Source organism: Silurus meridionalis, chromosome 10 (genome assembly GCF_014805685.1).
Source record: "Silurus meridionalis isolate SWU-2019-XX chromosome 10, ASM1480568v1, whole genome shotgun sequence".
Lineage (NCBI taxonomy): Eukaryota > Metazoa > Chordata > Actinopteri > Siluriformes > Siluridae > Silurus > Silurus meridionalis.
Window position 1 is genome coordinate 16,892,773 of NC_060893.1, and position 72,089 is coordinate 16,964,861.

Sequence of the window (72,089 nt, forward strand, 5' to 3'; positions counted from 1 at the left end):
TTAATGTATCCATTTATTCATCATTACAAGGGTAACCTCTTATCTCTGGTCACAGTAGATCTGGAGCTTTTATACTGGTACACTCAATTATACCTTATATTTATATAGGTGTGTTTCTAAAACCATTTTAAACCTTGAACTGGCATGTCTCATGTATTTTGCAAAAAAAAACAAAAAAAAACAAAGGAAAACACAAAGCCAACATAGATGCACAAATGGTAATCCAACTTCAAGCCTTCCTTAATTTACAATAATGTATTTAGTTAATCCAAATCGGTTGTTTATCTGTGCCCCTAAACTAGTTCTTTTCAACCCTTGTTGTAGTTTAAAGATTTATAATTCTGGTTTATGCTTTATATGTAACAAACATAACAACAGGAAACATATAAATCAAAACACGTCTCAAAATCCAAATGGGTTTGTGTGTAGCATTTTACCCTTATCAAAAACATAATGTTGCTGTAAAATGAGAGGACTATGATTTGGATAGATAGAGTCGGCTTTGGTTGCAATTAATATTTTAGATTTTCTAGTTTCTTCTGTTTCACTGCTTTTGCGTTTCACCATTTTCATGTCCTTTACATGTTCTGTCCAACATCTCTTATGTTGTTGTAGTTTCTCCAGTCTTTTTCACTATTCATTATAAAGGTCATTATTGATGACCTCAGTACCTATTTCAACCCTCGGGTCATAACTGCCGGGAGAGATGAACTTGCGCTTCTTTCCAAAGGTTGAGAAGGTGTTGTGGACATCTAGCTCACTGCGATTAGTGGGCCGCAGGGTACAGAGTGCAGATGTAGTCCCAGGAATGTAGACATTGTGTTGGTAGTCAGGTGGCGGTTGACCTTGTGATTGACCTGAAGGCTGCTGTTGTTGGGGAGTTTTTTTTGTAGGGGTGTAGCGGGGTGTCCATGCTCTCTCAGGGACGCCTGTCGCAGGAGAAGACTTCTTGCACTCTGGGTCAGTTAGAAAGGGAGAGAAAGAATATATAATATGATACACATTTTGCCAAACTATAAACTATATACACCAAGGCATAATATAATGACATTTTAACATTATTACAGGTGAAGTGAATAACACTAATTATCTCGTAATCATGGCACCTGTTAGTGTGTGGGATATATTAGGCAGCAAGTGAACATTTGGTCCTCAAAATTAAGGTATTAAAAGCAGGAAAAATGGGCAAGCATAAGGATATGAGCGAGATTGATAAGGGCCAAATTGCGTTAGACGACTGGGTCAGAGCATCTCCAAAACTGCAGCTCTTGTGGGGTGTTCCTGCAGTAGCCAGTATTTATCAAAAGTAGTCCAAGGAATGACCAGTGGTGAACTGGCGACAGGGGCATGGGTGTCCAAGGCTCACTGGTGTACGTGGGAAGCAAAGGATGGCTCGTGTGGTTCGAGCCAACAAACAAGCTACTGTAGCTCAAATTGCTAAAGAATGCTGGTTCTGATAGAAAGGTGTCAGAATACACAGTACATCACAGTTTGTTGCATATGGGGATGCAAAGCCACAGACCAGTCAATATTTTGCAGGTTGTCATAATTTTATGCCTGATCAATGTACTTTACATAACTTAGCAAATGTTAATATATTGTGTTTTATTATATTGAATAGTATACACAAGTCAAGAGAATTCATTTTGTAGTGTATTATATCGAAAAGTAAAAAAATATATGTGTATATTTAATTAAAAAAAATACTACAATATATGAAGAAAATATCCATCTGCTTTCAAGGATTACACAAATTCTAGAGATAGACATACAAAATGCCATTTAATAAATTTAATTGTAAAATAACAGACAGTGTCTACCAGTTAATTTTGAATTGCAAGTCCTTACCTAATAGACCAGTAGGTGTTTTGCTTACCTCTCATTCGTGATCCCCATGTCCAGTACTGTCCTGCAGCCACTGGACTTACATAGTTCTCAGAATCAGTATGCATGACCTTCCTCATGATGGTGCCATCCATATTGATTGAGTTATAACTAAAAAGTGTAATCACAGAGATTGTATCATTATAAGGACTATATGGGTTAGGTGTTATACAACAGTCGAAAATGTTGTGCTTCCAATCTTTCTTTCGTTCTTTAAGCAGGATTTCCTGCAGTGTAAGGCCAAAAGATTAATAAATACCACAAAACACCACATAAATATAAAAGACAAGTAAATCTTAATAACATGTTATGATTCATTGCAAATTGTTTTGAACAGTTTTATTCTGTTTGTGCATCTAATCATGTGTTACCTTTTCAAAGTTGAAGTTTGGTTCTTGTTAAGAGCCCAGTTAGTATTGTCTTGTTTTAACTGCAAAACAAGATAAAAAGTTTAACTCTAAAGAAAACTATCCTGAAGTCCTTGTTTATCACATCATTAAAAATAATCATGTCTGATTAGAAAACATAAATAAACTAAAAAGGTGTTGTATGGGTCAAGGCATTCCTACTGAGTGAAATTTTCCGGCTTTAAATCACAGCAACAACATTTTGCCACGTTTAGTGATTATAGGCCTTTAGCCTTTACATTTTAAACTTCCGTTGTACCTTGTAATGTCTTATTTTGCCAAATGAGAGTATTAAACTATTTTGAACAAAAGAACCCATTTCCTTGTTTTGACTATCGGCTGTGCGTCTGGCGACTGCCACCTTGTGGCCAGAAAAAAATATTTATTTAATGAATTGAGTGAAATAAATTTAAGTCCGCATGCTCGTGCCTTGTTCCATTTTCGTCGGTCGAGACGTCGGTAAAGGGAAGGAGGGCGGGCGGGAGGCTGGGGAATCAGATGCAAAGCCGTTCGTGTTTATTTCGGGTAAAAGAGGCAAGTTCAGACTGATTGAGCGCTCTGTTAACTCCCACAGACACCGTGAAACGGAGAGCGCGGATGTAAGCAATTTATTAGATTAGTCATTCATAATGCTTTCCCCGAAACTAATTAAACCACCGACAGGATGAAACGAGATACGACATTAATCTTCAGATAAATCCACACCAGGCAGAGCATTAATTAGAAAACAAAATATGTTTAATCGTTCAGTGGTTTAGACGTACCTACTTAAATTCGTTTTTTCTACCCCACTCGTGTGCCTGGTAATAAAAGCTCCTGGAATGATTTTCTCGTAACTTAAATAGCTGGTGAACATATATAACTAATCCAGCTGATTAAGCTGTGCTGCTTTCTTACTACATTTTACTTGGATGTATGATTTTATTTATTATCTGTGTTCAAGTTTTTCAAGTTATTGCCGTTTCTGCCACCTTTCTGTCTACCATGGTGAAAATATCCGCTTTTAAATAAAACCTCATGTGGCCTTGTCATTAATAATAAATTAGACCTATATTAAGTACCTTTACAGTCTGATAGTTCCATCTAGCGGATTTAAAATATAGCTCAAGTCTCTCTCTCTCTCTCTCTCTCTCTCTCTCTCTCTCTCTCTCTCTCTCTCTCCACACACAGATACACCCACGCACAAACTTAAGATTATGTAAGAATCATTCATACAAAGTGCTTCTATTTCCCTCCCTCTATAGGTCCCGGTATCGGTCGATCTTGTACAACAAATAGTCTAAAGGTCACGTCTTGTGCTCGTTAATGTGCACGTGCCCTTGAGACAGTCGGGTGTCCTTGATTCTCTCTCAGACCGAATATAGTTGCCCTTAATTTCAAAGAAGTCGTTTCCTCACAAGCTGTTAGTTTTCTTTCCGCCTGCATTATACAGACTTTTATCAGACCATGAGAATGAGAACGCAGTGATTTACTGTGTTTACTGTGAACGTTTTTCATTGAAGCAATTTGAAAAGCTGAGTGCTGCTGTAAACAGCTGTCTCTTGAAAGGAAAACAGTATATCCGTATAATGCAGAAGGTTTACGGATGTTGAAGATAGTCGGATGAAAACAGTCGGTCTGAAGAATCACATGTGCAGGGAGATGTCTGATGAAGGTGTTTGGAAAGGTTTAATGGAAGTTAGAACTGAACCAGTCCTATCTCTCTATAAGCATGGATTAAAGGGTGTATAGTAACGAGAAACTATCACTTGTCAATTAATCTGATAAAAGTTATTACTGGATTATTAGAATTGAATAAAGGTCAATATAAGGGGAGAGTTACACAAAAATAAACACATCTGAGTTCATTTCGCACGGATGATTTTCCTTAATGTTCATTTAAAACTAACTATAAGTTGTTTTGGCCCAAGTATTAGGAAAGTGTTGTTTGTTAAAGTCTTCTCAAACGCAGAAAGTAAGTAACTATAGCAGACTGTCAATATATTGTTTCACTGTCACAGCAAAAAAACTGCGTCTCACCTCGTTAGGGGTTGTTGCACCGTTATTCGCCGAAGGACCGCGTGAGCTCCACGCCAGATTTTCAGCCTCCTTAGCAGCGTTGTTTCTCGGCGTGTTCGGGCTGTAGGACTTCATGAACATGAAGTCACTCTTGGCTGATTCAGGTGTCAGACACACCTTGTAGCAGTAGTTCTGAGATGTGGTTCCGGTACTGCTCTCTACACAGTTCGTGGGCACCTTCGTCCCGGTGGATATCTGCAGATTCAGGTTGGACTTTTTGCACGATTCGGGTACCGGCTCGGATTCGAGACTGCAGCACGAAGCACCGATAAAGGACATGCTGAAACCTCCAGGACAATCCCGGTCTTTGTAGCACTTCAGAGCTGCCAGTACGATTATGGCTACCAGGAAGATGAGTGACACCACGCTTAAAGAGATGATCAGATAGAGGGCGAGGTTAGAAGGCGCTCGGCGGCTGAGAGCGTGGTCATCGAGTTCAGACAGCGACTCCGGCACGCCATCTACCAGCGTCAGAATGAGGGGTACGGTGGCCGAAAGAGATGGTTGCCCATTGTCCTTGACCAATATAACGAGTCTGTGTCTGGTGGCGTCTTTGTCTACGAAGCGTCGGATGGTCCGAATTTCACCAGTGTATAGCGCGATGCTGAATAGTCCCGGGTCCGTGGCGTGCAGCACTTGATACGAGAGGCGAGAGTTCTGCCCTGCGTCCGCGTCCAGCGCTGTGATTTTTGCGACGAGGTAGCCTGCGTCCGCCGACCTCGGAACAGTCTCAGTAGCAGCCGTGCCGTTCCTCGGCAGCGGGGAAACGACTAGCGGCGCGTTGTCGTTCTGGTCCAATACAAACACGCTGACAGTCACGTTTCCGCTCAGTGGCGGGAAACCGGCGTCCCGCGCCTGAACTCGAATCTGAAAGTTGCGGAGCTGCTCGTAGTCGAAGGAGCGAAGAGCGTAAATGTTGCCGTTGTCCGAGTTAATAGAAACGTACGTGGACACCGGCATGCCCCTTATCTGACCCTCAAGAATAGAGTAGGATAGATATGCGTTCTGGTTAGAGTCCGGATCGACCGCGCTTACGGAGCAAATGGAAGCCCCCGGTGCGTTATTCTCGGTCACATAAACGGTGTAGGACGGCTGGAGGAAGTGAGGAGGATTGTCATTAACGTCAGACACAATAACGTGAATGGTTTTCCCGGTGGAGAGCAAAGGCGTACCTAAATCCCGCGCCGTCAGAGTGATGTTGTATTCGGCTATCGACTCTCTATCCAGAAATTCACTAGTCGCGAGTGTGTAATAGTTTTTAAAAGACGAATGAAGCCTAAAGGGAACATGGCTGGGAATCTGACAGTCTACCGCTCCGTTTTCCCCAGAGTCACGATCCATGACACTGATCACGGCTATCACAGTCCCCGGAGGCGCGTCTTCCTGAACAGGTGTGGAGACAGAGGTCAGGATGACCTCTGGCGCATTGTCATTAACGTCCAATATATCGACAAGCACTTTACAGTGCACGGCCACGGCGGAGGGACCCTTGTCTTTTGCCTGCACGTAAAGCTCGTACACGCTGGCTTTTTCATAGTCCACAATCCCCTTTACTCGAATTTCACCTGAATAAGAATCAACGCTGAACAGCTCGCGCACTTTCAAGGGCGCGTGGCCACTGAATGAATAGACAATCTCGCCGTTCGAGCCTTCGTCCAAATCCGTGGCGTTGAGCTTGAGCACAAGTGTTCCTCTCGGTGCGTTCTCCACCAGGCTTACCCGGTAAACCGATCTGTCGAATACAGGGACGTTATCGTTCGCATCCAGTACAGTAACCATGATTTGTGCAGTGCCCGAGCGCAGCGGAGATCCGCCGTCCACCGCGGTTAGAACCATTTCGTGCATTTTCTGCTTCTCGCGGTCTAAAGGAGATTCCAGCACGAGCTCAGCGAACTTGCTCCCGTCGTTGCGCGTCTGGACGTCCAACACAAAGTGTTGGTTTGCGCTTAGCAGGTACGAGCGGAGCGAGTTGGTTCCAGCGTCTAGGTCTTGCGCGCTCTCGAGCGGGAACCGTGATCCCGGCGCGGCAGACTCGGTTATTTCTAGGTTGAACTCGCTCCACGGAAAACTCGGAGCGTTGTCGTTTACGTCTAAGATTTCCACTTCAACCCGGTACAGCTCCAGGGGGTTTTCGATGACCACCTGTAAATGCAAGAAACAAACCGGACTCTGTTCGCATAAGTCCTCTCGATCAATCTTTTCGTTCACAAACAAAATCCCGTTTTCCAAATTGACCTCTAAATACTGTTTTCTTGCTCCAGACACTATGCGGAATCGCCGTGCAGACAAGCGCGCGACATCCAAGCCCAAGTCCTCGCCAATGTTTCCGACGAATGCGCCATGCTCGCGCTCCTCGAGGACCGAGTAGCGGATCTGCCCGAGCACGCGGTCCAGCGCGCACACGCACATAAGCAGACGGAAAGCTGACCACGCTGATGTCCACTGCCTCCTCTCGAGCCCTTGATCCATCTCCGTAACGAAAAAAACTATGTTTCCAGATGCATAAGTTGTAAAAAGTGAAAAAGGATTACAAATAAATATGTTTCGTAGTGGACATTATGGCATCATGTCAATGTGAAACCCTCCAAAAAGTAAGATCCTTCTGAGAGGCGCTCCGTGTCTCGGTGCTGCGCTCCGTCTGTGTGTGTGTGTGTGTGTGTGTGTGAGGAGGGGAGGGTCGCACTTTGATTTGACTGCGTACTAGAGGTTTTTGAGGAACGGGTGCGAGAAGGGTCGGGAGGAATGTGTAAGGGAAGAGGGGGGGCGTCGTAAAGCGTCTTTATTGGCGGACGGCGACCTGAAAGTGTTGAGTATAATTACTGTATGTACACAATTAACCCGCTCTCTGCCACGCTTTAATAAAACACACACACTTTTAATCATCGTGACAAGTAAAAGGGTTCATTTTGGTCTTCCTGCACCTGAGACCTGGACTGAAACATGATTTAAAAAACACCAAAATACAGTGTTTAAGATTGAGAAAATATATAGCGGTGGTTTTGTGTTTATGTATTTAGTCACTAATCCTTCCCAAAAAATTACAAATAAAACGGTGATTTAAGAGATTTAGGAATTAAGACGTTTACACGGGGATCGTTTTGATCACGCGTCCCAAAATATCTGACATCTTTGATATGCTGCGATATTTTTGATTAATTAATAATCTTCTTGCGCCCCCTTATAGAAAATTATCTGAGGGCACATATGGAGCACGGTCTTGTTAACCCAAATCTTCTTCTTCTCTCTCTCTCTCTCTCTCTCTCTCTCTCTCTCTCTCTCTCTCTCTCTCTCTCTCTCTCGGTTTTTTTTGTCCCTTTCTCGCGCGCACACCATTTGGAGCACATTTCTTCAAATGCGTTTAATTATAAAAGTCAGTAGATGAAGATAAGTGAACTCACTGAACCCTTTTACCGCACCTGCAGAAGAGTAGATTATAACAAACCCCGAACACAATCTGTCGCCAAATTTAACCTCAAGCAGGTGGTTAAGCTCCAAACCGAAATGATTACATTCTTACAACATTACACCGGGTTCTCTCGACTCCTTCGTTTTCTTTTTAATTAACCGTGTGGAGGATTAGAGGAAGCTATCCGGGGATCAGCCGCGTTGCTCAAAATACAATCAAGAATACAAATGTCTTCGTGGGTTTGAGCAAAAATAATCCAAGCGCCCTCGAGCTGCACCGACTGGGTCACTTTGCACACACATTAACATGCATTACACGAGTCTTTAAACCCAGCTCATCTGAGGAGCCATGTAGGTCGTTACTGTCACCAAACCACAGCACTGTATCACACAGATAATGAGATGGACTACAAAGCAGTTTAGTTTTGGATCATAAATTAATAGCAAGCAGGCTATAGTGGCCTAGACATTTTTATTTTTTTTTTAATCTCTTAGTTGGCACATTTTCTTAGTTTCATTGCATAAAAAAATGTGCATGATATTTGACTTGGAGTGTTTTTACACAGTACAATAAATCGAGAAGTGACCTGTAAACTATACAGTGCTGTTAAATCTCCGCACAACTGTGCACATAACTATTTTAAAAATTATCTTTGAGCGCCATCTACCGGATTTTGTAAACAGTTACAGTATCAAAGTTTATTGGTTAAAAAATTGAGCTTAAATTCATCGTAACATGTTCCACAAAAATAATAGTAAATATGATACATAATTACATTAATTAAAATGTGGATTATAAACTATATATTCTACACAGAGTACATGGGTGCCAGTTGAAATAAAGGTCTGACAGGGCAATTCAAAAGGCATATTGGGGCTCTGTACCAAACCGCACTGGCATATTAAACATATTAAACAGCTTCATCTCCATATCACATAAAAAATATATATTTTTTGTGCCGAATAAATATTAAAACACCACAAAAGTCTTTTTTAAAAAAGCCCACAAAAATGATATGTGGCAAGGCTACCAGAGAACGCTTGATACACCCAAGGTAAAAACACAAAGACACTAGATTCAGAAGTAATCCCTGAACAATAGAGGGAAATAAAAAGGGAAAAAGGGTGATAAAATTGTATTTTTTTCTCATGGTTTCATATTTTCATTACTTTGTTGTTTTTAATATAGCATTTTATACCAAATAACTTTAATTTTAAAACCTAATTGATCCTTTGCCCTTTGTTTAAATAAAAAAACACATTCTTATGTTTTAATCCCAGGTGTAGTATAGATTATTATTATTAGATAATGAAATGTATATGAAAAGGTCTCCACTTGTCTTTACTGACTTCTTTATAATGCACCTGAAAAAGAAATAGAGGGTAAAAACACTGTTAAAATATTATCCATGCACTTTTCTTTTTAACACCAAGAACTTCAGTCTTGTCTGCTTGAAAAATAGTTCTACATAGCTTTTCACACCTGTAGGGTCAGCAAGTTATCTTCCCAAAAGAAAGTCTGGCCATTGTTCTTATTTGACACTGAAATAATAAATATGTTTGATCCCCTGTTTTTTTGTTTTGTTTTGTTTTTTGTCTCTTTATGTAACAGATATGAAAACAATGTATATACAGTGGGGGAAATCCCCCTATCCTTCTTTTTAAAAGGTTTTTATGGTAGGTTTAACAACAGAGAGACAGAAAAAAAAATAATAATATATATATATATATATATATATATATATATATATATATATATATATATATATATATATTTTTTTTTTTTTTTTAATTATTATTATTTTTAAAAGAAGGGTAGGGGGATTTCCCCCACTGTATATACATTGTTTTCATAAATCGTGTCAAAGCGCGTGTCAAAGCTATCATCATTGCTGGACGACTCTCACCCCCTGTATGAAACAGTTTCATCCATGAAACTTCAGTGACAGACTGTTACATCTGACATACAGTGTCTAAAGGAGCGATACTGAAGGTATTTTCTTCCCGCTGGTATTAGACATTAGTTTTACAATCAGAGCAGTGAACCAGTCACCATAACACACACTGTTAATACTGTTTTTTTTTTTATAAACTGTGCAATAACATTTATTTACATATTTGTGCAATACCAACAGTGCAATAACATTTTAAACTGTGCAATATTACCTAGTGCAATTTGTTTGTTTGATTGATAACTACTATTAATGTTTTTGTTTTTATTTTCTTTTGTATTTATATACTGTACTGTATATATTTGTACTTTTTTCTTAGCTACTGTAACATGGAAATATGTACTCAATACTTGGTAGGGGCTACTTTTGCTTTAATTACTGACTCAATTCAACTCGTGGCATGGAGGTGTTCAGTCTGTGGCACTGCTGAGGTGGCCTTCAGCTCATCTGCATTTTTTCGTCTCTTGTTTCTCATTTTCCTCTTGACAATACCCTGTGGATTCTCTATAGGGTTCAGGTCTGGTGAGTTTGCTGGCCAGCCAAGCACACCAACTGCATTTTTAAGCAACTTTTGGTGCTTTTGGTAGTGTGGGCAGGTGCCAAATCCTGCTGGAAATTTAAATAATCATCTCTATAAAACTAGTCAGCAGAGGGAAACATGATGTGCTCTAAAACTTCCGGCTAGACGGCTGTGCTGACCGAGGACCAACACCAGCAGCTGACACGACTCCCCAAACCACCACTGACTGTGCAAACTTCACACTGGGATTCTGTGCCTCTCCTCTCTTCAAGAGGACCCACTGAACAACAGTCCAATCCTGTTTGTCCAATGCCCAGGTAAGACACCTTTGACGTTGTCTCTGGTTCAGGAGTGGCTCGACACAAGGAATGAGTCAGTTGTAGCCCATGGATACGTCTGTGTGTGGTTGCTCTTAAAGCACTGACTCCAGCTGCAGTCTACTCTTTGTGAATTTCCCCAAATTCTATAATGGGCTTCATTTCACCTTTTTCTACCACGTTTTTTTCTTCCATTCAATTTTCCATTAATGTGCTTGTATACAGCACTCTGTGAACAGCAGCTTCTTTAGCAATGACCTTTTGTGTCTTACCCTCAACGTGCAGGGTGTCAATGATCATCTTCTGTACAACTGTCAAGTCAGCAGTCTTCCCCCATGATTGTGTAACCTGAACCGAACTGAGACACCATTTAAAGTCTCAGGAAACCTTTGCAGGTGTTTTGAGTTAATTAGCTGATTAGAGTGTGATGCCACGAATCTCCAATATTGAACTGTTTCCACAATATTTAAATTTTCTACCATACTGAATTTTAGGTTTTCATTAGCTGTAAGCCAAAATCATCACAATTAAAAGAAATAAACACTTAAAATATATCAGTCTGTGTGTGATGAATCTATATAATATACAAGTTTTACTTTTTGTATTGAATTACTAAAATAAATAAACTTCTTAATGCTATTCTAATTTACTGAGATGCACCTGTACATCTGTATAATTTGAATGTGTCTTTTAACTGGGACAGTGTATGTGGTGAACCTTTATTAGAGTTGGGAGCAAAAATTAAATGCATTAAATGTAATCCTTAAAATTATATTATTTATTTTAAAAGTTAATTGATGTTTACATTTCATGTTGAAAGAAACATCCCTTTAAATATGCAACTCTAATAGTACTATACAGTAACAAGCAAAGTTTGGTACTTTATTTCTGTATCATGGACCTAAAGCACCTAAAATAAAGGATATGTAAATCGTAAAAAATATTATTCATTATTATTATTATTATTATTATTATTATTATTATTATTAATAATAATAATAATAATAATAATAATAATAATAAATATTTAGCCTGTGGGCTTTTTAGTTTAGACTTCTTACTACAGTCTTAGAGCGCCATCTAGCGTCCGTACGGTGAGACTTTTTAATGTAAGACACAATAATACACAATAAGCCAATAAAAGCATAGCAAATGAACTGTACAACCAAATAAAACAAAGAAATGTAAAAAAAAAAAAAAAAAAACTTCATACAAACTGAGCAGGACCATCTTCCATATATGATTTTGCAAACAGAAATTTGGCTAGTCTGTTTACCTGGAGATTTTTGGACCTGGGAGCAAAATGTGAAATCAACAGAATAAACAAACAAACAAACAAACAAACAAACAAACACGTTTAAATTAGGGAGGAAAAAAAAGAGGCCTAACTCTAGCACTAAGGTGTTTAGTCACTTCAGTATTCACACATGCCTGTGTTTGAATTCTCTGATTCTAATTTAGTTTTCAATCTTTTCCCAAGACGTGAGATTCATTTATAACTCATCAAGCATCAGGTGTATGACAGATTTCATTATCTAATGTATGATGCTTTACAGGATATCTCCATGCCTAATTTATTCATTCATTATAGAATCATTAGTATTTAGATTGATGGTGTACACTTTTGTCTAAAACATAATGAATAAGCCCCTGCTGGCTAGTTAGAAAATGTTTAGGTATTATGTAAATGTACACCAGCTCTGTTGGAGCCATGCCAGCATACGCGTCACTTTACTAGGTGAATGATTTACTAAATTGTGTAGCAACCTATTTTCTGGTTGGGCTTAAACCAGATGATTTTTAAGAGCTTTTATTTTGAAGTCTTTGTCTCCCATATAAGACTACAAATTCATTTATTTTCTGCAGGTGACGCTGCTTTCAAAATAAAATAACCTGATCTGAGGTAAAGCTATATCAGAGGAGTATAAGAATCTCACTCTGAAATAAAGAAAAAAGTTTTAAAAAGTAGAAATGATACTAATATATATTATGATATACTAGTCATATAAGTCTTAAAAATTATTCTTTTTTAAATTCATGTTTATCTTTTATGTACAATTAAAACCAATTATTTTGTAACTATTGAAAAAAGCGGGGTTGATATTTATACATTTTATTTTGACTATAATTAGTAATAATAGTGCTTAAATAGGCAATACGGAACAGGGTTAGTGCGTCAGCTTAGCCAAGCGGTTACTTCGGAATTGATTTCATCAATTATAAATCGGGGAAACCCGGTTCGAACCGCAGGTGCTGTCTGACGTTTTAACTTTTTTTTATTTTAATAATATAAGATAAGATATACCTTTATTCGTCCTACAGTGGGAACATTTCTGAATAAGTGAGGGTTTATGAATAAGTTGGGAAAAACCTTTGGGTGAGCTAACATTACTTACACTTTCGTTTTTGTCGCGTGATTGATACTTTTTGTGACCATTGGTACCTCTGATAAACTATTCTTACTTATAATACGGTAAATCCCAGCCTTTCATGTGTGCTTTCTGTAACGAGACAATCAATCAGTGCTTTTCACGTCATCAGTTACCTCACTGGTTTCAATCTTAGAAATAGAAACATTATAAATGCAGTAAAGATGGATATTAAAAATACACATGGTCAGATTACCATGCAACAAAACTGAAAGTACGAGGAATATTAGCGATAGAGAAGTCACTTAAAAAATATTTCCAAATTATTTATAATAATAGATTATTTATGAAAACGCCAGACAGCGCCAGCGGTTCGAACCCGGTTTCCCAGGTGTTAACGATTTCTGAAGGAAGTAACCGCTTGGCTAAGCTGGCGCGAGAGTATCAGCTGTGTATCTATAATAAGTACAGTAAGCGTCTAGGGTTTCAATAAATATGTTGTCTAATTGAGTCATTATTTCTTTCCTTTTTTGTGCTTTTTTAAATAATTTTATTGTTAATAGATTTTGAAAACATGAACTATGTTTTATGAGTCACGTGTATTAACCACGAACTGAGGCAATAGTGAACTCGTTCTGACAGTATACATGAATTCAGTGGCACAAAAATACATGTAAAAGCTCAGAAAATTATTTTAATGGATTTTAATGGATGGATCTTTTTTTTCTTTCTGTAAATTTCACTGTGACATCATTATCTCTAGTTTGTTTGGCATCGAATAAAAAAATATTATGAAAGAACTTCAAAACAGAGACACAATACAAAATAAAAATAACAGAATAGCTTATAAACCTTTCCACAATTAAAAATCAAATGTGACGAAACCGGGCATGGTTACTGTCAAAATCTTACTCAAGTAAAAATAAATGTATAGACCCAAAAATAAAAGAAAGTAAAGGAAAAAAAATCAAGCACGTTTGTACATAATTATAATGTTGAATTTAAAAAAAAATCCAAATGTCCAACTTAGTTTATTTGTTTGTTCCTCTAAATCAGTGAACAGTATAAGAGATTGAGATGGTTTGGACATGTGCAGAGGAGGGACATGAATTATATTTGTAGAAGAATGCTGAGAATGGAGCCACCAGGTAGGAGGAAAAGAGGAAGGCCAAGGAGGAGGTTCATGGATGTGGTGAGGGAAGACATGCAGGTAGTTGCTGTGAAAGAGGCAGATGTAGAGGACAGGGGGGGAATGGAGACGGATGATCCGATGTGGCGACCCCTAATGGGAGCAGCCGAAAGTAGAAGAAGAAGAAGTGTGATGCAAGGTTTCACACTTATTTGTACACAAAATGTCAGGAACAGTTATGCATTAAAGTGTTGACTTAGAGGCTTAGGAACTATACAGCTGCATGTACAAATACAAAAATACACAACAGAGTGTCAGATTCAGTAGAGACACTTGATGAACAGCAATGATCAGGCTGCCACATCTCCTCGGCATGACTGAGATTTGACTGGGTCATTCTAGCACACATCGAGTATCTGTTTTGAAACACTCCAGTGCAGTCCATACAATCCCTTTTGCATGCTCGGGACGAGGCTCAGATTTAGACAGTGGCTGGATAAAAACTTATTAGACATTTGTTAGTTTGAACTGATCCAGTAATCAAAAGTTAAAGAGCTTTATTGGCCAGGCATGTCTGGGCATACAAGGAATTTGTTTCCGGTTTAGAGTAAACCGACAGTGCACATTTAACATACATGCAGTGCTGGACTGAAACTAAACATAGACTAATGCAAACATAATTACAACTAACACAACTTAATAATCAAGCAGAGAAGACAGATTAAATTGGCTTGAGATGGAAAGTGACATAATAGTCTAATGATTATCCAGATGGTTAGAAGCATATTGCACATGGGAAAGAGATTTCTAGTGAAAGATTACTACAACCACAATAACACATAACACATCTAGACACAACTAGATAAACCAGCATAGAAGACAGCACACACTGGCCTGTGACAGAAAGTGACATTATAGTGCATTGATTGTCCTAATAATTAAAAAGGGGGAGAGACAAAGAAAGGAACAAATGGTATTATTAATAATAATAATAATAAAAATATAAATAATAATAAAAATAATAATAACAGATGATAGATAGATAGATAGATAGATAGATAGATAGATAGATAGATAGATAGATAGATAGATAGATAGATAGATAGATAGATAGATAGATTTAAAGTAAAATTAAAGTAAATAATTTCAGATAAATAAAATGAATTCAGAGCTGACAGAGCAGAGCAGAGTTATTCTAGCACTTTTTGGACTGAAAATTAGGCAAGCAGTGCTGAAAAGCAGCAGATGTGGGTAGGGGGTGTTAAGACATCTTAAACAGAGGTGTAAAATGTAATTGGTAAGTCATTAATGACTGTAAATTTAAAATATAGTGGAGTAAAAAGCATATATTGAATCATAAATGTGGTTGAGTAGATAATAAATGTTGCTTATATCTTTGATACTCAGTAAACTCCAGATACTCCAGTGTCTGCAACACTGGAGCCCCACAGGCAATGGTTCTGGCCCCATTCCTCTTCACCGTCTACACTGCAGACATCATGTTCAGCTTAGCAACCTGTCACCTGCAGAAGTTCTCTGATGACTCTGACATTGTTGGCCTGATCACAGATGATGATGACAGGGAGTACAGAACTTTGTGGACTGGTGCCAATGAAGCTGCCTCCAGATAAATGTGGGGAGGACAAAACAACTGGTGGTGGATTTACGTAAGCAAAAACAAACTTCATTCTCACCAGTGAACATTCAGGGAAAGGACATTGTTAGAGTGGACTCTTACAAATACCTGGGTGTTCCTGCAAACTTGACTGGACAGATAATACTGATGCAATTTACAAGATATAACAGAGCAGACTCTTTCTGCTGAGGAGACTAAGGTCTTTTGTTGTGCAAGGAGTGCTACTGAAGACCTTTTTTGACTCTTTGGTGGCCAGCTCAATCCTGGGGATTCCCCTGGACAATGTATAGGAGGTGGGAGAAAGGAAGATGGTAGCTAAACTTTCATCATTACTGGAGAACGACTCTCAACCCCTGTATAATACAGTTTAATCTCTGAGCAGCTCCTTCAATGACAGACTGTTACATCCTAAGTGTCTGAAAAAGTGATACAGAAGGCCTTTTCTCCCGGCTGCTATTAGACTTTAGAATCAGTCACCAAAATATACACTATTTTGTTTTTGACTGTGCAATAATAACAATAACAAATATTTTATGCAATAAATGTACAATAGCACTAAAGGTAGTTGTCGACTTACGACCACAATTGGGACCGACAAATCGGTCGTAACGCGGTCGTAAGTAGAGTAGGCTATATGTACAGTACTGTGAAATTATGCGGAAGCTGGTAAAAAAAAAAACGTGCGCCGCGGCTAGCGATTGTGGTCGTAAAGTCGAATGATCGTAAGTTGCATAGGTTGCAAGTCGACGACTACCTGTAATGTAAAACCGTGCAATATTTCCTATGTGCAATACGTGGGAAAGTGTAACTACTTATAAGTGGTCTCTTTTTCTTTTACAGTGGGAACATTTCTGAATAAGTGAACGTTTATGAATAAGTTGGGAAAAACCTTTGGGTGAGCTAACATTACTTACACTTTCGTTTTTGTCGCGTGATTGATACTTTTTGTAACCATTGGTATCTCTGATAAACTATTCTTACTTATAATACGGTAAATCCCAGCCTTTCATGTGTGCTTTCTGTAACGAGACAATCAATCAGTGCTTTTCACGTCATCAGTTACCTCACTGGTTTCAATCTTAGAAATAGAAACATTATAAATGCAGTAAAGATGGATATTAAAAATACACATGGTCAGATTACCATGCAACAAAACTGAAAGTACGAGGAATATTAGCGCTAGAGAAGTCACTTAAAAAATACTTCCAAATTATTTATAATAATAGATTATTTATGAAAGCGGTTCGAACCCGGTTTCCCAGGTGTTAACGATTTTCAAATGAAGTAACCGCTTGGCTAAGCTGGCGCGAGAGTAAACGGTGTTTATCTATAATAAGTACAGTAAGCGTCTAGGGTTTCAATAAATATGTTGTCCTATGGAGTAATTATTTCTTTCCTTTTTTGTGCTTTTTAAAAATAATTTTATTGTTAATAGATTTTGAAAACATGAACTATGTTTTATGAGTCACGTGTATTAACCACGAACTGAGGCAATAGTGAACTCGTTCTGACAGTATACATGAATTCAGTGGCACAAAAATACATGTAAAAGCTCAGAAAATTATATTAATGGATTTTAATGGATGGATTTGATCTTTTTCTTTTTTGTGACGAAACCGGGCATGGTTACTGTCAAAATCTTACTCAAGTAAAAATAAATGTATAGAGCCAAAAAGAAAAGAAAGTAAAGGAAAAAAATTAAGCACGTTTGTACATAATCATAATGTTGAATAAAAATAAAAAAAATCCAAATGTCCAACTTATTAGTTTATTTGTTTGTTCCTCTAAATCAGTGAACAGTATAAGGTCCTTATATACACCCAGAAATCATGTCATTTTAAAAGGCTGGTGTGAGATAGATAGATAGATAGATAGATAGATAGATAGATAGATAGATAGATAGATAGATAGATAGATAGATAGATAGATAGATAGATAGATAGATAGATAGACAGACAGACAGACAGACAGACAGACAGACAGATAGACAGAAAAATTAAAGTAAATAATTTCAGATAAATAAAATGAATTTTGAGCTGACAGAGCAGAGCAAAGTTATTCTAGCACTTTTTGGACTGAAAACTAGGCAAGCAGTGATAAAAAGCAGCAGATGTGGGTAGGGGGTGTTAAGACATCTTAAACAGAGGTGTAAAATGTAATTGGTAATGTGGTTGAGTAGATAATAAAAGTTGCTTATATCTTTGATACTCAGTAAACTCCAGATACTCCAGTGTCTGCAACACTGGAGCCCCACAGGCAATGGTTCTGGCCCGGTTGCTCTTCACCGTCTACACTGCAGACGTCATGTTCAGCTTAGCAACCTGTCACCTGCAGAAGTTCTCTGATGACTCTGACATTGTTGGCCTGATCACAGATGATGATGACAGGGAGTACACAACTTTGTGGACTGGTGCCAATGAAGCTGCCTCCAGATAAATGTGGGGAGGACAAAACAACTGGTGGTGGATTTACGTAAGCAAAAACAAACTTCATTCTCACCAGTGAACATTCAGGGAAAGGACATTGTTAGAGTGGACTCTTACAAATACCTGGGTGTTCCTGCAAACTTGACTGGACAGATAATACTGAGGCAATTTACAAGAAATAACAGAGCAGACTCTTTCTGCTGAGGAGACTTTGGTTGTTCAAGGAGACCTACTGAAGACCTTTTTTTTTTACTCTTTGGTGGCCATCTCCTATGGTGTGGTCTGCTGGTGCAGCAGCATCTTTACTTCAGACAGGAAGAGACTGGACAAGCTGATCAGGAAGGCCAGCTCAGTCCTTTGGATTCCCCTGGACAATGTATAGGAGGTGGGAGAAAGGAAGATGGTAGCTAAACTTTCATCATTACTGGAGAACGACTCTCAACCCCTGTATAATACAGTTTAATCTCTGAGCAGCTCCTTCAGTGACAGACTGTTACATCCCAAGTGTCTGAAAAAGCGATACAGAAGGTCTTTTCTCCCGGCTGCTATTAGACTTTACAATCAGTCACCAAGATATAAACTCTTATTTTGTTTTGAACTTTGCAATAATAACAAAAACAAAGATTTTATGCAATAAATGTACAATAGCACTAATGTAAAACCGTGCAATATTTCCTATGTGCAATATGTTGGAAAGTGTAACTACTTATAAGTGTTTTTTTTTTCTTTTGCTTATGTATTTATACACTGTAACGTGTATACCTTTATTATGTCTCTACTTTTTTATTATATATATTTCCACATTTCTTTTTCTTTGCTGCTATAACAAAGAAATTTCCCCACTGTAGTACGAATAAAGGTATCCCTTGACTTATCTTATCTTAAAACTAGAAAGTATCCAAAAATTCTTTAAGTACAGTTAATGATGTATATTAACTCAAACATTTGACACCAATGGTTAGCACCAGTAATATAAAGAAAACCTATAAATGATTATATAAATAAAATAAAATAAAATCTAGATTTGATGAAAACTCCAGACGGCGCCAGTGGTCGATCCCAGTAACTCAGAAGTACACCAGGTGTAAATTTGAGCGAAGTAACCGCTCAGCTATGCTGACGCAGCACCACACTCCATCTACAGCTTACTTAACGCTTACGGTATGACTATTGGGCGGTATATTGTATTTAGAAAACAAAAGAATAAGGTGAAAGTAAAATATAGCGTTATAATATTTCCGACAAAATTCACACGTGCTAGAAGAAAGATTTAATTCTACACCTGTATACCGACATCAGTCATTTAACACACTTGTGTAACACACTTCCGTGTTTTACAGATATGAATCTAGTGAATGAATAGGAGTCTTCATTTGCTGTTCTCTCAAACACTTTGAGTCATTTCAAATTGTAATTGATTATAGTTGGGATAATTGGCCCTTGTTAATCAACAGTGCTAATCATCGTATTCAACGCCATCTCATACACACCTACCTGGCTAACCACGATGAAATGACCCAATAACCTGTTCTCAAAATAACCAGCAGGTGGTAGCATTGCGCCACTTTACCTCGATGATTTGTGAACTAAATCACCTGGGTTCACTCCAATTGAACAAGCCTGGACATACCTGCTGTGTCGTCTGTTTGAGTGATTAGATAATTAGAAATGAAGATGAAAAGTGAATAAATTAAAATGTGCCTACAGCAACATCTAAGGCTTTCTGAGAATATATTACTGGAACATGAACGGAGTGGCCACCCCCCAGTGTTGCAATAATAAAACCTGATCATGGTTATAGTTTTTATATGTGGCAGCCTTATTTTACTAAAACATGTGGTGTTGTACTTGATTTTGATATCCTTTCCTGCGGTCATAATTTTATGGGTGCAGTATTCAAATGTAATCAGACAAGTTGCAACAGTGTGATACAGCAAGAGCATGTAGACAGCACAGCTACTGATTAAATACAGTGTCTTAGATCTGTGCTTCCCAATGCAGGTCCTTGAGTGACCCTGCTCTTTGCAGATGCTTCTTCCTCTTCTTCTGCTTCTTCAGCACTCTTGGTTAACTTTACATATGTCTTATCCAGTTAAAGCAATTCCTGTAGAAAGCATATGAGTGATTTCTATTGACAAGAATTTCAACACATTTTTCCCAGTGATGGGAAAAGAACCCAAAACCCTTTTATCCTAAACTCAATTGCCTAAGAGCTATTGTTGAGTCTTTTTGTAATTATTCCGATAAAAGACAGATTTGTGTTAGGAACTGCTGGTTTAAACCATTAATTGGGCTTGTTATGTTTGTCAAATTCTATATAAACCATAAAAGAAAAGTAAAAAAATTTATATTAAAGAACAGTGATCAAACCAAGCTGTGAGCTGTACCTTTTTTATTTTATTTTATGTTGCATCACAGTGTTAACCCGCAATTCCATGAATATGCTTAGTAATTTATGGTTGATTGTCATTAATCAATATAGACACAGGTATAAAGAGTATGGCCATTACCAAAACTGTTACATTTTGCAGAAATCTACAAAAAAAGAATTTACATACATCTCTACTAAAAGATAAAGCCCACTGTATGTATTGCCTGCTGTAGCTGTAAATGAAGCACAGATACTGTAAATTGATTTTATGTTTTTGAAAAAAGCTTCACTACTCCTTTAACATGGCAAGGGAAATTGCAAAAAGTTCCCTTGCCATGTGTTCTGCAGAGGCAATCCAGCTACAACACTGTTTATTATTTACACACAGATTTATTTAGTTGTTTCTAATGCATGTTAAATATGTCCTAGTTTTGTGTGTTTCTCTTTTTCTAGTTTTCTTTGCCAACCCCATAAAACCATTTGCCAAATTTTAAAAGAGCTAATAGTTGGTTAAAACATTATGATTAGGTAATGATGTATTGTTATTTATGTTTGTATCTGTGTGTGTGTGTGTGTGTGTGTGTGTGTGTGTGTGTGTGTGTGTATCTAATGATCTACTTTGTGTGTATATCTATTAACTTACTTTACATTGTGGGTTTGGCTGCTGGGTTCTAGTATAGTTGTGGTTTACCGCTATTGTGTGTGAGGTCATGCAATTGTGGTTCTCTGTGAGGAACAATGTTTTGAAATTAGACGGCACACTGTGGTAATAGTGGCTGCACAGTGGATATAAAGGCGCAATCATATGAAGTGTGTGTGTGCATAGATGACAGCAGTGTGTATTTTGAGTTGTTTCCCTGTAATGTACTGTATGTTTGTAAATGATGAGTGGATCCTTTAAGCGATCTATAGCTTTCTGATGTGTGTGAATTTCTTTACTATGCTGACGCAGCTTCCTGTGTTCATGCACACATATGTGGGTCTGTGATCACTATATGATTCGAGTATGCTTCTGGCGGTGTGTGATGTAGGGTGTGTGCTTCCTGTGGGTTTTGGGATATGTTTTTTTTCCCATAATTCCTGCAGGTCTCGGGTCACTACTCAGTTCTCACGCAAATTTTTAACATTCCTTCCTGCTGCAGCCTTACCATACACCTTCCTCTGGGTTTGGCTATGGAATCTTTCCACCATACTGCTTCCAGAGGCCGTTTTCTATCTCTCTACCCCTTTTCTGTTTCCCTTCTTCCCTTTCTCACCCTCCTTCTTCAAATTCTTCACTTTCCCGCTGAGTCAGCTGAGTGGAATTGCTGGGATTACAGGTTGGAATTAATGGTAGTGTGTGCATTAATGAGTCACAGATACAAGCCCGACATTTACCACCAGCCGAAACAGAGATATTTGTGTATGTATTTGTTCAAATATTTGTACTCATCTATCATGGCTGCTTGTAGTTTAAAAAGATAAATAATTATTATTTTTTTATATTATTTATCCAGAAAGCAGGAGGCCTTTGAATTATTTCATAAAAAATGAAATGTCTTTCTTTCTTGCTCTTCAGTGGCTACAAGGTGTATGGGCCACCAGTCCACTGCATGGCACCACATATAAAATATACAAACATTCATGCCTGGTGTCAATTTAATGTCACTAATCCACCTAATGCCATGTTTTTGGCAGGTTGGATGAAACCAGAGAACATGAGTAAGCCTACATGCACAACCTGTGAAACTAGAGGCAGACATAACCCAAGCTCTGGACCAAATGTTGGTAATTATTATTTCAATGTTGAATAATTCTGGATAGTTTTTGACAAAAAATGGCCACAGTTAATAATGAAGACAGACAGACAGACTGATTGACAGACAGACTGAGAGACACTGTAGGCATGTTTCAAAACACAGACACTTTCTGTATAGTTTACTGGCTTAAGAAGGATTGCCATACACAGATGAAATAAATAAGTGAAATAAACTTTATAATAACAACAAATATAGTAGCAGTCAATGTATATTATCACTTATTTAGCTTTATATCACTTAATATAACTTATATAACTTATCACTTATTTAGTTTTTACTCTTTATATATATATATATATATATATATATATATATATATATATATATATATATATATATATATATATATATATATATATATATATATATATATATATATATATATATATATATATATATATATATATATATATATATATATATATATATATATATATATTTATTTAGTTTTATTTATTGTAATGCTTTTTTCCGTTTAAACAATAACATATATGACTTTGGTATTTGTCTAACATTTCTATTAGCAGCATTCCAGTTGGAATCCAAACAGGAACATTGCTCCTTGTGTCATTTCAAAAGCAAAAGGAATATAGAGGGAAGACTCCATCCCTTTCCTGTCCCACTGCTAAGTCCTGCACTCTGATAGGCTGCTGGATTCTGGAATATTAGGGTGCTGGGTATTGTCATATTACTCACTGGTCTTCAGTTGTCTTTGGTCATTAGTTCATTTTTGGTGCAGCTTTCTAAGGACTTTCATGGCCTTTTGTCATCATCATCATTATTATTATAATTATTACATTCCAGTTTTAGTAGGTTCTTTCAGAAAAAGGCAAGCACTTTTTTAAGGTTACCTACACAGATGTACTCCGCAACTTCTTCTGTGGGAGCATCCAATGTGGTCTTTGGTGCAACCTGAAACACTCTTTTAGATACATACACACCCATGTACACACATGCACGCATTCTTAAATTCATACTAGATTGCAGGCAGGAGGAGAGGGAGAGATCTTAAATGTAGTCTCTCCTTTATTACACTCTTGAGTCTTTTTCAAATCATTACTCAATTTAAATCTTACACACCTCTAAACAATTCCCGAAGATTCATTATTTTATCACAGTCACATTTTCATGAATCTTGTTCGGGGAATCCTGAGTGAAGCCTATGCTGTGTGTAAGAGAGAACGGTCTTTTGTAGAGTGTCGAGTCGTGTCCCCTGTGCTGTATTGAGGATTGTTAGTTGTCAGTTTTTCTGCATCTTTAGTCTATAGAAAATTACTACAACTAGTCACTGCATCATGTTTGGGCTTGGTTTAGCATGTCTGTGCTAGACTACAGTCAAGGCTCTAGTGGGGAATAGCACATGTTGTGGTATAATTGCTGGTCCAGTTTAGATCCTGTTGACTGGAAAATGCTACAGTAAAACTTAGCTTAATCTTCAAAAGAAAAGCACTCCACATTTAGCCAGTAAACTGTGGTTGGACTTTCCATCCACATCAGGTTCTTTTAGCGTTAACCTGGTCCCATTAGTCATTTTGTTTCCTTAGCAGGTCCTAATTTAAACATGAACATGGTCCCAATTATTGGGATGTAGTCTAGGGTTGTCTTTTGTTGCAAGGCCCTGATTTAAATGTTTTGTCCCTTAGAGGGATCGTGTTTTTTTTAGCTTTAGTGCAGCATAAGTTAGCGTGGTCGTGCAGCACGGACTCTTTTGCTCCTCTTGCTGACAGTGGTGAAACGAAATGGCGTGTGGTCTGGCTGCTCTCCTGGAGGAAGGCGCTTCATGAAATGAACGTCTTGCTGGTTTAGAAGAGTCTGTGGGCCACGGCGAGGGCGACCCCTCTTGGTGAAGCCCACATACCAGTCTTTGTAACGTGCTGACATTAATGCTGTGTAGTTGTTCTCAAGCACCATCTCAATAAAGACACAGTCCTCACTGCGATTACTGGCCTTCTGGGAAAATCCGGAAAAACAGCCACACAGAGGCAAGACAAAGCCATTGAAAGAGAGAGGGAGAAAGTAAACACTTGTCAGTTTGCCATGAACTCAGATTGTCCGCACAAAGAATGAAATTTAGCTAACATAGAGATGTGTCACCTTGCCTACAAGTTTGCCCCTGCGGTTCATACACAGGTAGTAGTTGGTCTCCCTCCCCCTGATTCGCACCTGGCTGCCAAATGTGTCTGCCTCCACTACAAGCTGGGCTTGTGAAGGGACAGAAAGACAGGCATACAGACAGATGTTACAAAAGAAACAATACATAGTACAATGGACCTGAACACACAATAACAAGAAAAAAACAGCAGGTGACAATTTCTTTTCTTCTGTTGATATTGCTTCATTTCCTGTAGTAATTTAAAATAGTGATTAAAGTACTTTCTCACTTTTGACTTATTATTTAGCCTGGATTTCACCTACAGGCTGAAATTCTGGCAATGCAGATTTTTTTACATTGCCATGTTATTGCCCAGACTCAATAAATGAAATGTATTTATTTCTCAAAAAGGTTGTTATGATTAATTGAAATTTATTGAAAGAACTTTGGCTTGGGGAATACTCCAGCATTTTTCCACACTATCAAGTTCAACACAATTTCATGTAAAACCATTTTACTATGAATTCACTTCTAATGGACATCAAGGAGCAGTGGAATATTTATGCAGAACACTTTATTTTGTCATTACTTTTTAAGGCAAATGTTTTTTCAAACTGAAGTTTAAACCAGTATAATGCATTGTTTTAGAGAAAGAACTACCTTTTTTTGTGAAATTTCTTGTGGTTATATGCTATGAAGGGTCATGCTAATTGCAATGCGCCAGTGTCTCCAAACTCAATAAGAAAAGCTTCATTAATATTTTCAGCCATATCTGTATAATCCTAAAAGTTTTATTGTTAAAAGTGTACTACATGTTGCTTTTTAATTTGTGTGGCATATTCATGTTAAAATTTTAAAATTTCAGTGAAAACATACTCTTCAAGTTTTCCATTTGTCTCAAATTATTTGTTAACTTTTAGTAACCATTTCATCTTGATGGGGATTTCAGCAGATTTACGAGATAGAAATACACCCACTCGCACATACATTTCAAATGTTATGGAGAGACTTTAAGTTTATAAACATTAGAGTTTTCCTTTAAGTATTACAAAAATCCTGAGAATGTTTGAGCTTACTATTTCAGGTGGAACATTCACCCTTTCTCCCATACATAAACATTAAGTTAATTTCAGATTGGCTATTCAAGATGGTTTGAGTTTAGGCAGCAAATTTGATAACTGTCGTAAATACCACACAGAAACTGAATAATTACCGTTTAATGATTGCTCTAAGTCTATAATGATTGACTTCCTGTGCTAACATTAACAAGTTAGCAGTAATTGTGGAAAAGAGCAGACATAAATCCACTGTGGAGATTAAATCTCAATACCTTTAAGCAGTGTAAACTCTGTTGTGACTGAAAGTGTTAATGAGCCACATGACAAGATGTGCAATGTATATAATCATAATTGGGAAAACAGCAGTCAAAAATATATTTTGATAGCAGAAAAAAATAAAAAGTAAATGATAATAATAACATTTTATAATAATAACGATTACTATGTATATGTTGACATAGTGTTACTGGAGTACTGACAATACCCATGAAAGTTCAGAAAATTATTCTCTGATCAAAATCATAGCTGATGTTCACAATCTATATTATAATATTGTTTAGCCACAAGGTACCTCATAACCGTCTTAAATCACATTTTGTCCTGTAAACAATATGGCAAGTATTGGTATGTGACAATCTTTTTGTGTCCAAGAGGTTATTTTAGTATTTAGTATTTTGGTTAGTAATTTGCTAAGTACATATCAGGCATATGTTTGTGTGGTTTCATAACGGTTGTGCCTGTTTAAACATAAACCCCTAAATCGAGTTCCTAAATGACCTTTTACCAATGCAGGGGTCAGCACTGATCAATAAGCTTGCTCTTTCCCTCCCTTTTCTCTTCCCCCAATCTTCTCTATTGCTCTCCACCTTTCTATTTTTTCCACATTACTGCCTGGAAGAACTGAAAGGATTTTATGTATGAAAATACGTAAAAAGTCTTAAGCATGGAGGAAACAGATGAAAATGCCTTGTAGTTTTAATAAATGATTAGCCATCATTTGTACGGTAAATTCACCAGGTGGTAAATATCATCTTTCAGCTTCCTCTGCCATTGATTGTGTGGCTTGGCAGTGGATCACACAGCATCCAGAGAGAGTGGGGGAGGATGGATAGAGGGATGGATGGACAGATGGATGGAGAAAGAGGTGAGATGAGAGGTGAAAGTGAAAGAAGGAGAGATGGAGAGGGGGAGGATATGGTCAGCATGTTGTTTAAACCCATTCAAGGAAAAAACCCAGAGGCAAAACGTAGGATCAATGGAGAGATCAATGAGGAGATGAGCTGCTAACACACTAACACCCAGCGCTGACTTTGCTGTATCCATCTCTCACGCCCTCTTGCTCTCTCTTTCATTCTTTCCACCCCCTCCCCTTCATGAATCACAGTGTCAGCAGTCGCTGAGGTGTTTGTTTTCCACACACAAGTTCCTCACTACCTTTTTCCTCAGTTTTTGTGAGTAACAGAATAAGCAAGATATTCATCTGCGAATCGATTTGCCAACATCTTGTCTCCAGATACATAGTTTTCCTTGTAAGACATTATTTTTCTGTTCTTTTCTGTACTGTGTGAATGGGTTGAAGAATACAGACAAACTGAGTCAGACAGAATAGGGGGAAAGAGTGAATGGGAACCAGAGAAATAAAGTAAATGAATTAAGAGTAGGGATTAAGTGATTGTGCAATTAATTAACTGTAATGGTTTAATTTTTGTATTTGTATTTATTTTTAAAAGAATAATTCTAAATTACTATAACTATAGAGCTGTTACTTAGTGTACAATGTGCAATGAAAAATTATAATATGACTAAATGAATCCAGATTTATCTGAATATCTGTGCTAAGCAATATATTTCACTATTGAGTTTAGTTGTATTTTTACATTTTGCTATTATTGTGCAGCCCTAGAGAAAAATTCTAATGATCCAGAGACTCTTTGTGTATGTATGTATGTTGTTACCAAATTTGTCTCCGTCCTCCCCGCGGGCACTGATTCTCCGGCCAAACACTTGTACATGTTTGCAGCTGGTGCGACTGTAGAGCTGGTAGACTCGGGGCTGTCGCCGGCTCATGGGGTCTCGTGCACGAGTCTGATTCTCCACATGCATGCTGAAGTTCACGCCATCAACTCCGAACACCTGCAGGCAGAGGAACATACATGCAGGTGTCTTATCTCTCCTCTGCCCTGATATCTCACTTTTCTCACAAAGGTAGATTCTTAGACATATGATAAAACCTATCAGAGCAGCAGTTCTTAGCTTCCAACCTGAAGATTCACTTTCTTGAACAGTTAGCAAAAATCTTCCCATACTGATAAAAACGATCCAAAATCATTTAAAATCATACTGACAGACTACTAGATATGGTGCACTATTAGAAGTTTTAGAAGCCCTGCTCCAGAAGTACCTACACCCTGAAATTAAGTATTTACCTACAACAGACATTTTATTACTTAAAGCCATTTTTGTTTCTTAAATCTTGTTATTTATCATTATTATTTCTGGATTCAAGCTTTTCTGTATAAAATTTTATAAAATAATAATGTTATTATAATGTTAATTCAGCTTTTATTAACTCAAATAAGGCACAACGTTTGCCAAATTTAGTCCATAAAGTAATGCAACCTATGGAGAAATTATAAACGTAATCATGTTTTCTCATTACTGAGTTGCTTAATTGCTTAAAATGAATTCATCAAATTGTTCAATCTAGCAAACTAGCTTCACACACACACACACACACACACACACACACACACACACACACACACACACACACACACACACAACTCACCTGTAGAGGATTGCACATCACCAGCATCATCTGGATACACCTGAAAAGAGATGAACGGCGTCACTGGTGTTTAGCATCTCTAATCTGTATCTCCTCCACTTAGGTCCTAATCCACACACATACATAATTTATCATTATTTTATCAGAATCTATAAGTCTGAGCCTTAAACATTCTGATTTATACAGCCATGATGCTCTGAGACTAGATTTGTGGAATACCCCAGACTTCTTCAGGCCATGCAACCAGCTCATAAACCTCTTTTGTCTAACTGCTTTCACACTGAGCCTAGTTTCACAAACACAGTGATGAACATGATTCTTAACTTTGATGACGAAGATGGTTTAATTGGGACACACCCTAATGACTCCAACAGTATTTTTTTTGGAAGTTCTCTTTAATTCCTTAACCCTCCTAATCATCCTGCCTTAAGTCCATTTGCCTAGATCTTGAAGTTATAAACAATAAGATCACAGCTCTTTCTCTACCTCCCAGTGAGCTGGATGCTGAATCTGTCAGAATGTTAAATGCCTGATAATCTCCTTATTCATCTCTGCAGCCCAGGAGGTATGTGGGAGGGAAGGGAGTGTGCCCTGATTTTGGATGGAGCCCTGTTCTATTTTCCTTTCTCTCTCTGCCATCTTTAATCTTCTCACTTTGGGAGAGGAAAAAGTTGACATTTGAGGCATTGCTCACAATTGTATGGAAACTTGGACAATATTTTGTGCGAGAACCCTTTGTGTTGAGAGCAAACAGGGTAGTTCATAGCAAGGGTGAAGCAAGCTCTTGCCAGGAGCCCTTAAGCCTGGTGTTGCAGAGCTCAAACAGTTGCTTTCAGGTTCTCTTTGGGGTGCATGAGCTGAACAACTTTGTGTGAAACATCAGAAATTGTGACAACAGCTTTAAAGCAACTCTTGGCTCGTGTCCAATGGTTGTCTAAAACAGATGTCGGAGGCATAGTTGAAAGCATATTTGAAGCACAACAAGAGAAGTAGCATAGATGGTATTTTTTGTAAAAATCCCATATAAACATCAGAAATGTAGTTCAATAAATTGGTTAGAGGTGTAGTCATTAAATTAAAAGAAAAAATGGGCTTAAGACAGGATTTCTGAAACATAAATTAAAAACATTTAAACTTTATATTGATGCATTTTGCACTAAACACTGAAAATTAGAATATGCAATGCCTTTTAGTATACTAAGGACAAATTATAAAGCATTAATATGTCACAACTTTATGGCCTGGATTACCCTTTCCCAAATTTACAGCAGTTTATGGAATATGCTAATAAAGAATTTTATCCAAACTCCCATAAAAATAGCCAGAGAGTTTTAAGAACATTGAACAAGAACAATTAGCATTAAAAAAGTATTTATGTGATTACAATTCACAAACAATGAATCCCCTACCCAAAACACAGTCTTAGATAACATTTGAATGCTAAAGAAAGTATAAATGGCAACTAGATTTATTATACAGGTCCCTGAAATTAAAAGTAATCTTTATAAGTTAGAGCAGGCATTATGCAACTTTCCTGTATTTGATATATCTACCTACTTTAAATCATAGTTGCTAGTTGTATGTGTTTCAAGAGCAGGTCTAATCAACTTGTCAGAGGTAATAAAGTCTGAGTCGACAAATTTGTTTTCAAAGACAAGTCACTGATCAGCGTTGCCTGTACCACCTGTGTTTTTTTATTCTTCAACTCTTTCTTTGTTATAATATTCATTAATAATAACAGTCCCAGGATTGTTTCCTTAGTGTACTATTCACTAGTACTGCTTCACTTTGTCTGTGTTCTTGATGATCATGATGTATATTTGTGAACAGTTTACTTGTGGTACATGTGGAATCTTAATAGTATGTCTATAGCATCAATATATGCTAATTGAATTTTCTAGAAGCCGTTAGTACCATGCAGCATGCAGTACTTAAATATGACCTAGGCTATATATTTTTTTATTGTTTGAGATTATGAGATTATTTGTTATTGTTATGAGATTATGACTTTATTATAGTACTGGTCTATTTGGCATTCATTTTTTTATATATTGATCCTTAGAATATTAAAGTGACTGAGCTTCTGATCATTAGAAAAACCAATTATTCTAAGCATAAGCGTCCTCTATCTTAGTCTTTAGTGTCCTAATGCCACCTCTTCTTCAGACAAAAACACTTTTGCACACAAACAGAGGAATCTGGCCAAAGTCAAAGCAAATCCTCAAAATAGAAGCATCATAACTATGCAATTATTGTAATCATCCTAAATTTACCTTGAAATACGTCTGAAAGCTTATACAGAGTAATCCGTGTGGTTTTAGCACAAAGTAAAATAGGAATAATATGATTCTAGGTCTATTGTCAAGGCTTGTTAGGCAAGGGAAGGGTGTGTTGTGTGCTCTAATAAAGTGTATCAGAGTATATGTGCCAAAGATGTGTGTGCTTATGCTCCAGGGATGTGTTATGTATGCTGTTAGTGTGAGTGTGCACATGTATTCCATAATGCTATGTACTATGTGAGAACACTCTAGAGATGGGGTGTGCTTGTTTAAGCACCCCCTACAAGAGGAAAACCTAAGGGTGAACATATAAACCTACTGCCCTGCGCCTGGCAACTAACTCCATATAAACAAGCCCTAAGAACATTTCTACTTTCCCTCCCTTTTCCTCTTTCCTTTCCCCACTGTCATGTACTTTACTTGTCTTTGGCAGACCCTTTTTTCCTTTTCTTTATCTTTCTCGACACACAGCAGCTCAACAGTTGAACACAAAAATAATCAAGTTTTCTCTCTTCCCCACTTTCATTGTGTATCTGTTTTTATGTAAATGATTTTGCTCCTTCAAGGTGATTTGGGATTGTGTTTTCTAAGAATTTATTTCTAATTATTTAAGAAATAATTAATTATTTGCTTAATTGTTTAGATCATCAATTGTTTGTAATTTTTTGATGAATCAATAACTGATGTTCAGTATGTGAAGCTCAAATGATGTTGGCCTCCAAAAAATAAAAGCATTAAAAAGTTTTTTCGAGCTGTGGCATAGGGACTAATGCTGCTTTCAACTTTCTACTTGGAAGTGGGATGTTGGAACAATGTTGTTGTTGACATCAGTGCTTTTAAAGTGTGAAAAAAGCATGGATGCTTCCATTTCTGTCTTTTTTTAGAAAAAGTTTTGCAAGATAAGAGTTTTGAGTTATGATTTATAGATTTAATCAAGGGAACACTAAATTCAGTTATTAATTTAACAAATAAAAAGAATATACTAGTATGTACAATATAACTGATTTAAAATCAGGTGCTAGGCTTGAGATTTTAAATATATGTCCCAGAATTACCCAGTAGGAAAGTAAGTTAGATTAAAAAAATTTGTAAGTTCAAAGACAGCATGAAAATTCATTCTAGTCCCTTCAGTGGAAATAGCCTAAAAACAAGGCAGGAAACAAGCTAACACGTCTGTTGATAATTTTTTATTCTTACAAATGAACTCAGACCTCTGTAACTTCTAGCATGTGCCACATTATAGCACAATACAGCAGCAAATAGGTAGTCCCATGTTTTCTTATTATTTCAATTGCTGATGGGACATAAAAAGTATTTATTCTGAATTTGGTTACTCTTTGTGGCAAGAATAAGACAATCACTGCGTTTTTACCTGTCAGTACAGTGGAACTAGCGTCAGTTATGCTTTCCATCAAGTTCAATGAAAAATCCTTTACTTATATCTTTTTACATAAAAGCAAATACTGAGTAAAAGTTAAATCAGACCTTAAAGTCTATCCAGTGTTGCTACAATTGCTAGACTAGTGTCATAAGAGAAATGATGTCACCACTATACAATTTACAGAAAACTCCTCCCACATGCCTGTTAAGGGTTATGCAATGGAAAGCGGAAAGAGATAAGTCCTGATTTGGATTAATAACTATACCATGTCTGTTGGGTCTATATGCATTATTTGAGTAAGCATCCCTGTAGTTTTAGCAGTACTGCATTAGTGGAACTCCAATCTTTTTCTCACACTCATATCCATGGCATTCAGTCACTGATTACTAACGTAATAGGTCACCAAGCAGTTAACACTGGGATTTTTAGTCAATTACACTCTCTCTTAAGGCATAATCCCTTTGAATTGTGGCCGAGTTGTGGCTTCACAGCATTATTAATTATTTTAGCAAATGCGATAAGCTTATGATTTATTTGAAATATTCGACTGAACCTGGTTCCTTGTTTACATCCTGAGACCTTACACTTCATTATTACATCACGTCCATTCAGTCGGAGGAGAGAATGTGGAGGCGTCCCAAAAAATGAGCATAATGTAAGAGATAGGAAAAGATCTAAACGAGCGTTTCTCATCTTGACATTTTTAAATACCCATTTCTTGTTCTCCCTCTCACATTTCCCTGTCTGGTTTTAGGAGAATGGGAAGACTCCCCCACACTGTCCCAGCCATGAAGAGATATGAGAGCGAGAAACAGAACAAGGGAAAATAAAGACGGAGAAACAGTGTCGGCAGCTGGCAGCTGCAGCAAAGCAGAAACACAGATGCTGAACACACACTCAGACTCCCATACATATAACTGTAATTAGGAACATACACACACAAGTCACTTCTTCTCACATCAAATATTTCTCTACACACATATACATCGACCTTTTATACACTCTCAGCACATCAAAAAACAATTTGCCCATATTTCAATATACTGATTCATGGTAATTAATCTGTAATCTAAAAAAAAGGTGTTCACATGTTCACATTTGATGCATCGCAGCCTAGCCATGTAGCACACACACACACACACACACACACACACACACATACATTATACAAAAAAGCCACTTTACTTGAATATCCACAGTATCATTTTAACATTTAGTCTCTGTAACAGCTGTGCTATTTTTACTACTCTGCAATTTTTTTAAATAGTCCATTATTCAATTGAATCTTAAATAGTTCCATCTGACCAAGAGGACAATCCCATTTGATCTGAAAGGGAGTTGGAACAACAACAAAACAATGTTTAACTACTTTTACCTTTTTGTCTATGAAAAAAAGCTTTTCTTCCTTTATTCGTTATGATGAAAAGAATCCCTTACAACTTTATCTAATTCTGCCAATGTTTTATCTTGGAGAATGTCAAGGTTTATCCAATTTAATGTTAACTTCATTGCTAACATTTTTGCTTTCTTTCACTCTCTCTCAACAAAACCAACCTAAATCTAAAATGTATACCAATAAAAACCATAATTGTTTTGGTACTGCAACTATCAAAATTTTATCAAGAATGATCAACTTCTCCAACACTGCATACCCCACCCCTCCGGCGCACAGGTATTGCATGTACTGCATATTATAACATGATGGTACTACACAATAACACCATCTTGAAAAGGTTAATTTCAACACAGGATTCCCAATTAGATTTAGATTTAGATTTTTTTTTTTTTTTTTTTTTACGAAAGAGTTACAATTATTTTTCAATATTTAAATATAGTCAAACCACTGAACTGATGGCTCTAATTACATTGCCAGTTCTCCTCAATTTCCCAGAATTTAGTAATTCATAAAAGAAATTCTGGAAATTTCAGGCTGACTCTTAGGACTCCCATCCCTGAAATAGATTCAGACAGAAAAAGAAACAGAGGAAGCTATTTGGATGTAGAGCCTCATTAGTAAGAGGAAGTCAAAACTAGGGAGCATGAAAGAGGGAGACAGATGTCTCAGATTTTTGAATGGCACTGCTGGAAAATCATCTGAATGACATGAGTTTGTCTCCTCATCTCTTTCCATAACTGATTCATACTGTCCTCATACTGTCCCATACTGGCACAATATGTGTTTGCATTCTGTCTGGGGGAATACCTTCATTGCCCATGCATAACTGCAAACTATCAATGGGGTTGAACAGCACTGGCTTTATGTCTCTGTATATCTTACTGGCTCTCATCCTTTAATGCAGGGTGGTCGTCTCTGTATTTCTCACTGACTGTCTTCTCTTATAAAATGGTCTAGAACGAACACCTTGGGTCATATAAGATGTGCTTGGCAGCTTTATATCCGAACAGACTGGTTCAACATGTGTGCATACTGGGAATGCACCAGCTTGGGGTCATTGCCTATGGAGTGAGCAGTGGTATGCACTGGCAGGCTGACTGTGTGTCTGTGGTTTTTGTGCACCTGTGTGTGCTGACTGTGCACCTGTATGTACAGACTACATGAGTAGTGAAGTGTGTCAGCCAGGTGCTTGAAGTCATTGCCTACATCTGCTGACCAGGTCTACGTTTGAGAGGAGAAACAGAATGGTTTCGGGTACTAATCCCACACCTGTACATACAGGTCATGACCCTATGCCCTATATGCATTGTACAATTACAGTGAGCCATACTGTTTGGTTAACTACTGCTTCCCGGTGGCACATATTAAAAACACAGTCGTTTGATAATAAGTCCATGACTAAGCACACAAGCGAAAGCTAAATTTAAAAGCTGGCTCTTTGAAACCATAAAATCTAAGAACTATTCTATGCACAATTATTTTTTTGGTAATTGGCCTAATTTATTAACCTGGAAATAAAGAAATGTATTTGTAAAATTATTTGCAGGAGCATTCACATTAACAGTGGCAATAGTATGCACTGGCAGACTTGTCAATATCACATTAAAAGATGTACTATTTTCCCCAGATGTATTTGCCAATCTTTAAACACTATACAATATATTTAATGCAAGAAAAGAGAGCAATACTGTGACTGGCCAGTGGCCTCATGTCACTGTGTATAGAATGGCTTCATCTGCAATCTCTAAAATGTATATTTCATATCTGTGCAATTTGTACATATGTTTGTAAATATGTATTATGTTGCAATGTCTTTAGGTTCCCAGTATCTCTTTGTATCTCAGCACTCCTCAGCTCCAGATTGGATCACAGTTTAAATAGAAGCATTGTTGAACTGGAAATCTGTGCAGTTTTTACGGTGCGTAGTCAATGTGCATTTCACTGTATGATTACTGGCTGCTGTTCATGGGGTGTTATTGATATTATGGGCATTCATGCATGCTATCTCCATATTTATGCATCCTGCTTGCAGACATATGAGCACTGGCTGCCTGCTGTGATGTATGCATGCTTCATCTACCTGCCAGCGCTGGCAGAGCAGGTGAAAATGGCTCAAAGCTCGGTAAGAATTCTCAGCTGTTCAAACAACACTGTTACGCTGAGAGAGGGAGAAAGCTCAAAAAGAAGAGAAAATGAGAAGAGGAAAAAAATCCTTTAGCTGCAACTTCGGATTCCCCCTATTCCTCCAAAACCACATCAACCCAGAGAGAGTAAGGGAGGGGGAAAGAGGAGAGAAAGAAGCTGGGAGCTCTTACTTTAAAGCACTGTGTGGTCATGAGCCAAGACAAGCAAGGCAGTGTGACATCATCAGACCTGAGATAGGATTTGTCCTAAAGGTGTTTGTGTGTGGAAGTGGAGCTCCATCCCAAATCGCCCCCTGACTTTCTTTCCCGTGTGCCTTTCAAGCAGAGTTCATTGTCTCACAAAAGGTTTGACTGACTGTCTCAGCTTAAGCGGTATGGCAGGAACACAAACCAGCTAATCAGCTTGCAATGTAGTGTTACTGCCACATTACACAGTGCACCTTTCACATCTGCGAGGCAGGCTGAGGCCAAGGGCCCGGAGGAAGCAGTTGGTTCTGGACTGCACACAAGAGACTTGAGGGTGATGAAATACAAGAGTTCAATTGAAATAGATGGATCCTATTGCACCTCTCTCAGTCTGAACAGAATTGAGTACTGCACATGTGGTAAAGTTTAGTGGTTAGGGTTTAGATGAGAAACACAAACACTTCATAATGACATTTGTAGACTATGTGCGCTAAAAAAATGCATATGTGCATAATCACAAAAATCACTTCTACACCTGATCCTGATACTTCACGAGGCTTCATCTTTCTTCAGTGGTGAATTTATCAGTTAAATAGAGTCACTTTTTAAATATGAAATCTAAACATTATATAAGTTCATCTCTATTGAATGTTTTTTTTTTCTAACTTCCCCCAAAAAAGGCATTTTCCAATCATAGGAATGAACCTTTTTTTTAAATGCTCAGCTAATGCAGTAAAAATTGTTGCAATTTCTAAAAGCTGTCTTTATCTACAATGTGTTTAGTCATCCAGGGGATGTGTGGTACTCAACCAAATTCTTGATTTTTCTGTACTCATACAGTAGATATGAGGATAATTTCCATGCCAATTAGTAATACTATTAGATAGATTGATAGTTTCAGTTTTGAAACAGAAAGACAGAGGGATAGAGGTCAACCTGTGTGCAGGTTGACAAAAGAACAATGACAAGCATCTCAAGGTGACTGTCATGTAAAAGGAAGGAGAGGGCAAGTTAGGAAAAGAAAAAAAAAGATGTTGTGGTCACACTTTAGGAGAGCACTGCAAAAAAAATCTGGACTTTGTTTTCTTTGGATGAGGCACTCTTACCTGAGACCATGTCTGATTGACATCCGTGACCATGGCAACTCAGAGGGGGTGATGTCATTCTGGGCATTTTGTGATTATGTATGCAAGACTCACAATTAGTCATGGGAAGTGAAGCGTGCAGCAAATGCATAATTCCACAGAGCTGCTGTTTTAACCGAGTAAATCTTTTACGCATTACAGTTTACAGGAAACGGCTTGCATTAACACGCATGTGCAGGAGTTCAGCATTAGGTAATTAATGACTTACAAGACAGCCAGGGTAGAGAAGAAGGACCGCATTGCTCCCTGCGTCCGGCCGAATCGCTCAGTGCGTCTTGGAAAGCAAATGAACGCTGGGTCGCCTTCGATCTCGCCAAAGTTCTCCTTTCTATCCCGCCCGTGTAATCCCACCGGAGAGGTCACAAGGTCAGCGGACGCTCCCGCCGGAACCGGGCGGCGCGCATAGCTTCCCCCTTTTGAAGGAGGTGTGTGTGTGTGTGTGTGTGTGTGTGTCAGTGAGGAGTGCGCAGCGAGCGTGCCACCGGGAGCGGCTGTAACGGCGGCTGTTGCTTGCGCGCCTGGTAACGGCTCGGGGGCGGGGCAGAGCTGACGGGAGGAGGAGAGCAGAAGTGGGGGGTTAGGCCATAACAGCTGGTATTCTCCACGGGTTACGGGGGAACAGGTGAAGCCAAGTTTACCGGTCGTCCTCGTTCTACGTCCGGTCCGAGGATTACCCGAGAGGAAAGTGCGCAAAATCAAACTCTTTTCTGCACCTAGGATTTCCAAATCCTTGTACAATTTTCACACTGGCTTCCTTAAAGTGTTCGTCGAAGGTCTTAAGGTCTTTTTTAAAATTGAGACACTCCGGATGAAACATGACACGTGAGTTCCGTGGATTGGCATCGAGAAGTGTATGGAGGAACGGGAAAGCGGACTGACTGGCCGGTGCGATGGAGATGTGCGCGCGTCACGGGGCACTTCAAGCGCCGCCAGTCGGCCTCGGTCATGGCTGCGAGGGGTCCACGTTCCCTAGTCCGGTCCAGCTCAGATGATGGATAGAGTGGAGATTAAGGAGAGAGACGCGCCTGGCAGATCCAGCCGGCCACGAAAACTCTACTCAGCGGCTCTGCACCTGATTTTTCGGAGCTCGCCGCCCACCTCGCTGCTCGTCCGTGGGTCTCCTGAAAAAAGCTCTCTGATCAAAAATGCAGTGCAATGACATCATCTAAAATGTTTGCACAAGGGGATAGCATAGGATCCAAGCTTTTTAATTATTCATCTTTAAACAGAGAAAGTTTGCGGCTCCAAAAAAAAAAAGCATCAGCTGCAAATGTATGGCTTCCAAAAGAAAAGATAACACGCTCCTTTTGTGCAGATGGATTTTGTTCAGCAGAGTGGCAGAGAGAGAGAAACACGAGATGAGCCACCTTATAGTATCCTGCCCCTCACGTTAACAAGTAAAACATAAAAAACGGTGGGAAAATACACCATAGGAAAAAGGAGAAGAGGAGAGGAAAGGGTGGTTTCTCGGTGCATTCCCCCTGCAGACCAAGCGTTCCTCGTCCAGAACTCAAAACTCACTCCCAGAGTAAAAACACAGGAACAAGGTTTTTGCAGCGGCACATAGATCAGTCCAGCCTCCCTTACAATCCCCAACCCCCTTCTCTCTCTCTCTCTCTCTCTCTCTCTCTCTCTCTCTCAGACGCAATCAGGCTCTCATACGGTCTGTTCTGAGATGCCGACTGACTGCGAGCAAAAGCACAACCGATTTGTGTGTGTGTGTGTGTGTGTGTGTGTGTGTGTGTGTGTGTGTGTGTGACAGGGCGCGGTGTGAGACAGCGCAATTTAGCGCCATCCCCACAGACCCGTGCGCTCTATTTGTCTCTGTTACCACCAGGGTAGATACCGAGACAACAAGACCCAGAGGGAACCTGAGCCTGCATCTTACTTATATTTTATGGCCGTATTTTCGCAAACTGTACTCCCCCAATTCCCATCAACTGCACATTATAGCGTATCCCTGTCCCACCACACCTGACTTAGCCCATCAGTTCAGCAAGTCTTTGACGAAGTTCAGATGATTGCTGGTACAGCGAAAAGGCAAACAAACTTGCAGTGCAGGGTTTTGCAGGGGTTTGGCCTGGGAAGCGGTGAATATGGTAATAAAAAAAAGTTTTTTTTGCTCACGTGGACTTTTAGTACCTTTTGAAAGAGTGATGCGTTTCAGGATCCTGCGTTTCATAACAGTGAAAGTGAGAAGAGGAGAGTTTAAAAGAGGGAGGTATGTAAGCACAGGGTCGGCTCCAAAAGGAACATTTCTCAGGGAATTCGGCAGCAACGCCCGCTCTGCCCCCCTTCCACCAACACCCCACCAGCATCCCCCCCACCCCCCTTACCGCGACAGAACCGCAGACGGTCAGCCAAGCCAACACACTCACTCTCCCCCCTTTCACTCTTCTTTCTGTCTTTCTCACACTCTTACGCACATACCACTCCAAAATAATTCTTTAAGTGCTACGAGCGAGGGTATTTTATCCCCAGAAAGTAATGCAATTGTTTAATGTGTGTGTGTGTGTGTGTGTGTGTGTGTGTGTGTGTGTGTGTCTGTCTGTCTGTCTGTCTGTCTGTCTGATTATTAATAGAGGTCCACCAGGGAGAGTGTATAATTTATTTCAGTTGTTAGCCAATTACAGGGTCAGCTCTAAAGTGTCTCCAGTGTCCCTTACACACTCATAAGTACTGTATTTTCCTCCTACTTGTAACCTGGCTGCTCCTTGTCTGACCTCTTGCAGCTTACGAAGAATGCACTGTTGGATGGAAAGCTGGATTTCAGAACTAGAAAATGAGGCAAATGAGCTCCAAGATAAATTAATATAACATGAAGGCACTAAAGCCGGGTAGTCTTCTCAGCATCCATCAGGTGCAGGCTCCAGTTGTCCAGTTTTGTTACTACTTACTACTCTGTAGTCTTCACTAGGGGGCACTACATGGGAGAATAGATATACTTACAGAACCTGTTGCAAAAAAAAGATGAGGTGGGAATATACCTTTCCATACACCACCACCCCCCCACCCCCAGCCATATATAGATATATATATATACACACACACACACACACACACACACACACACACACACACACACACACACACACACACACACACAGTCTATATATAGTTCACACATGCTACCCATATAAATGCATTTAACTGTTATCAAAATGATTATTTAAATTGAAAATTTAGCATGTTTCCTTACAGTATAGTAAAAACAGAGAAGTGTCTGTTAATGCAAACACTAAAATTTACTATAAGGACAATCAATAAAAAAATCCACAAGTTCATAAGTTCAAGCACATCAGCTGTATTTCTTTTGTCTTTCTAGAAGAAATTTTAGTCCAATTGCTCCATTTGACCCCATTCTGTTTCTCATTCATTTTTTTTCGCAGATTTGCTCTGTCTCTTTAATTCCTCATGTTTTTTTCCTCTCCCTCCTTTGGCCTTTTCACGCCGCTTGTGGCCTGAGTATTGATTGCCCATGTCTTTGCTTTTGCAGCTTCGGGCTATTGATCTTTGGCTGAGACATGTACACACATACTCTCTCTCTCTCTCTCTCTCTCTCTCTCTCTCTCTCTCTCGTGTGCTCTCTCTCTCTCTCTTTCTTTTACCCTTAAACTCACACACATACAATGATGACTGCAGCCAGTATTGTCTTTGTTTGAGATGGCTTGCTCTGCATTGGGCAGTGGTGCGAGAGGTGTCAGTTGTTGAGTCCTTTTTGGCTGTGCATCTGGCTTCCTCTCACATGCTCCGTCTCTCTTTTGCTTTCCCTCTCTCTCTCCCCTGCTCTGGGTCCAGCTCTGCAGGCGCTTTCTGAAGCCTGTTCAATACAGCCATTCGGTACTGCAATTAACATCCATCACCCCACGTCAATACGGGTCCAGCCAAAGGCCTATGAGTTGCCTCTGTGGCTGCTGCAGCTGTGTGTGGTGTGTGTGTGTGTGTGTGTGTGTGTGTGTGTGTGTGTGTGTGTGTGTGTGTGTGATTGCATGCTTGCTATACGTATTCCAAGGCCCCAAAGCTGCATTTCTCACACATTGGGCTGACCCACACCCATTCACACACACACACACACACACACACACACACGCACACACACACGCACGCACGCACGCACACACACACACACACACACACACACACACACACACACACACACACACACAACCTAGCCCTGCTGTGTTTTAATGCTAGTATTTATGTCAGGTCTGCTGTAGGGCTTAGCTGAAGGTCACAGTGTTAACAGGACTAGAGTCTGGCTGTGGCCCACTAGCTGCAGATGTTCTGCACTGCTCCTAGGCACATGTGTGTGGTGTGTGCATGTGGTGTGTGCTATTATGCACTGCTACAACACTACTGTCACCACACAGTGAAAAATGATGGGTTGATTTCAATGCTTCTATTTTATATTGTCATTTAAATGCTCACATATGTCCCACACAAGACTGTTTTGTGATCTCATGTTGCTTTTCCCAGTTCAAGAAGACTGGCCAGAACACTCTTTTACACAGTTTAGGAATGAGCTGTGCTTTATTTTAACATTTCTTAATTCAGTCATTTTTCAAATCTCTCCAGTGACGTATTTATCCTTATATCGTTATAGTTGTAGTGGACCCAGACCCTCAGGCACACTGTGAGGTGTGAGAAAATAATGCATTCTAGATGGGATGCCAGTCCATGACAGGTCACTGTGTAGCCACATATTCACACACATTCACATCCAGGGGCAATTTAGGATAGCCAATTCACATATGTTCCTGGAGGTTGGAAAAAATAGAGAATATAAAGGAAATGCATATGACAAACAGATGTAAATGCAAAAAAATAAATAAAAGAACAGGGAACACTAGGGAGTATGCAGGTGCTCCAGTTTCCTCCAAACTACCAAAACGTTGCTGGTTAGTGGATTGACAATTGTAAATTACTTCAATGTGTAAGTGCGTGATTCCTTTATAATGCATTGTTTAACATTTGCAATGTGTATAGGCACTGAATGACGCCTAAGTATAATCATAAAATAAGTTGGTAAAAATGAAATGAATAGTGTTGAATTTATAACAAAAGAATGAATCAATCATAAACAAATTAAACACAAGTTATTCATTGTTAGTTCCTTTATTAACAGTTTAATTCCAGTCCATCTTGGTGATATCAGAAATGGTATAAATAATGAAAATGTGTGTGTGTGTGTGTGTGTGTGTGTGTGTGTGTGTGTGTGTGTGTGTGTGTGTGTGTGTGTGTGTGTGTGTGTGTGTGTGTGTGTGTGTGTAAGGCTTGTTGGCTAGTTTAGCAGTGATTACATTTTTGAGCTCCAGTCTTATGGTTCTTATTAGAGAGGCACTTGATAGAACGTCTGTTTTACCGGCACATCTTTTCATAAAGTCATTATCTGCCGAAGAACCTCTTTTATCAACAAGCCTCTAAATTTAAACCAACGTGTAAATGTATGTGACGCTTTATTAAGTGTCTTTGATGATAGGCTTTGGCAGACTATGTTCAACACGGCTCTTTGAAATGAGAACATGTTAGACACTTGTAGCATAAGCATGAACAAATGTGTGATAAACAGGACAGGAACTAATTAGTGTGCAATGCTTATACCCATGTGTGTGCATTATTGCCATGGAGAGATGGAAAAGGTATAAGCAAGAGAAAAACAAAAAGAATTAGATATGAAATATAGTTTTTATTAGCAACAATGTTGGTGGTGGGGTGTCAGCCTTCAAGCTATGAGATTAATCTTGGGAAAGTAAGTGAGTGTTGCTTCATGTTTGGAATCCATCACAGCTGTCTCATGGACTCAAGGGACACAAAAGATGAAGAATAACATGAGGTTCTTGTTAAAAAAAAATACAGAATTGCTTAAAATGATAACTTCAGCAAGCACATTTGGAACACCAGCATTGGAAAGCTTGTATTCTCTTCTATGTGATGTGAATCCATTCAAACTAAGTGGTATTATTTGGTGCTAGTCTTTCAATTAGCTTTCATTAATGTAAGAATTAAAAAAATTGTAAAAGAAAAGACTAGTTAAACAGTAACTAAAGATTTTACTAAATATATTGAGGTCTCAAGTGTAGTAAATATATTGAGTTCTAAAGTGTAGTAAAGTGAAGTGAAGGCAATTGTAACAGCTCTATCCTCCAGGCCTCAGAAATTCCAGTAAGGTCTCATTTTTGGTAGTGTTTGAAACTCAGTTTGTCAGGCCCCCAGCCAATAACTTCTTAAGAAACACCGCCATGCTTGATGTGTTGGTTTGGTATTCGTTAAACAAACTGTGTGTCTTGACAAGTGGGACTGCAATCAAAATATGAGTTTCTTTTCAGGATTTTAATCACATCCATGCCTGTGCATTCTGGGACCAATTTCTTTAACCAATCATCTGCCAAAATGATCTGCTGCAACCGGGACAGATTGGCTGGTTTATTTGTGATACGTCATAGTGTTCATGTGAACTTCTTCCTACAAAGTTCGATGTATGCAAGTGGTAGTAAATTTATCCTTAGCATTCCTTGGCACTCTGGCTTGATGCTCCTTGTTCTTTCAAGAACACAAGAAGTCGAATGTTTGCAGCTGGCTTCAGTGCATTCAGCAAAAAAACACTGACAAGCAAAATGAACTTGTCTAAATGAAGGAGAACATTTTTTAGTTTTGCCAGCAATTACTAACAGGTATGGCACTCCAGCCAAAACTTTGCCTTTGTTGTGTAGTTTTGGGTCACTTTGAAAGAGGATAGAAAGAGAAAGGGCCAGTTCATGTCCAGTGTCTAAAGAGCTATACACGGCTGGGAGAATAAATGTGAAATTGAGTAATTAACAGCAGGCATTGTTTTTGAACAGCTATCTGGCTCTGAATAAAAGAAAATTGGCAGAAATACCTAACTGAGGTCATTGTATTGAACTGCAGCAGCAAGCAATGGAATTTGTCCTTTGCTGCACCTGGGTAACGAAAAATAAAGCAAACGTGTTTTGCTCAGTAACGCACGCTATGGTTGGAACAAGACAGAAGGCAGAGGGTCTATCCTTCACTTTAATTTCTTCAACTTCTCCTTACATATGCTTTTCCTACAGTCGTATATAAAAAGTTCCATCTAGCACCCCAAAGAGTGGCACCCTTAAAGCTTTTTTGTAGGACCCTACAAATAAGGATTCCCTTCCAGAAAATATTCAGAGTAGAAATTATTTAGAAAGCTAGAACCATTCAAGTAAAATTTTAACCCATCTTTCTACAGTATGTTTCCTATCCCATTCATTTATATTAATATATCATGAACTGAAATACTACTTAGGCTCAGAGTATTTTCTTGTGGTTTCTATTTATGGTTTGTGTGTATTGTATGCTTATTGTATGCTTATTTGAAGGCAATAGGTGGTAGATTGGTGTGAGCTGGAAGGCTTAGGGCATGTGCCGTTGTAAGATGTATGGTATGACTATGTATATTTAGAATATGAGGTCAGGGCCATGCGTCCCGCATTCCATGGGCTGGATCCCTCTTGATGAGGAAACCAGATGTGGTTTTTGTTGGATTCTGAATACAAGATGTAATTTTTTTTTCATTCTTTCTTTTGTTTCTCCTCGCCTTCTTCATCATGCTAAAATTATAGCTGGAGTTAACCACCCCTGTCTACCTGCTCTCTGTCCTTCCAGCTGTTTGTCACCTCATACTTTTCTCTTTCTGTCAACCCATTTAGCTTGCAATTCATTATTTTATTTTATTTTTTGTGGTTTTTGCAAGCGAGCCATCCCACTGGGTAGAGGAGGAACGCTAATGTTTATAAAAGCCTTTAATGTGCTATGTAATTACTTTGGCAACACCTTCTCTTATTACTCACTCCAGTAAAGCACCTTACAATCACTCTATCAGAGCAAGAGAGAGCAAGAACAATTCTATCTTATAATCAAACTCTCTTCTTAATCAAATCAGATTTTTGTATATTTTTTTGCTTTCCTATCTATACTTCTTCATGATTCTCCTACCACCATAATAACATGCCCCTTTCACCCTACCTCTTCCTCTCTATCTTCTCTCTCTCTCACTCTTTCTCAGCTTTGTCAACTTTGCAGGTGGTATTTAATGCTACAGTACATTTGTCTTGAAAAAACAAAGGCATTCCTTGGGCTGGTTCAGAGAGGAGAGTCTGAGGAGAAAAGAGAATGAATGGAACTGTTGCTGAAAAAAAATGAGAGAGGGAGTGTGTTTCAGGTTGAGTAGGCAGAGCCATTGAAGTACCAAACATAGTGGGTGAGCATAGATGTGTGTGGATATATGCAAGAGTGGTCAAGCTTGACGGTTGCCTTTGTAGCTTGCACCCTCTTTGTTACACTGGACTTCTAGTGAACGACCCAGTTCCGACACAGTTGCACAGCATTGTCTTTTCCTTCTCACTCCTTTTCCCCTATTCTCATAAACCTCTTTTCACACTTCACGATCTATGACTCCCTAGCTTTACAACAGCATTCTTAAAACAGGATTTGGATTTAACTTAAGCTCTCGATTATTTGAGCATCTCTGTGTGGAGTAGACTGTAGGCTGCACTCTACATTAAGCCTACAGAGGTCGAAGTACCTCAGTCCTTTTTTCAGCCTCTGGCTTTAGGACTAATGCTTGCTGTACACTCTTCAATTTGTAGGGTAAATTGGAGCTAAACCTCTACAACAGACCTCTTAAACCTGTACACCTACCCTTCTTCAGGCCTCTCTTCTTTCCTTCCTCTCGTTTGTAAGGCAAATATTACAACAAATTAAGGAGCATAACAATGGGAGGGTGTTGAGCCTGACGTCAGTCTGCATTTCATTAGCATGGCTTGCTAACATGTACCATCTGGAGGGGCCAGAAGTGAGCTTTGCCACTGCCCAGCATGCTGTGCCCTCGTTTGGCTTGCCCATCCTGCATGACCCCCTACTTCTCTAGATCCCCAACGGTGGCCCCTTCATTATGTCATCTTTAATTTAAACCCGTCACACATCACCTGACACCCACACTGCCAGGCCCCAATCTTTTGTCCTAGAGCAGAGAGAGAAAAAGTGAAATAGAGAAAGAGAGTAAGGATGAAAGAAAGGGAGGTGATTTTGACCTACAAGTACTTATTTTATCTGTATTTTTCCATCGTTTTTTTAGGATCCTTTAGTCATGGTCTGCTTCTCTTACCCTTTCCCTGCACCTGACACATACTGTACCCAGGAGGAAATAGCATGGAGAAAAGATAAAAGAAAACAAGTATGTGATGGCACTTCTTCTATCACCTTCTCCTCTTTACTGTCACTGTGTGCTTCTTTTTTTTTCCAGACACACAAAGCAGACATCACAGCTGGTTTCGAGCGGCCACAGAAATATAGAATGTGACAGAAATGTGGAAGCTGACAACCGACTGGAACAGGATGCAATTTTAGACACAGACCAATAAAATGGAACCTGACAGAGTGCTGGAACACAGAAAATATCAGAATTCAACTTAATCCCAGAACTGTAGCAAGAGATACAGCATGAGATTGTAATCATGAACGATTAACTGTCACTCAAAAAATGTTCAACAGATGGGTTTTTATTACAGTATTTGAAGGTTTATTATAGCTTTCTACAAAAGCTAAAATGAATATGGACAAAAATCAATCCTTGTATTTAAGTAGGTATTCATTTAATGGCCACAAATGTTATCCTAAAGAATTTAGTAATTTGCCATAATATAATAATTTGCCATAATTAGATTCGTCCTATCACATGATAGCTAGCAACCAGTTATTGGTGAAAAATGTAAGAATATAAGATATAAAAACTACCTTCTTTAAAATGTCTAAACTCAAATATATCTATTATTTGTTATCTCCTGATTGACAAGGGATGAAGGGTAATGACACAATGGAATGGCAGAAATAATAATAAATATTGAGATGAATATTCATTTGGAAAATTGAGGAATTTAGTAGTTATTTGGGGTGTTTCTATTCAGGTTTTGTGAATTAAGCAGTGTTTACTTTTTGATTTGGTGTATTTAGCAATGGGGAACTATATTCTGATTGGTTTGGGGATGTTTAACATGAGTAATATTTATGGGTGAGTGTGCATCTGTGGGTAGGTTACTAATATGTGTTTCAGTAAGCAGCAATGAGGAAATAAAAAGTAAAGAGTGAAACAGAAGCCAGAGAGCAAGAGCTGAGCTGAGCTGTGTCTGTATTTGTATTTGTCTCTGTGTGAGACCGCAAGTGAGAAAGTGCTACAAAGCACTAATAAAAAATGGAGGAAAATAAAGAGCTCTTTTAAGCTGTCCCAAGTTTGCCTCCAACTTCCTCATTTTCCTCACAACCCAAAAGAGTGTCACACTGGGCCCGATACCCATGATTTGAGGAAGATATGTCTGCTTGCACTCTTTGCCAGTATCATCAAAATTGTCACTGGCATAAACCAGCCTCAACATCAGGCATTCCTAAAGCTGCAAGTGGAGCAAGAACGGTGCTTTGAGGCTCTTCTCCAGGAACTAATCAAAGTTTGGCAGGTGCTTCAGAGGGGTACTCCAGTCAGTGTGTAGTCTATGGCTTCCACAGCCCACATCATGCTATGAACCATCTGTAAAATAGTACAAAATCCATCATACCCTCAAATTCCCAAAACTAAGTGTCTCAAAAGATTTAAATCACAGACAGTATAACTGACAAAGCTTTAAGATTGGTTAACATGGCAATAATCTTTCACATGTTTAGTAACATTAGCCAATCACAGACATCTCTAAAGTCAGAAGTAGTCAGCTGCCCTGTAGTTCCCTTCCTGGTTGGCAGCTGTCATATGATAGGAGAAATGTAGCTAACGTTTGGGAAATGGTGATGACTAAAATTAAGAGAAAATTGTGTAAGAAGAACCAAACTAAGTCTTTCCTTTGAGTCATCACACACATTGATTCATTGGTTTTCTTCCACCAGAAACAAGAGAAATATGTGTCTCTGCTGGCTGTAGTACAACCTACCGGAACCAAAAGACATTCTGTACTATAAATGATTTTGCACTTTTTATACTGACAATGTAATTTTGCTTTTGGGTAGGCAGCCAGACTGACAGACAGACAGATATGTGACTGATTCGGAAAATTTGAGGACAATTGCTGTGCTACAGGAGCAAGACCACAGGAAGATAACACATTAAAATGTCAAGACTGAGTAAAAGTCCCAGCTTAGTCATAAATTAGGAATAATATGTTACAAAACAAAAGAAAAGAAAACGTTATAAGAATGAGACAAAATATTTTACTTTCTTTGCAGAATACTCTAGAGAAGGAAGGAAATCAAATGTTGATAGTGTTGATAACTGAGTTGCTGATAGCTTTTAATGATTATGCATTATCATTAAAAGCTATCAGCTCACACAGAGACAAACACAAATCAGCTCAGCTCTTGCTCTCTTTCTTCTTCTTCTTAATATTATTATTATTATTATTATTATTATTATTATTATTATTATTACTACTACTACTACTTTTATTAAAACTAACGGGCCCATCAGTGACAGAGAAATTCTTCAAAGTCAAGAATTCAAAGTCAAAGTCTCAAGGCATCCATTCTGAAATAGTGTAGTACTAAAAACTCGACATCCTGGGGAACCGAATTGGCCTTATTACAATTGGTTTTAGCATTAAATGCCACCCAAAACATGTCCAGGATCTCACTTCATTATATTAAGTCCATTCAGTCATGAAGCATATCATTCATATAATGTTGCAAAAGCAAAGGTTGTAATTTGTGATTAGGTTATCACTTTGCTGGTAAACCTGGTTAGCTATCTAATGTGCTAATTTTCCTGAAGCTGGAAACATGGCAGCTGGAAGGACCTGCAATTATAACATATGATTTAAATGGTATTGTTATTACAAATGTAAAATTCAAATTAAATTAAAAATGTTATATGTCACATACACATTCATACAGACTATGGCATGAGTGTTTTTTACATCTGTCTAACCTAAATAGAAATAGAATATAAAAATTAAATAAAATATAAATATAATAGTATAAAAAATATATGGTATAACTAAGTATAAAAACCAGACAAGTTTGACCACACTTTATAAAACTGGCCCCTGAACATTTTAACCAGAAGACCCCAGTCTGTCCAAATTTGCAACCCCACTTCCAGCACCACCACACTGAACACTACAGCCTCAAAACACAAGTCTACAGCAGATTGTAAGAATAGCTGAAAATATCATCTGGGTCTCTCTTCCCACAACCTTCTTGTCACTCTCATTATTTCTCATTAATCACTTATACTAACTCCTTCTGTAAAGCAAACAGCATTGCAGACAACTTCTCTTACCCATCTAATGGACTGTTCATAGTCCTACAATCTGGCAAAGGGTAATGAAGCATGAAAAAATTTCTTCCATGAATCAGAATACTCAACCATGTGCTGCCTCCAAACACACACCTGGGCTAGTAATTCTCCACTGCACACCTACAGTTTTGCTGCTACACTTTCAAACAGTTTACAGGTTTACAGCCCATGTTTTAAGCATTTATTTTCTTGTGTACCTTTATAGCTTGCACTCTTCTCACCCTGTTGTGCATTTACATTTATGTGTTGCTGAAAAGTCATTTAGAAACACTTTCTTCCATTTTATACAAGTTACATAGTGGATTGACAAAGTGGAATTTTGTTATTTTCATGGTAATTAGTTGCCTTTTAGCCACACTACTTAATAGCCCAGATATGTGAAGTAAATGAGAGATTGTTGTCACACACACACAGGGTGTGACCAGTACTTACTAGATACTGTATTCCTGCAGTTCCATTAATGTTAGCATATGTTTCTTGGCAGCCTCCCTGTTCATTTTTCTTCTTGTCCTTTTATCAATATTGATAGTATGTCCTATTCCTGGTAATGCCTCTGTCTTGCCCCGATTGTCTTTACTTGTTGATGGCCTTCACTTTTTTTTTCATGGTACATCTAATGTTTTCAAAATTTCATCATCCCCATCTGCTGATTAATACCATTTAAGCATAAGAGTCTGTACCTGATTAATTTAGGTAAATCAGTGTAACAATATTGTTTTGGAAAGTGAGAGGATGCCTGAAGAATGGAGAAGGGGTGTGCTGGTACCAGTTTTTTAGAATAAGGGAGATGTGCAGACCTACAGTAACTACAGGGGAATTAAGTTGATCAGTCACACCATGAAGTTATGGGAAAGAGTAGTGGAAGCCAGGCTGAGAGATGAGGTGACCATCTGTGAGCAACAGTATGGTCAGAAGGAGTTGCATTGTGTGTTTGTGAAATTAGAGAAGCGTACGACAGGGTGCTGAGAGAGGAGTTGTGGTATTGTATGAGGAAGTCTGGTGTGTCAGAGAAGTATGTGAGGGTGGTGCAGGACATGTATGAGGACAGTGTGGCAGCAGTGAAGTGTGCAGTAGGAACAACAGACTGGTTCAAGGTGGAGGTTGGACTGCATTAAGGGCTCTGAGCCCTTTCCTGTTTGCAGTGGTGGTTGAAGGACAAGGACAGACAGGAGTCTCCATGGACTATGATGTTTGCGGATGATATTGTGATTTGTGGTGAGAGTAGTGAGCAGGTTAAGAAGAGTCTGGAGAGGTGGAGGTACACGCTGGAGAGAAGAGGAATGAAAGTCAGGAGGAGTAAGACAGAGTACATGTGTGTGAATGAGAGGGAGGGCAGTGGAGTGGAGTGGTGTGGTGCGGTTGCAGGGAGAAGAGGTGGAGAAGGTGGAGGAGTTCAGGTACCTGGGGTCAACAGTGCAAAGTAATGGAGAGTGTGTTAGAGAAGTGAATAAAAAAGAGTGCAGGCAGGGTGGAGTGGGTGAAGAAGAGTGGCAGAAGTGATTTGTGATAGAAGGTTACTGCAAGAGTGAAGGTTTATAGGACTGTGGTGAGACCTACGATGTTGTATGGTTTAGAGACAGTGGCATTGACGAAAGACAGGAGGTGGAGCTGGAGGTAGCAGAGCTGAAGATTTTAGGGTTTTCGTTGGAAGTGATGAGATATTAAGATGGTTTGGACATGTGCAGAGGAGGGACATGGGGAATATCGGTAGGAGAATGCTGAGGATGGAGCCACCAGGAAGGAGGAAAAGAGGATGGTCAAGGAGGAGATTTATGGATGTGGTAAATGAAGACATACAGGTAGTTGAGGCAGATGTAGAGGACAGGGGGTATAAAGACGGATGATCGGCTGTGGCGACCCCTAATGGGAGAAGCCGAAAAAAGAAGAAAAAAAACAATATTGTTGACTGGTTTATGGGAATTTTCTCTCTTTATTATGTATTAATGCATTTAATACATAAAAAGCATCTTGTTCTATGCATCGTTTGTCTTCAAGAGGTCTGCAAATATTTTTCAGCATAGACATAACACTGTAATTATGTAGTAAAAACGATGAATTAAATGTATATAATTATGATTTTGTTTATGCTATTTAGACATTTTGGAAATCCCCAGATTTGACTGTTTTTATTTAAATAAAATGAAAACTTAAAGACTTTAGCCAGAATTAGAATTACATAAACCAATATTTTATTCACAATATAACTTAGAGAAGATAACAGAAGTTTAAACTGAAAAACTTTACACTTTAAAGATAAGATTATATGATATACCTTTATTTATGCCAGAGTGAGAACATTTCTGTGTTACAGCAGCAAAGAAAAGAAATGTGGAAAATCTCATCATCTACAGTACATAACATCATCAAATGATTCAGAGAGACTGGAGAAATTTCTGTGTGTAAAAAACATGGCCAAAGACCAAAGATGCTCGTGGTCTTCAAGCCCTCGGACGACACTGCATCACTCATCAGCATGATTGTGTCATTGACATTACTAAATGGGCCCAGAAATACTTCCAGAAACCACTGTCTGTAAACACAATCCGCCGTGCCATCTGGAGATGCCAACTAAAGCTCTATCATGCAAAAAAGTAACCATATGTGAACATGGTTCAGATGCTCCATTGTGCCCAGTGGGCCAAGGCTCATTTAAAATAGACTGTTTCAAAGTGGAAAAGTGTTCTATGGTCAGACGAGTCCAAATTTGACATTCTGGTTGTAAATCACGGATGCTTTATCCTCCGGGCTAAAAAGCAGGAAGCGTGTTATCAGCGTTCAGTTCAAAAGTCAGTATCTCTGATGGTATGGGAGTGCATAAGTGCATATAGTATGAGCAGTTTGCATGTTTTGGAATGGCACTATGAATGCTGAAAGGTATATAATGGTTTTAGAGCAACATATGCTCCCCTTCAGATGACATCTATTTCAAGGAAAGCCTTGTGTATTTCAGCAGGACAATGAAAAACCACATACTGCAGCTATTACAAAAGCATGGCTTCGTAGTAAAAGAGTCCGGGTGCTGAATTGGCCTGCCTGCAGTCTGGCAGGACTGCATCTTTTACCTATAGTAAACATTTGGCGCATCATTAAATGAAAAATACTCCAAATACGACCACAAACTCTTCAGCAGCTGGAAACCTATATCAGGCAGGAATGAGACCGAATTCCAGAAGCAAAACCAATTTGCCAATTTGAAATGAGCTCATTTTGTGCGAAAAAGTGTACAATTTCTCAGTTTAAAAATGTGTTATGTTCTCTATGTTCTACTGTGAGTAAAATATCGGCTCATGTGACTTAAAAAAGTTTGCATTTTTTCATTTTATTTAAATTTTAAAAAACTCCCAACATTTCCGAGTTGTAAGAAATTGTTATTTGCAGGAAAGTCAGCCTGATGTCATGAAAAATATGTACAAATTTGAGAGCCCATGATCTAGATTTTGTTTTGTTGTTTTGAATTTGAGGTGTTAGGGAATGTTTGACGTTTGTTTGACAACAGTTCTTAAAGGGTGCTTGAACTTCAATCTGGAATTAATTTACTTCTCATATTCAGACACATTGTTGATTTTTGTTTTGTTTACAGAAATCTAATTATGTCTATTATTAACCACTTGTAGCCAATCCAAAACAATATCTCAGTCCATCAGCAGGCGAATCTGGAGTCCAACCTTCCCAAGGCCCTTTGTCCTTCCTTTAAAAAGCCTTTCTAACGCCACAAGAAATCCTGTAGTTGAGTGTGATATATATATTTGCATGTATTTATGTCATCGTATGCAGTAATCAGTAGCAGTGTGTGTGTATGTTTAGTATTTTACCAGTGTTTCTTGGCATGCTCTAAAGTTGCCTGTTTTTTAAAGTCGTTTGTCATTTATGACCATAATTTTCCTGTTCGGATGACTGAAATAGTGTGAAAATCTATTCACACCTAACACACACTCACGCAAACACACACACAGACACACAGACACACAGACACACAGACACACACACACACACACACACACACACACACACACACACACACACACACACACACAGTCAGTGGTGTTAGTTTTGATCATACTCCATGGTATTTGAATATGTTGGTTTGGCTGTAGCATTGCTGCTAGTCGATGGTTTAAGCACATCACTGTTTATGAGAATAACTCCTGTTTTATGAAAACTCTTGCTTTTCTTGCTACTGCATCAGGAATTCCGACCAAAGCATGTCCAGTGTAGTGGTGATAACTAATTTTGTTAATGCTTTGCTGCAGTGTGACATTTTTATTATGCATATTTGTGGCTAAACATTAACACAAATTTATTGAAAAGTTTACAGATAATTGTTAGTCCCACTAGAACATATACACAAACACACGCACATACAAACACACACACACTTCTGTAGAAGTTCATGCAAATACAAAAACCCTACTTTACATCTGCATGCAAAAAGCTTAACACAAAGAAAGATTATACAGCATATGCAAGCTTTGCAATCTCTCTCTCTCTCTCTCTCTCTCTTTCTCTCTCACACACACACACACACACACACACACACACACACACACACACACACACACAAACACATATACACAGTGGTTTTTGAGCTGCAGCTGAAGGCCCAGCTGCAACAGTGATGTCATCGCTTGCTGCCACTTTGCTGATTGGGACTCTTTATTGGAAGCAGAACACTTTGATTCTGCTTCAAGTTCTGGTAACAGGCTTGTGCTTGCGCACACACACAACCACACACACACACACACACACACACACACACACACACACACACACACACACACACACTGACAGTTTGTATCATGATATAGCATAGTCTCTGTTCGGACTTTCTTTACCGAGAGATAGTGTTAGCTGCATGTTATCACTTTTCTTGCACTGCCTAAGGGCCAGAACTCTATAGATCAGTCACCATCTTACTTTTCAAACTGGAATAAACTCTTGTGTGTCTTTCTCCCCCATGGGGCCGTGTATTTGCTTTCTTGGCGTTGTCGTGTGTCTTTCCAGGCTTTGAAGACAGTTCGGTCTTCTAATAAAAGACAGGTCTCTGCCACAACAAAGGGCCTTGTGCCCAGACTCAATAAACAATTTATTTCCTCCCCCTCCTCCTCCTCATTCTCTTTCTTTTTCTCTTTTTCTCCTTCTCTATTTCTTTATACCCCCCTTCCCATTCCACTTCACCCCTGCCTGTCCTGTGTTTTTCATTCTTGGCTTGAGAAGAAATATGTACACTTGCTATGATTTTTCCATGTGATCACAGAATGCTCTGGAATAGATTAGCTGTGGAGGGAGCAAGGGATGAAAAGAGCAGAAGAAAAGAAGAAGAAGAAAAAAGGCTCGGGTGGAGAGAATACACAAGCAGGTAAACGAGGTAACCTCTGTTGAAGAGGAATAAGATAATTTTGGAAGAGTGCTCATCTCTGCTGAACACACACATACACACAAACACAAACACAAACACAAACACAAACACACACACACTTCTGTAGAAGTTCATGCAAATACAAAACCCTACTTTACATCTGCATGCAAAAGCTTAACACAAAGAAAGATTATACAGCATATGCAAGCTTTGCAATCTCTCTCTCTCTCTCTCTCTCTCTCTCTCTCACACACACACACACACACACACACACACACACACACACACACACACACACAAACACATATACACAGTGGTTTTGAGCTGCAGCTGAAGGCCCAGCTGCAACAGTGATGTCATCGCTTGCTGCCACTTTGCTGATTGGGACTCTTTATTGGAAGCAGAACACTTTGATTCTGCTTCAAGTTCTGGTAACAGGCTTGTGCTTGCGCACACACACAACCACACACACACACACACACACACACACACACACACACACACACACACACACACTGACAGTTTGTATCATGATATAGCATAGTCTCTGTTCGGACTTTCTTTACCGAGAGATAGTGTTAGCTGCATGTTATCACTTTTCTTGCACTGCCTAAGGGCCAGAACTCTATAGATCAGTCACCATCTTACTTTTCAAACTGGAATAAACTCTTGTGTGTCTTTCTCCCCCATGGGGCCGTGTATTTGCTTTCTTGGCGTTGTCGTGTGTCTTTCCAGGCTTTGAAGACAGTTCGGTCTTCTAATAAAAGACAGGTCTCTGCCACAACAAAGGGCCTTGTGCCCAGACTCAATAAACAATTTATTTCCTCCCCCTCCTCCTCCTCATTCTCTTTCTTTTTCTCTTTTTCTCCTTCTCTATTTCTTTATACCCCCCTTCCCATTCCACTTCACCCCCCTGCCTGTCCTGTGTTTTTTCATTCTTGGCTTGAGAAGAAATATGTACACTTGCTATGATTTTTCCATGTGATCACAGAATGCTCTGGAATAGATTAGCTGTGGGAGGGAGCAAGGGATGAAAAAGAGCAGAAGAAAAGAAGAAGAAGAAAAAAGGCTCGGGTGGAGAGAATACACAAGCAGGTAAACGAGGTAACCTCTGTTGAAGAGGAATAAGATAATTTTGGAAGAGTGCTCATCTCTGCTGAACACACACATACACACACAAACACAAACACAAACACAAACACACACACACCATAATAAGGGAAACACATTGTACTGTACTGACCCAGCAGAAATTCTTGAGCTGACCAGGCATTTGCGTAATCAACACAGAGAAAATGCAATGCTTTCTTCTTGTCTCTCAAGCAGGTGAAAACATGCCAACCTGTTCCTCTCTCCATGTCTCGCTTTCTCCATTGCTCTGAATTTGACGGTTAGCACTGGCAGGAGTGTATCACCGCAACCATGCAGCTCAAAGTAAATAAATGGCAGTTTTTTGGGGATATTTCTCCTGGAGAAAAATAACAGAGGCATATGTTTGCCTGTCTCAGTGTGTCTCTGTGTGTAAGTGTGTGTGTTTGAGAGACTGTAAACCACAGTCTTATTGAAGCTATTAGGCGGCTGGCATAGGAGCACAGCAGAGAAGGACCAGATGGGCAACTACAAACACACACACACTGGAAAAATCACTTTCTCTTTCCTCACTCATCCTCAAACAAAAAATAAAAAAACAAATCGACTTACAGAACACACTATGCATGCATGATCACACATGATTATTCACATACACATACACATACACATACACATACACATACACATACACATACACATACACACACAGATGTACCAGTGTAGTCACATGCACAGCTATCCACACTATGATGCGATACTCATCTCTTTCAGCCATCTCTCCATCACTTCATCTAATTCTTCTTTCTACGTGTGTGTGTGTGTGTGTGTGTGTGTGAGGTGTGGTTGAAATGCATCAGTGACACAGATTTATATAATAGTTGGATTCTAAGAGGGATATTAAGTGTCTCATTCGTACCCTTGATATGCATCTTATAATGCTTTTCCATATGGGGAGAGTGAAACATCTACGCTCATACATTTTAGCTTCATTTCAATTGCCAATGCAAGAATCTGTTACAGTTTTTTCCACGGTTACTGTTCTTACTGAGAACACTAAACAGGAGCTAGAAATATTAAAACCCATTAACTTGTCAAATGCAGCCATCACACAGTCATCACGTTGAATCAGATCGCCATCATTTCATGAAATAATAAGATAGATGGAATTACACAGCACAGCAGTCTTTGACACTACAAGTACAACAGGAAACCTGGAAGGTTCTGTTTGATTGGTTTGCTAAAGCGCAAGCCATCATCAGATCTGAAATATATGATATGAGAAAGTCTACCAAGAAATTGAGTTTTTTATTTGCTGGAATTGGGTTCAATCAGTAATTCAAAGGAATGTCTTAGCTTACTAACTTTAGGACTTCGCAGAGAGCATGCAATGAAAATTATCCCAGCTCAGTGTACTTGTAGTCTTGAATTAGTATTAATATCACACTATCCAGTAGAAATAACATTCAGCTCCAACACAAACTAGAGTATGCTGATTATAAAGCATACTTCAGGTCTTTTAGTTCTTATACCTCACTAGATTGTACTCATATGAAAATTATTTTAAGGTGATCAATACATATTTACAACATTATTGTAAACTGGCAGCTTCAAAACATGTTACTACACTTGCCAATGCAATTAACGAATTTAAAACTTAAACTCCAAAAGTAAAAAAAAACAAATCCAGCGTCGAAAACAAATTTTCAACCAATGTGAAAAGCAATTCAGCGTCACTGTAAAGACATTTCCTTTGTGTTTTTTAATGCTGCCACAGCATCGCCTGGAGTCGGGATGTGGCTTGACGCCGTGTTTTGGGGAGCAGTAAAACAAGCAGCTAATGACACCCCACGCCACCACAGCAAAGCGGCACGCGTCACACACACTAACCCAGGAAATGCTTTGGTTGGCCACAGGGTAATCGTGACTGTCCCGGGCAATTTAAGCAGAGTGAACACCACAACTTTTTTTTTTTTCATGAGCTGTTCACCACAGCGCCCCAAAGCTCCACGCCAAGCCCAGACGAGCCGCAAAGAGCTGCACTTGTCTCACGCTGGCTGTGGGTCAGATGCCGGGGGGGGAATAACCTGCAATTTTCAGGACTGTCCAAAGTTAAATGTTCCATATCCCTACTGTATGTAAACACACTCTTACTTTTCTGTCTGTCTGCTTTTTTCTGTCTGCTAAGCTGAGACTGGTGGAAAACTAGAAATTGAAAGCAGGGACAATTTTAGCAAAGTCAGGTCTTGTCTCGATCTCGCAATTTTATGCCATCTCACTGTTTTTCTCATGGGCATGGAAAATGTTTGGGGGTGCTTTCATATTATGCTCATCAGGCATATATTTATTTTGAAATAAAATGATTTAACATGCCAGCTATGGAGATCACAAACATTTCTGAGATATCTTCAAGAAACAAAATGTCACTCTTAAACAGTTTGCACAAAGTGGTAACTTTTAATCCCTTTTAAATTTACTGAATGTCAAACAGACTGAATCAGTGCACTGTCACTTTCACTCAAACATTACATTCTGCAAACACAAATACACACATTCACTAGCAGTCTAATACATAAATTTTAAATATATCCATTCCAAAAATGACTACTTTGGACTTGTTTTAATGGTCCTAGGAAAAGTATGCTTTTTTTCTGTAAATCAACATTTGTTCATTCATATTCACTAACTGCTTTTTCCTCTTCAGGGCTGCAGTGCAATCAGAGCTATCCCAGGAACACTGGATGTACACACCAGTGCACCATGCACACCAACATTTTAGTTTAGCAGCAATATGTTTTTGGAAAGTGCAAAGAAAACAAGGAAAACAGAGGAATTCCATACAAACACAGGGTCCCCCAAACTTAGGATTAATCCTAGATGTGGCTACTGTTGTTCCACAGCCCAACATTCAATTATATAAATTTGAAAAAAAAGACAACAATATAATACAGAATTCCAAACAATTACAAACATACTGTAATATTTACCACTGCTTTAATTGTTAACTTAACTATAGTATCGTAACATCATAGAGAAAGCAATTACTATTGACTAATGATGAATATAAACATAACAGATAAAATAAAAACATTTGTGATAATAAAGGTTTTTTAACAATGTACTTATGTGTGTATTGACCAGAGAAAACCCTTTAGTTTAGTGAAGTTTTTGTATTATACTATTATATTATATAATGTAGATCTGAAAACTACAGACATTCCCAAATAAAATATTTTTGCAGTGTCTTAACAACAAATACATTTAAAAAAGTATTTTTACTTTTTAAAGTTTTATAGTCTGTTTAGCCCTTAAAAAAGCATTGCAATCACTTTTGATAACAACCTGAAGTGATTAGGTTTAAGATCTGTTTTACTAAAAACATCATCATAGTTTTACATTCACTGTATGAAGAAATCACACTTACATTTACATTTAGCTTGTAATGTTTACACATAGCTAGTGAGGTTTTAGACAGATTATCAGTAAATTGGCTTCATATCTAACATTTATGCAGACATTTTTGAGACATTTTGGCAACATACCCCCACCCCCTAGCACAACATACATCATCCTTATATGTATTTGATAATGATCTTTTTTTATTAATGTGATCCATATGCACTGTGAGACTGCTGACTGACAGGTCATATAGTGCCATTAACAGCTGCTTGGCCTGAACTTGGCCGTAGTTCACATTGTAGAGGCAACTGGCAGGACTTATTTCAAGACTTTCATGGTCATCCGGACCAAACATGCTTGCTGTCAGGGAACAGTTTCCAAATGCTAGGACCCAACAGGGAGGAAATGGAGACATTGCAATATGTAGCATTTAACAAATAACTCTGTGTGGGTTTTGGGAGGACACCAAGTGTGAGTTATTATCCACCAGAAAACTAATATTACCAACAGAAATGGCATTAATGACCTCATATCCTCCAAAGTGTAAAATAATGAGTTTTCTTTCAGAATGAATTTTGTTACATTTCTATTTGACACATAGTATTTAAAAAAAAAAAATTTTGAATGATTTTTACACAAATCTGTATATAATCGGTTTTGGGTAGTTTACTGAAGTATGTCTAAATCTGTTATGGATTAAAAACATTTTTAATGTGCTTATTTACATACAAAGGAAGTGCGGGGGGACATGTAAGATTAATTACTAATGATCTCAGAAAAATAATATTGCTTTAAATATAAGTTTCACACTTCAAATTTCATTAAATGTAAGAATAAAATATAAAAACAATGATTTTTCATGCCAAAAGAGTTCAGCCAAAAGTTTTTGGGGCATGAATTGTTTTCCTGTACTTCTTGTTACATTTTATTTTACAATCTGAATTTTATGATGTATTTCTTTTTTTTTTACTTTCAGTGTAAGACTCCACATGAAAAGAATGAAAAACACACTCAACTGATGTTAGCCCAGGCATAGTGATGGATGTTATGCAGCTTTTGGGCAGACTCTGTGAATTCCAAACTATTAGACTATGATTGTTTGACATAAATAATGTCAAAAATATATAAATACACTGTACATTCTTTTGAAAAACTAATTACCTCTTTTGAGTGACTAGAGATTGCAAAAATGTTGCTATTTGACAGATATAAACAGATGTTTCAATGTTTCTTCATCTTTTTTTAGATGTTTTATAATTGATGCCAGCATGCTTACTACCCAGTTTACCTCCATATAGTTAATACTGCACCTGGTGATCAAAAACAAGACCTACAATTAGTGCCAGTACAGGACCACTGAGGCAGAAATCATACTGCCTCATGCTCACTTTATGAACATTTTTAGTGGAGGAGGAGGAGCAGCTGACAGGAAATTCGATAATGAGATTGCCAGACACACACTTCACCTGCAAATAAAAATAAAATAAAGTTTTAAAATACAGCAGATAATTGAAATTAAATTTAAAAGGTTGCACAGACAAATGCAAAATATGAATATATATGCAGGATCCAGCATTTTGTAAAGATTGGGAAAGGTGAAAATCCATTTAGCAGAAAAAATAAGGAAATTACCAATGTGCAGATATATTTGTGCTAGTATTTGGTCTTTTGTGTGATTTTGAGTTGTTGAGTTGAATTTTGCTGAAGCGTGGCAACACTTATAACACTTGTAACATTTATCTGTGTGCACAATGCACAATGCAACATGTCTAAAACTGCACAAGATCAACTGCTGGACTAGATTCTAGATAAGAATTTAATATTTTTCACTAAATAGTAGCCAATAGTATGAGAATGTATTTGAGTATATGTTGTTATTAATGTTGTCTTGCCGAGAAAACTACTGACTGATTCTTCTAACATAGTTAAAATACCATAACATAGGGTTGCTCTTTTTGAAATCTTCTGAAAACCCTGAACAGATCATTAGGATTTGATTCATGAGAATGAAAAATGTTTCTGTTCTGAGAACTCAGAAACCTTTTTTTTTTTTTTGTCATTCACTTATAATTCTGAAATTACTAGGCTGAGCACTGAAGGACAAATTGTAATGGCAAGATAAATAGGTAATCTATTGGTAAATGGGTAAACTTTCCCCTAACCTTAACCCCAGAGCATCTCCAACAAGTGCAGGTCCTGCTGGGAGTGTAAGTGCCCAAAGCTTCTTGTTATGAGGAATGAAAGCAAGCCTGTTGGGTCTAACACCAAAAAAAGGGGAAAAAAATTGGCCTGGTCTGATAAATCACAATTTCTTTTTCGTTTGGAACAATGCTGTTGTTTGCGGGTTGTTTACCTTGGAAACCAAGGGCACTATGAAGCACTATGAGAAGAAGGTTAGCCTGCAAAACGACAAAGTATGATGCTCTGCAATGGTCAGTTGGGAATCCTGGGGTCCTCCTATTCATGTGGTTGTTACTTTGACATGTATAACTGTTGGAGACCAAAAACACACTCCTTCATGGCAGCAACATTTCCTAATGGCAGTGGCCTCTTTTAAGATAATGAACAATGTTACACTACAAATAATTTTCTCTTATTCCCACACACTCAATTCGCTGTTCTTCAGTTTCTTCAGTTTTCTTTTGCACTTGCTCTGATTTTTACTACATTTGTGTTGTTTGGAGCTTTTGACAGCATGTAGATTTCACTCTATCCTTCTATTACCTTACTTCAGCTTGCTTGCTGTCTCCCTGTCTCTCCTTCTACAGTTTCTTTCTCTCTCTACATCTCTTCCCTCTTCACTAAGTCTAATGGGGTAGTGATTAGTGGACACATTCATATTTTCCTTTCAATGTGTTGTGCCAGCAAACGCCTGTAAGCCCCACGACATTGAGGACAGTTGTGCCAGGGGAGTGTGAGTGTGCCGGTAAGTGTGGGTGATTGGTGTAAAAACAGAAAAGCATGATCCACTTGTTTACAGGGTTATTAGGATTACATTGTGTCTGTCACAGGCTGTGATTTGCCATGTTTCCATTTATTGTCTCCATACAGCAAGTGTGTGGTGGGAGTGCTGGTAGTCGTGGGAACTTTAACTTTGTGTTTAGAGGCCCAAATGCAGTGCCTGGTGCAATGAAACCTGACCCAACCCCCCCTCCACTCAAACACACTCATGTTCCCCTTACCCACCCAGCACTCTGAATTAAGACACATGTGGAAACAATTCAGCTGATGCCCTGAGCAGGCAAGCCCTCACACACTCTGAGGTACACACACACACATACACAAAACATATCCATTGCTAACACACTCATTGCATATACACGGCAAACCTGCCCACGTACACTTAGCATGGGAGCATACACAAACATATAGGTAAATATCTAGAAATACATGCAGATGTATTCCAGTCTCCATGCTACACTTGCTGTGAATACATAAAAATAAATATTTTTTTTTTTACTTCCGACACTTCATGCACTCTGTGCACTAAGCACTACTTCAACTTTAGGATACAAAAGAGAATGAAAGAGTTGTGGCAACAGCAACAGCTTGGCATTTTATATCATTCTTTGAGGCTGAGTATGTGTGTATGTGAAAATGTTTAGAGGTTTGAGTCATCTCCCGCAAGACTCTGGTAAGTGAGCACCTCAGGGTCCTGCAGGGTTGCGTTTTAGGTCCGTTGTTTTTGTTTTTGCACCTGGTTACATGGAATTCAAAGTGAATTAACAATCTGGTTATGTGGCTAGTACCTAATTTATGGATAAGCTAACATCTTTTGTAATGCTTCAGAGCAGCTGGCCAGAAAACATCTGGAGCCTCAAGGAGAGAGAGTTCTCACCTATCACAATGAATTAGGCTATGAGTGAAGTTGGAGCCCTTTTAAGAACAGACTATGTGAGAGAGAGAGAGAGAGAGAGAGAGAGAGAGAGAGAGAGAGAGAGAGAATGTGCAAGTGAGTGTCCATATGCAAGAAGAAAGGGCAGGGTTGTTTTTGATATAGCCAAAGTGCAGTAACAAGCCAAATTCTGTAATTTAATATTTCACTGCTTCAACATCTGGAGCTGCATATAAAAATGGAAAATAGAGGGAAGGAATGAGAGAATTAAAGTGAGAGAGAGAGAAGTGAGAGGGGGCAAGGAAGATGAAAATACAACCTTACTTCTATAGAACAGCCATCCTAATTCTCTTCTTTCCTGCTAAAGGTAAAATATATTTATTTGAAAAAACAAGCACATTTTGTTGTTTTGCAATTTAGAAGCCTTTTTTAGGGGGTAGGTAATGTGGGTGTAACACACATGCACATACAAACACGTTCACACGCATGCTATGTGTGTAATAGTCTCTTGGCATAAGATTGTAGGTGATCTGAGTGTGATTATTGCTTGTGTATGTGTGTTTTCCATCATGTACAACTTTAAATCAGGCTTTTATAACAACAATTATCACCATTTTAACATGCTAACTAATAAAACAATTACAACCATTATTCTTTACTGAGCCTGAGGTTCCTGCTTATACAGAACGGAATACTCAGTATTTATCACTTGTTTAATTATGCTGACGTGTGCTTTGTGTCATGCTAAACAATTATGATTAGCTCAACCATTTTCCCCTTCAAATGCCACTATCTGATCACTTATGTATGTAAGTGATTGCATGTCTTTCACTTGGTATCTCTTCATTTATGAATTATCGATTCTTGTTATTTATACATCGATCGCTGTGATTGGATTAGCCACCAATTGTGCACAGCTGTGTTTGAGCAAGTAGATATGAAGTCAAGGAAAATGGCAGTACACAACTGCACAAATACCCACAATCTGTGTGTGTGCCCAGATTTTGTTAATCCTCTGTCTTCACTCTCATTAATGTGCATTTGCTTTCATCACGATTCTCTATTATCATCTGTACAGCTGGAGACAAGTCAGAGCTTTTGTTTGTAATTATAAGGACTTTGAGAATAAAGGGAATTATGAGTAAAAAAGACAGAGAATGATTGAAGAAAAACAAAAACACACACACAACGTCAATGTGTCTGTGTATTAGTCATTTTTACTGTAATTGTTTTTTGACCCTCCTTCCCCTTTTCTTCTCTCTGTGTGTGTGTGTGTGTGTGTGTGTGTGTGTGTGTGTGTGTGTGTGTGTGTGTGTGTGTGTGTCTATGTGTGTGTGTGTGCACTCCTAAACACGAATGCAATGAAAAGGAATTGTTCTCATGTGAAATTGCTTCAGAACTGGTGGTCTTTGACTGTCAGTTTGGGTCCAGAGCATGGAATGACTGCTTATTGTTGTTTGTTTGAGTTGGAAATCTCTGCAGGCCTCAGTTCTGGGAAAGCCTGGGTCTAGAGTAGGGCTCAAGCCAGAGGGAGTGAGCTGACCACTGGCTGCATTGATTTGGTGTTGGATGTGATGACTTGGATGTTTTTGCAAGATTGGGCTACATCTACTATTCCAGAGACATTTGTCTTCAAATGCAGGAAACTCTGACTAGTCATTGGGTTTGCCCCATTTAGCTCAACTGAAAGAAGGTTTGAATTATCAGCAGTCCATTTCATGGTCATGTGGTAGTGGCAGTGTGGCAGTGTAGAATAAAAATGTGGAAAATATTTCAAGCACCTCAGACAAATTGTCCAGTATTTTCTCTATATCTATAATGTTCTTTGAACATTGGATCTGTTCTAAACTGCACTAAAGTTAGTTGGTGAGAATTATAAGGTAGTGAGATTACATTGAAAAGGACTTGGATTGGGTTTGCAACAGTCTGGTTTATGAGGGTTGGCCTGGTATAGGCTGAATGTTACCGAAATATTGATATTGCTTTTGTAAGGTTTTGATAAGGTGGTTAAGGATAACTAGTAAGTGGTAGCGTGATAAAATTGGTTTTGATAAGGATTACTGATACTAACTAGTTGAAATAAGTGTCAGGTTGGTATAGTTTGGGTTTGGTTATGATAATGCTTGTAAGTGGTTAAAAAAAGTAGGATGGTGAGGGATGGCTTTGGTAAAAAATAAATCACATTAAGTAGTGATAAGTGGCAGGTTGGTATATGTTGGGTTTGGTATGGATAATGCTTAAGGGATTGTTTTGCTAAGGATAACTGACACTAGCTAGTAATAAGTGTTAGGTTGTTATGGGTTGGTTTTCATAATGCTAGCAAGTGGTAGTAAGTAATAGTTTGGTAAGGATTAAACTGATACGTTCAAATAAGTAGGAGGTTGGTTAGGTATAGTGTTAGTAAGAATGATGCTGATAAATGATAATAAGTGATAGGTTGGCAAGGGTTAGTTTTGTTAAGAAATGCCCTGATATGTGATAAGTTATAGGTAGATAAGGGTTGTGCTGTTACATATTGGGTTAATGAGTGGATTGGAGTGGGATAAGCAAGGTTTACAAGATTACTTATTGATTCATGAAAGAAATTTATAGCATCCAAAAACCAAGACACACACATGCAGAGTGTGAATACTCTTACTTGGAGTGTTTAGATTTATGCACATGATGTCAAGAATGCTTACACCCAGGGACAATAAAGAGTGAGTGAGTGTGTGTGAGTAAGGGAGGGAGGGATACTGAGAGAAAGCAAAAGAGAGAGAGAGAGAGAGAGAGAGAGAGAGAGAGAGAGAGAGAGAGAGAGAAAGGGGGATGAAGAGAGGAAGAAAGAAAGAATGAGAATGACCCACATCCTCCTCTGACACTTAGAACTGCCCAGTAGGGATTTGTTTGTGTAGTATCCAATAGCAACAGAAAGGGAGTCAGAGGAAGGGTTATATGTTCTGAACTGTGATGCTTTTTAGATGGTATGCATGCATTCATATGTGCATGCATGTGCCTGTACTATTGTACTAAAAAACTAAATGATAGTGACATGCACACAAAAATTACTTGGACTCCAAATGTAAAAGTGAACTCTGCACCTTTTCTATTTTCCTCTCTCTTTTCTATATTCCTCTCTCTCCCTCTCTCTCTCTCTCTCTCTCTCTCTCTGATGGTTTTACCAGAGTTGTGACTCACAAGGCACTGGGCCATAAGATCAGGTAGTGAATGAGCAAAAAGACGGAGGGAGGGAGTAAGGGGGAAGAAAGGAGTAAGGTAGAGTCAACAAAAAAGGAAAAGGAGAATAAGTAAGAACAAGGTGCAATTATAGGCAAAGAGCTGACAGCAAATGTGGAGATTAACTTCAAAAGAGAGACAAGTAATGTAATGCCTTCATTCCTTCATAGGAATTCAGTAATAATCTCTTGTGGGTTAGTATGAAAAAAAGGAGAGAAAGGCAGGCTGTTAGCATGTAGAAGGTATAAAAAGGGAGGGGTAAGAATTTCTCGACGGTATTTTCCTTCTGTGTTTTGGTGGTGGTTACTTAATGTGTTTGAGAAAATATGATCGTGTGTTTATGAGGGTATGGTTGTGTACTAGTTTGCATATGAATGGTAGGTACAGTAAATGCCTGTAGGGTCATTAAAATATCTCATTCACACACACACACACACACACACAGTTAGGGTGAGGGAGTGAGAGAGTGAGAGAGAGAAAGAGAGAGAGAGAGAGAGAGAGAGAGAGAGAGAGAGAGAGAGACTGTCAGTCACAATTTCCCCTCAAGTTGGGGAATCAATTATCCTATTCTTAACTAATCAGCAGTTTTTTCTTGCTTTTTAACATGCAGAGGATCCCAGGTTCTTCTCTATGAAACAATTGTTTGAAATCAAAAATTGATTAGAGTCAAACATGTGAGGTGGCAGTACTTCACCAAACTGTACTCCCATGTCTCCCTGCTGTAACGTAGTAATTCAAATAATCAAATAATATTAGATTTTGGCTACAGGTTGACAGGCAATTTAGATGTCTCACCCAGTCATCAGCTGTCTTTCACACACACACCTTTATATTTCTTCCTGTTGAAATGATCTTAACCTGTTTTAATTTGTTTGTAAATTGTTAGGACAGTCAACTAGCCCATGTAACTTTCATATCTTCTTAACTGAATTTTGATTTATGAACAGAATACTAATCTGGTTCTTTTGGCTTACTTTCTTTAGACATTACAAATTGTTTGCTGCCATGTCTATAGCATTAGCAAGAGCGTATGCATATTGAGGTCAATTTTACAGCTGGTCGCTAAGGGACTTTTTACAGACTGAAGTGATTATGTCTGTGGTGCTGAGGCATGTAGCCAACAAATTGATCAAAGCCTGACATTCAATGTAAGGAAAGCAATGAAAGCCGCATTCATGACATTGACTTTTTATCTACCCTATATGTGTCACCATTTACACCTGGTTTGTTCACCAGAAGTTTTTGACTTCTTTTTTTTTCTTTTCAGAATTTAGCCACAGCAGTATCTTCTAGGATTTCCCAGCCTGCTTTGCAAATGCACTTTTGTTGATGCAGATGTTAGATGCTAATGCCGATTGTTACATTCTCCTGTAATATTCAGTTAAACCAGTGCTTGTTTATCAGGGACATGGTAGCTCAGTAGATTTTGGACTTCTGATTAGAAGGTCAAATCCCAGCACCAACAGGCTGCCACTGCTGGGCCCTTGAGCAAGGCCCTTAACCTTTATTTGCTCCGCTGTATAATTGAGACAACTGTAAGTTGCTCTGGATATGGGTGTCTGCTAACTGTCATAAATGTAATAGCCATGCACTTTAGTATGCATGTAAACAACCACAGAGGCCGGCGATAATCTGAACTTTGCCCCTTTTTCCTCATATGACCCCCAAAGCAAATTAAATTCTGTCTTTCAGCACCACACCTCTATTCTTGATCCCTTTATCCCTCTGTCTCTCTGTTTCTGTGCAGTTAAGAGCCCGAGGCCTGCTCTGAGTAATTTATCAACACTACTCATGAGGGATTTCTAACTCAGTGGTAGGTCATGTATCTCCTCTTTCTTTTTTTCTAATACTCCTCCCTTCCACTCAGTTCATGACATGACTATATCACAATCTTTGAAGAAAATTACAGTAAATGGAATGTATATTTGCTGAGGTTCTTCTTCCAGTAGCTTTTAGCAAACACCCCAGAGCTATTCACAAGATAATTGAAGATAATGCTTCCAGGATATTGGAACTTGTGGTAAAGTGACTAGCTTGTGAAAAAATACAATTGAAAAAAGTTATGATGTAGCCCAAAACAAAGCAGATTAAAAAATATACAACCCCTGACAGTGATTTGTCCGAGAGTGTTGATTAATTGTCTGTTTGGCAATTTAGTACTAGCTCCTCTTTACTATGTTTGAATCCTTACATCATTTCCTTACTAGCTGGCGACCTTACTAAGCTAGTTAGTTTGATAACTTGGCTAAAAGTAACTGGCAACCTAAAATGTGTATATGGTATATTTTGGTAGATTTGGCCACTGCAAATCAAGATGCAGATTCGGAAATCCCACTCCTGTCAAACTGGGACGAATAAGAACTTGTTTATTAGAAGTTCACTAGCGAGATAACTATTACATGATTTCTAAAATGTATGTCTGTGTATATTTATAAATGCTGTCATTTTTTATTAGAGTTTGAGAAGGATTAACAGGCATGCAGTACTGCCACCCTTTGGGCAACATTGGTAAGAAAAAGATGGGACAAAAAGCAAGGTGGACAGACAGACAGACAGACAGTGAGTGAGGGAGTGAGCGAAGTTTCAGAATAAGAAATCACAGCATCATGGAAAAACCATTACTGATTTTTGTTATGTGAAATGCTGGACACCGATGGGATCAAAGTAGTTTTAATCCTACAGCATATTCTGCCCACCTGTTACTTACTGGTGGGGTGTTCATATGTGTGTCGTTTCAACATGTCGGCACCATACTTGAGGGAATCGTTTAATCTTTTGCTGGAATACGTGATCATGTCTGAAAGTGTTTTACACCCTCTATCTGTCTTTACTCTCTTCCTTTCTTTCCTCACGTAGTCCCGTAGATCACATTACACCTCTTACAGCCATGCTAATGTTCTCCTTTTTTCTCCTCTTCTGTCTATTCTCTTTTTTTCCACTGTGACTATCATTACTCTCTCAATCCGCTTTGCTCCAACTTGTACATATACACTCAAACATACTCGCCTTTTCTCACGAACACACATGTGCATGTGCACACACACACCTCTCCAGGCATCTCAGGTTCCTGCCATTTTCCATTTTTGAGTGTTCAGGAATAATAATAATATTAGTAAGTGTGTGTGAGTGTGAGAGAGAGGAGAGCGAGGCATATGGGCTGCCAGTCTCCTATAAATATCAGGCCTTTTTCCCAGGGAATCCGAGACCCTGCCTCTCTCCAGTTTACACAGCTGAGCAGCATGTGCAAAAAAAACTCTCCTTTCTTCTTCTTCTCCTCCAGTTTTCACTTTCCTGCCCTCATTTCTAGTCTTCATCTTTGTCTGGCACCTTTCTCCCCTATCTTTTTAATCACTTCTACTCAGCCTTGGCCATCATGGCCATGAAGCTCCTCACCATTATTTTTTACTCTTTTGCTCTTCAGTCTTTTTTTCCCCACCTCAAATTTTTTCTTTGTAAAATAAATCTTTTTCTCTCTCACTCCCCCTTCTCTTGTCCTGTCCTTTCTTAATAGCTTGACCATTTCTGCCAAAATTTTGATTCAGCAGGGTCTGACTGGCATGAATATTGCACTCACTGCTATCTGCACATCTTTATTTTCCTCATTTGCTCCCTCTCTCTTTCTCTTTCTCTCCACACATCTGCTACAGTAATCAGAGATATATTCCCCCACAGGGGGTGTTCGGCGCACGTGCCACGCACACACTTGCAGAGTTTGGACTCATTGGTGTACTCCTAGGTTATCCCCTGATATACATGTCAAGACCACATGCTTGTCAGAGTTCACACTCATGACCTCATTCTAAGAGACCTCAGGGAGGGAATCACATAAAAGTCTCAAACCTGTGTTTCAGGGAACCTAAATTATAGAAAGGTCGTAATATGAATCAGTGGAACAGGGCATGTAATTCATTTTTAAGGTGTCCATTTATGTGGGGTCACAATCTTTCATTCGTATGAAACTGAAAGCTTACCAATTCTAGTAACTGTGAATTATGGTTAAGTTTTTTTTTTGCAACCACCTTTCAACTCTATCAGTAAATTTTCATTTTGAATTCCTTGGTTATCACGAAGATTCACTGGTGTCTGCTGCCCTCTGTTGGAGGTTAACAGATAGTGAGCGACTCAACCCTGCCTCGCTCCAAGTTCACACAGCTGAGCAGCATGTGCAAAAAACTCTTTCTTCTTCTCCTCCTCCAGTTTTCACTTTCCTGCCCTCATTTCTAGTCTTCATCTTTGTCTGGCACCTTTCTCCCCTATCTTTTTAATCACTTCTACTCAGCCTTGGCCATCGTGGCCATGAAGCTCCTCACCATTATTTTTTACTCTTTTGCTCTTCAGTCTTTTTTTTCCCCACCTCAATTTTTTTCTTTGTAAAATAAATCATATTATAATTTTATATATACACACATATACATATACATATATATACATATACATATATATTTATTTCAGAATGTCGTCTTTAAACAGTGCTGTGCCGATTATTCTCCAGCGCAAACGAGCTGTTAGTAGCCTAAAATGCTGGTATAGGAACAGTCTTCTATCACATCAATTGCTGTTCTTAGGGTTACCCTAAAGCAAACCAACTGAGGTGACCAACCTGACACTTATTTCTCTATGCCTGAACACGAACAATGACAGCCACTTGGCTGTGCATAACGCAGGCACCGAAGACAAGTCAACTGGCATTTCTCATTTCAAATACAACAAAATGAATGACTGAAAAGTACATGAAAGTCTAAGTTCTATCTGTATGTGAATGCACTGCCACCACACTAGGCCCCAAGCAAGTTTACAAAATAACGGCTGAAAAGTTTGGACATCTCTGGCCGTGGAGATTTTATCTTGTGGGACAACAGCTGCAACTAATGGCAGTCTTCTTTAAATGCTTGGTGGAAAACATTTGTTTCTGGGGCAATGCATATTTTGTAAAAAAAAAAAAAAAAAAACAATCCATAATGTTCAGAATTTGACTCAAACCTGTGAACTTGAACCTGTGCCTGCAGTGAAAGCACTCATGGTATCTTATCTTCAACCCACCCAGATGTCCATTATGATTTTAACCAGTCCCAGTCTAACACCCAACTGTCATTGTTGCCAATCCACCAGTTCATAACCTGTGTATCAGCATGCTGAAACCTGAAGCAGCATCGGCAGCCCCAATCCACGCCCAGGGCCAAAGTCAATGACGACTAACCATGGCCATGTCCTGACTCTTGTTCCACGAATGCTGATTTGCATTGCAGTGAGCGATCACCACCACACACCTTTGCAAGGTTCTACAAACAGAATAAGCCAACACTGACTCACTCTGTCCACACTAACCTCAAACATTTCAGTTTGATCTGCTCTATTTGACATTGGTCTTAAATATAAGCTTGTCCAGCAATTTGGGAGTCGAAGTATCTCACAGTTTAAACTATTTTATAAGATGTACTGTAATCCTGGCTCTCCTGGATCAAAACACGTGAAATGTGCACTAATGTGCACTGTACCACCCTGCAGATAGCTGACATAATGGAATAACCAGGTTCTTCCCTCATGCAAGGGTATCCAAGAACTTTGATTATAACCAAAAAGCAGCGGATGTTAGCTCACTATCATAGAAGCATGTACATGGTAATATTCTGCTAGACTGTCATTTAGACATTCACTTTTAAAACAGCGCAGGTTTCACTTAAATACATTTTCATACATTTAAATAAATGAGCAATGATACCATACCAGAAGCAGTGCTGCATTTCATCCCAACATTGTACAGCAATCACTGTGAATGCTAAACACAGATATAAAACTGGGATATATAAATATCAGCACTGGGCTAAACTGTACAACTTGCACACAAAAATAACCACGGTCTTGTACTTTATTCACAATAAATGTATTTTCCTTGAAAAATAATAATTTTAATATACAACAACAATTTTTCGACAAGACAGTTTCGTTTACAACTATAATCTGCTATCATACAGCAAGCAGGCAGAGAGAGAGAGAGAGAGAGAGAGAGAGAGAGAGAGAGAGAGAGAGAGAGAGAGAGAGGGAGGGAGGGAGAGATCTGCAAAACAAACACTAGTCATTGGGTGGAATGACCTAGCAAAACCATACAATGAAAAGGAGTACACTTATATAAAAAGGA

The 72,089-nt window shown here is 38.6% G+C and overlaps 3 protein-coding genes across 7 annotated transcripts in view; all 3 read right to left on the reverse strand.

Moving 5' to 3' along the window:
• si:ch73-233f7.1 (uncharacterized protein LOC100537710 homolog) overlaps positions 1-7,106 on the reverse strand; it is a 7,795-nt gene extending 689 nt beyond the window's left edge. Inside the window, exons 1-4 of the mRNA XM_046860188.1 lie at positions 4,311-7,106; positions 2,256-2,314; positions 1,877-1,995; positions 1-956 (exon numbers count right to left, since the gene is read on the reverse strand). The exon at positions 1-956 is cut by the window's left edge and continues 689 nt beyond it. Coding sequence (XP_046716144.1) covers positions 634-956; positions 1,877-1,995; positions 2,256-2,314; positions 4,311-6,818 — 3,009 coding nt within the window. The 5' untranslated portion in view covers positions 6,819-7,106 and the 3' untranslated portion in view covers positions 1-633. The remainder of the gene's footprint in view (positions 957-1,876; positions 1,996-2,255; positions 2,315-4,310) is intronic.
• A 15,614-nt stretch (positions 7,107-22,720) lies between these two features.
• On the reverse strand, positions 22,721-38,333 carry fgf18a (fibroblast growth factor 18a). Its single transcript, XM_046860273.1, has 5 exons — positions 36,951-38,333; positions 28,212-28,251; positions 27,379-27,556; positions 24,368-24,474; positions 22,721-24,223 (listed from the first exon to the last, which is right to left on the reverse strand). Exons 1-5 carry the CDS (start codon positions 36,980-36,982, stop codon positions 23,954-23,956), a joined length of 627 nt encoding a protein of 208 aa, XP_046716229.1. The 5' UTR covers positions 36,983-38,333; the 3' UTR covers positions 22,721-23,953.
• A 33,468-nt stretch (positions 38,334-71,801) lies between these two features.
• fbxw11a (F-box and WD repeat domain containing 11a) overlaps positions 71,802-72,089 on the reverse strand; it is a 16,720-nt gene continuing 16,432 nt past the window's right edge. For all 5 annotated transcript variants that reach the window (XM_046859510.1, XM_046859507.1, XM_046859509.1 and 2 more), the window contains one exon: positions 71,802-72,089. This exon is cut by the window's right edge and continues 761 nt beyond it. The gene's annotated coding sequence lies outside the window, so the exon portion shown is untranslated.

What these genes read in the sequence shown, in the direction of transcription:
- fgf18a (XM_046860273.1), bottom strand. Translation starts at nt 36,982, where the DNA reads ATGCGGTCCTTCTTCTCTACCCTGGCTGTCTT. An exon ending in TTCTCTACCCTGGCTGTCTT is followed by an intron (nt 28,252 to 36,950) that starts GTAAGTCATTAA and finishes ATCTCTTTTCAG; the next exon opens with GTGTATCCAGATGATGCTGG. An exon ending in GGAGGACGGAGACAAATTTG is followed by an intron (nt 24,475 to 27,378) that starts GTAACAACATAC and finishes TCCCTTCACAAG; the next exon opens with CCCAGCTTGTAGTGGAGGCA.